Source organism: Gossypium hirsutum, chromosome A01 (assembly GCF_007990345.1).
Source record: "Gossypium hirsutum isolate 1008001.06 chromosome A01, Gossypium_hirsutum_v2.1, whole genome shotgun sequence".
Lineage (NCBI taxonomy): Eukaryota > Viridiplantae > Streptophyta > Magnoliopsida > Malvales > Malvaceae > Gossypium > Gossypium hirsutum.
The window spans coordinates 118,624,449-118,685,396 of record NC_053424.1 but is presented as its reverse complement, the minus strand read 5'-3'; the positions used below and the strand labels follow the sequence as shown (position 1 = coordinate 118,685,396).

The window sequence follows — 60,948 nt, the reverse complement described above, 5'->3', positions numbered from 1 at the left end:
TTCATCCCACTTTTAAAATATCCACAAATGGGTTTAAAGCCCTAACCCATTTTTTGTTTAATTTTATCAAATTGTGACCTATTCTAACGATCCAAAATAATTTCACATATTAAATATCAACTTTAAATATTGCTTTCATCATAAAAATCTCAAAAAAAAAAAAATTAACCAAATTACCATTTTTGACTTATTTTTTCACATTTTTTTCAAATTAGATACTTATGCCCATTTGAGTTCATAATTCATCATAAATCTTTATTATAATCCCATGAGTGATAAAACCTTATTATAATCCCATGGGTTATAAAAATGGCACGTTGTCTCTTTCCTCCGCTAAAAATGAAAAAAATTACAATTTAATCTCTATTCAATGTTTCAATATAGTCCCAAATGTGATTTTCATCACACCGAATCACATTTTAATCCATTTCATGCAAAATAATATATAATAATTAATATTTTCTATATTCGGATAATTTTGCACATTAGTACTCGTACTTTTCAATGATGAAATGGAAGATTATAAGCAAGCCAACCATAAACAAAGCTTTAGCATGACATCCACAAAACAAAACTATCGATACTTGTAGCTGATATATCACTGCTGGTTCTGCTGTCTTTGCTGTGCAAAATTGGGGTTATTTTGAAGAGCTGCCATATTAGATTGTAAATTCTGGGCAGTGCCCATATTACCGAATGCAGCTTGTGAACCATGCTGCTGCTGTGACTGCTGTTGCTGCTGCTGTGGCTGTGGCTGCATGGCCATAAGGCCTCCTGGATTGGATCCCATATTAAACACTGCATACAAAAAAGCCCGAAATGAAAATTTTTTAAGTCTGAACTCACATCAAACTCAAAGCTCTAAAGGCTATACAGTTGCATGCACAATGCGCTTTCAGTTTCTCCAAATTTTGGTTTTGTTGTGTTGAGGCAGAAATTGGAAGTCAAAAGAGGGAAGAAGCAACTGAGCACCACTAGATATAGAAATCAATACATGTATATGTCTATGTATATGTATATGTATATGCATGCATGAAAGAATGTCAAGACCATTATTCATACTTTGGTCACTTAAGATTTGGGATGCATGAGTCCGCTGAGGATTGCTACCAGGTAGTCCAAACTGCAGAAAGAATTGAACTGAATGAGTTAGGTTACACTTAAGAAGTTATGACAAAGGGAAAAAAAGAAAACTGAATGTAGTATATCAATAAGGACAAGTATACAAATGCAGTAGATACAAACACCAATTACATATACAGCTTTAGGGACAATGGTTAATATGTGCCAACCAGCTGCCTGATCTGCAGCAAAATTGTGTGAACAAGAAGTGACAATTTCTAGCAGGATGAAAGGGAACAGAACTGAGAGCCAGGAAACAGGATTTGACAAACAGCACTATCCTAATCCCGCATCTATGGCCAAACCATGCTCCCCCAGACCACCTTGCTCTTGTTTTTATGCTTATTTAACTAACCTCTCTAGTTTCTTAGATAAGAATTAACAGATGCCAAGAGCCAAAGTGTTTAGAAAACCAGCCAAAAAGATAAAATTGGAAAACAGATATTACTTGCGAATCCTATACAAAGGAGAGGCAAAGACATCAAAGGCTTAGCTACCAGCTCTTTTTAGTCTCAATCTAGCTGAAACTCTATGACACAACTAGTTTTGATTGAAACAAATCTATGGGTAAAACCAATGATTCAGTTCATCACAAGTGAAAAAGTTCAAAGGTTTTTAAATCTGCACCAGATATGCCTAGATAATTAAGGAAATAGTAACCATCCCTATGGACTGTTATAAATCTCTAAGACCGAGGAATCATGTTCCTGTAAGAATTTTAGAGAAGAAAATCACACAAACAAAAAATTGTATACATCACCCACTCACAACCACATGAAAACTGAAATTTTACAAGCTTTTGATATTTACACAAAGTGAACCTTAGAAACAAAGACAGCTCCACGATTCATGAAGAACATGGAAGCTTAGAAAGTCTTTTTTTCTTTTTAAATGACATTTATAATACAGACAAGATAAATTTCACAATATGCATGATTTATATGAAGGGAAGTCTGACTAAGAAAAAGAAACTCAGCAAAAGCATTAGCAACTAACCTGCATCCTTGGTAGTAGTGACTGAGATGACATAGTTGCGGACATGTTTGGAATCTAAATCAAAACATTTAAAATACAAATTTAAACCATGAAAGATATAACTTCAATATAAAGGAGGCAAATCAACATATGTGTAATAGAAGCGCTTGTCATATATGGATGAGAACTGCTGAATTTGACATGCAAAGCTGTGAAACAGAAATTTCATCCACATTTCATAATCTGTAAGAAATGTTCCATTTCATCCTTCTGACCTAAATCTGTCATATGCACAACCATGTTACATTCTTACATCCTTTATCAGTCAGAACTAAAATCTTTATCAAATTTGACACATTGATACCATGTGTATGTCCATGCGGATAATCCACCAAAACAGCGAATGATGCGCATTTCCTCATTGTATAATTGTATCTAATTTACCTTACTATAATAGCATATATTTTCCTATTTGATCACTTCTTCACCACATCGTCTCAAAGCATTAAGTTGTACAAAGGAATATTATATCATGACATACTCCAGCATTAAGCTCTACAACAGGAAAATCAAAATAGCTGGTATCAAAATTTGAAAACCTTATGAAAACCAAATGAACATTAACCAACCAACCGTGCCACTCATTTCCTTCCATCATCTTTTACCAATGAGCAAAAAGAAAAAAATCCAAATAAAGGAAGCCCTTTTCTTTTGTCTGAGGCAAGTCATATTTGTTCCCTCCCTCATAACCAAGAGCCTATCTTGAATCAATACTGCAAAAGGCTTTTCCAATCCTAGAAACTATAAGTTCAATAACTATGGAGGAAGCACTCTCTTAAAGAACATCAATAATTCCAGGATGAATAAAAACATAATTAAATAGACAATTTAGTGTTAATAACTAAAAGCACCTACAATGAACAAACTAACAGAAAGTTATTTGAGTTTCTGCTTAAACTCCCTAATGTTAGAAGGTGGACACATTTCCTAAGTTGAGAAGCATAAGTAAAGGTACCATCAATCTGGTATATCTTTCATTATAATACAAAAATCTAATTCAGTGAATGACCTTATCCAATGATAAGTTTTATTTTAAGGAGAAAAAAAAAACATCATAGATGATGTTTTGAAGGAACAAACGCAAGAACACATATCATAAAACAGATTGAAGAGATATAGCTAACCATCTGAGTACTTGGTGTCCCCTGAGCAGCATTGAACAATGCAGTATTTGCTGCACTGGAGAATTGGCCTAAATGACGACTCAACTGATTTCCTTGATTGAGTTGGCTTTGACCTATGCCATGCTGCACATGTCCTGGAGGAAGCTGCCTACCCTGAAATTGCTGATGGCCCAAGGGTTGAGAAAACTGCATCTGACCATGTAACTGGTGGAAAGAGATTTTGGTTTCAGTTAAACCAATAGTATGAAGAAAAGATGTATTTTAGAAGGGTAAAACATGCCTCCTCAAGAATAAATTGTCCCAAGTTAGATCCAAAAGAAGGAAGAGATAAAACCACTCATTTGAAGGCTCACTTCACATACCTGCATCAACACACCACCACCCCAAGCAACTCCTACCCTCTCCGCTTCAAACAGAGAATAAATTGAAAAGGACTACAAGCCTAAAAAAAGTTCAATGGTTCCTATAAATTCAGTAAACAAAAGGAAGGAAAACCAAGATCTTCATATTTTGTTTCACAATAAAAACGTCACTGGTGCTTTTACTTCCATATATTTTGCTCAGCAGCTTTCATTCGAAAGTATTCATCTTTCAAGTGTAGCTGATTCACAGAATACCTTCATAGTAATTCACTATTGTAGTTATTTCAGGAGGCAGTTGCAAATCTTGTAAAATTTTCTCTGTGCAGTGGAAGTGATTAATAGCTAACAATCACTTAACATGTATACAAGTTTGAATGAGAACTGTAAAATATAACAAACATCCACCCACTATCATTTTAACTTTGCAGTCTTTGCAAGAAGCACTTTTTAAAATTTTGTTCTCAGATCTGCTGTATAAAACTCAACCTGAAATCAAACCCCAAAAACAGTCGTACTAAAACTTCTGGTTTATTTTAAGCTACCCAAGTGCAGGCAAGCAGCTCCAAAGACTCACAGAACAAACCCATTTCCTGAACTCTAAATACTTAAATTTACTAGGTTATGGCAATAATGATATTCAAAAGCACAACTTAGACCCATAACTGGCATGCAGTTTTTCAGGCACTGATATATATGAAGCAAGCATTTGTAATTCATAAGAAATTTCAGATAAAACAAGAAGTAAAGGAAAAGAAGTCATAAGAAAGTTACCGACTGAAACTTTTGCTGAGTCTGACCCTGGAGATCATGAAGCGGCAGCTGATTCTGTACCAAAGAAATGATTGTTCATAGTTATAATACAACTGAATGGCTGAGAAACATACGAAGCTATTCTATGATTCAACAAAACAAACATAAAAAACTAATTCAAATTTGCTTAGGAATCATAAGATTCAGCAAAATTAACTGTCCTTTACCTCATGATAGTTTTGAAAACCCTTCAATCCTACCAAGAGTCATAGTTACTATGTAAAATCAAAGCATGCACTTACATGCATATGTACATATAGATGTCGATATGTCATGAGTTACTCTTATGGCCTCACAGAAACTTTAAAAGCACAAAAAATAAGCAAAATTTATACCTGTCCCAGTCCTTGCATCGTAGACTGCCTAAACTGTTGCTGAGCAAGGAGTTGCTGTTGATGCTGAGGCAATTGCATCATTTTTTGCCTTTGCTGCTGCTGCTGCTGCTGGTGTTGTTGCTGCTGCTGCAGTTGCTGCGTTTGTTGCTGAGGAGATGGTGTGTTCATCATAGTTGTTGCAGACCTTGGTGAGTTGGCATATGGGAGTGGAGAAGTTGTGGTGTTATCATAGGAGGTAGCACTAGTAGCAGCAGAAGGAGATGCAGCCGATCTACCAATAAGTTGTGCTCCAGTAGCCTGGCATAAGAAGACTAGAAGAGTAAAGCTATTGCATATAAACTTTGATCTTCAGAAAATAAGACACATAACCAGAAATGATACAGAATGGTTTTCATAGGATCAGAAGCAACTGATAAGTATAATCCAAATAAAATGATTAAAATAGAATGTGTCTCCCATGAATGACTTAAAAATGGAGAGGACGAAGAATTTATCAAGAACAGGATCCTGATCTGGCCTTTGCACTAGGCCAATGATCACAATATTGTGGCTATAATGGTTGAATTTTACTCATAATTACGTTATCCTACTCCTAGCCTAGCACCATTTAAAGAGAATGATGAGAACATATGGAGGTCACAATCACCTAAGTAACAAAGAGTATATAGTGTGCTCTAAGAGAGTCCAAAGTTGAGCTCATACAGACTTTGATATGAATGTTGCTCTTTCAGAATCAGATATTCATTTAGATAAAAATCATGTTGAAATATGTATATATTTTAAATTTATTTAGGTAGATAAGTTTTATTAATATTCTAGAATTATTTTATTTTATCTTTTAGTAGTTTATTAGAATAAAGGAACTATTTTCCCTAATGTTTTAGTAATTTATTAAAATAAGGGAATTATTTTCCCAATTAGGATTAGGACTCTTTTCTCTATTTAAGTTCAGTTCTTTAGTTAATAATAAAAGAACAGTTTTATTAAAAACTCTCTTAAAAACTTTCAAATAATGTAGGTTTAGGAAAAGACTGATTAAGGGGAAGTCAATGACTAACCTGTAACAAAGTCCCCTGACTGCCAATGTTGTTTGACATAAGAGGAGTGTTCTTCATGTACATGCCTGTAAGCGAATTTGAAGTATGCTACTAAACCGCACAAGAAACTTTCTAGTATTGAAATAGAATAAAAAACTATAATAGATGTACGAAAATTACCAGATGGATCAGCAAAAGATTGCACTCCATCAGTTGCAGGCATAATGTCCACCAGATGAAGTGGAAGCGAAGGTGTAATCAGCTTCTGATCTGCAGGTAGACGCAGACCTGCATACAAAGACCAATCAATAATTGGATGATAAGCATGCTAAGTTCAAAGTACTAGGCCTTTCTCTAGAACATAAATAGTCAAACCAAATCTTAGATGCTAATTCTAAAGAGATTCATCTACAGGTCCATTAAACTTCAATTAACCATAGAAATCAATACAGAAAACTTTCATCTACCATTCCATTAAAATTCAATTACTTCAACAACTGTATCAATTGACTGATGTAGATGATCTATGACCAAAGGGCATTCTTATAAAACAATACAAGGAAAACTATAATAGATTTTCTAAATTTAAACCTATATTCAATGAGGGGAAAAAAATAAAACAACAACCATTGCATATTGCCCACCGAACTATCAGTTGAAAACTATTAGTAGCCTGCAGTTACAAAATCTAGAAAGATATCTCGTTACATCTCATGGTCTAAATATAGTTGCTACACTAACTGCTAAAGACTATCACCTTCGCCAAAATTAACAGCAGTACGGAGTAAGTTCTCTTGTTCTTGAATTTTAGCAGCCTGCCCCTTGTCTAGAGTAGGAAGAATGGCTGGCCCTTGACGAGAGCCAAAACAATATGCTTTGCGGGTATCAGCTAATACTTTCTCAGCACTTTCACATGCAGCCGCAATCATATCAATTCTAGCCTGTAAAACTATAAAAATCACACACCTGAAAATAACCAGATTCGACCAGGAAAACAATGATTGTGTGACACTAGCTCACCTTTAGCTTATCAATTTGTGAAGGTATCGGCAGATTTTGCATTCCTAGAAGCAACTGCTCTCGCTTCAAATTATCCTCCACTTCCATCTCTGGCAGTAGCTTCGAGGATAACATAACCGGTAATACTACACAGCCAATGAACTGGATTTAATTACTCAGTAATTACAATGAATAAAGATAAGTATTATTGCCAATCCAAATTATCTCAATCAGCATTTTAAGGGGAAATAAAACAGCTAATAAACTTGATGCGTAAAGAGAAAAAAAAATGCGTACTGGGAGCATTGTCAGCATTAACATTTTTGGGATGAACAACAAAAGCCTTTGAAACCTTTTTTATTTCATCCACAATGTTGAAAAGTTCGAGATTCACCATTGAGTATTGACCCAAAATATCCTGCCTGTTTTACGAACAAACAAAAAAGAAAAACCCTAAATATATAATATGAAAATCTGAAGATTCAAGGTTATAAAAGAAAGAAAGAGAAGAGAGAGGACCATTTGGGGGTGGTATTTGTGCGAGAATAGGCGTCGAAGTCTTCGAGGATGCGAGTTATGGCCTTGAAAAGGGAAATTGCTCTGGTCTTTACAGATTCCAAATTGAGCTGTTGTTGAAGCGCCTGGTTCAGCCTCTCCGCCCCTACCACTGCCTGATTCTGCTGCTGTGGCTGCGACGCCGGCTGCGATGGGTCCTGAATCATTCCCTCCATTTTAGTTTAGCTAATCTTTCTGTCTTCTTCAAGATTACAAACAGTTGCAGACACTGTTCGTCTTGTTTGGGGATGGTTAATAAATGGGAAATTTTTAGGATAAACTACCAAGTTAGAGGGGTGAATTTGTTAGTCGACTTCTACGAAATAGAATAGAAGTCCATGTCCAACATAAATTAAAATTTTAAATTTTTTTTTACGATCTCCTCATCCCGAGATGGAATAAGAAAATTATTTAGATTTTAATATATAAATTCACGAAGTTAAAAATAATATGTACTTTTGATTAGTACAGATAGTGTAAATAGAGACACTCATACAAATAACGATTTTAACAATTTAGTGATTTAAATAAAAATTTTTAAATATCTTATAACTTTTTAATATTAAATGGTCAAACTAATAATTTAAAGAGCTTAGTGTAATTTATCTTTCTTTAAAAGATATCATGTGGCATGGATGATGGAACATCGTAGTCTCCAAACGAGTTGGTCGAAAGGAACATTTGCCAATTAAACTGACACATCGAACTGATATGTCTTGTGGTCTGTTTTGTTTCAAATTTTTAGGGCTTGATTTTCCTTTTTTGAAAGTATTTTTAGGTCATGGTTTTCAACCTACCTTTCTTGTTTCTATAATTTGATTCTTTTTGGATTATTCGACTGTTGGAACTTCAATTTCTTTATTGGAACTTTAAAACAAGTTATTTGCTTAATCCAACTCTTAATTTTCTAAGTTTTTGTATTATTAGATTTATGAATTGGACGGACGAGGTTGGTTTTGGATTGAGTTAATTTAGGTCAAGTTATTTCATGTTTGGATTATTTTGGGTTTAGGTCATTTAGGGCTCGTATAATTCAAGTATGACAATATACTTTTCATTTCGGGTCATTTTGAATTTAGATCTTTTCAAATTACTTCTTTGGATCACTTCATGTTCAAATCATTTGGTGTTCATGTTATTTCTAGTAAAATTATTTTTGGATTTGGATGGGATGGATTGGGGTTAATAACTTTTTATTGTCAAATCAGATTGTGTTTGTTTGGATTCAAGTTAATCGGGTTATGTTTTTGTATTACTAGATATATTAATATTGGGTGGATTGGGTTGATTTTGGGTTGAATAAATATGGGTCGACTTAATTCGAGTTTTAAAGTTTTTTAATCATTTCAAGTTCGAGTTGCTTTGGATTTGTATCATTTAAGTTTGTCAATATGATCCTTCAGATATGATCAATTCGAGTTTAGGTCATTTAAGATTACTTTTTTAGGTCATTTAGGGTTCAAGTCATTTTCGGATTTGAGTTGGATGGATTCAATTGTTATTAACTTTTTTGTTGTCAAACTGAATTGAACTGGAATTTGATTCAATTAATCGGGTTAAGTTTTCGAGATCATATAAAAATTGATAAGTCTATATCCAAGGGTGGACTGTAATGGAGGCGCCCAAATTTTCAGAAATTCTTATTATGCCTTTTAATTTTTCTTAATTTTTAATTAAGCTCTCATTAATCTCACAATATTTTAAAAAAATTTAAATAGACCTCAATTTTATTAAAGAATTCTCATTAAACTCCTAAATTTTTTAAAAATTTTAATTAGGCCCTCCAAACATAATCCCAAGATCTGCCACTAGCTATACCTAACACATTTCGGATCATGTTAGCCTTCAAAAATTTTAATTAGGCCCTCCAAACATAATCCCAAGATCTGCCACTAGCTATACCTAACACATTTCGGATACATAATCCCAAGATCTGCCACTAGCTATACCTAACACATTTCGGATCATGTTACCCTTCAAAAATTTTAATTAGGCCCTCCAAACATAATCCCAAGATCTGCCACTGGCTATACCTAACACATTTCGGATCATGTTACCTTCTAACTACATTAAAAAGATTAGAATTTATATCTGACATACACACTCGAATTGAAATATCGAATTTTTTAGCCTAATCTAATTTATTCTAATAAAACCCTAGTTGTGTAAAACTAATGAAGTTGATGTTTAGCAATATAATTAAACAAAAGCTTGCTTTACATGGAAATCATTTAATAATAAGGTGAGAATATAATTTTGCCTTAGTTTGGAAGCCAAAATAGTTGAGGTCGGTCCAATTTGAGGGTCTAAAAGAGAAATTTAGAAACAAAGGGAAGTAGTAGGAAATACCTTCAAAATACGGTAACAAAGGGCACCTATACCTACAACTAATTGAGCTTCTCCAATACATGCCATTGCTTGTTAATGCCAAGGTTGAATTTTCTTTAATTTCTAGAACTTATTTTGGCTATTATTTACGTTAATTAAAAAGAAATACATAATCAAGTTGCAAAAGTCATAGATATTGAATTCATTAAGGAAATTGGTAGCTTTCAAGTTTCATTTATGCATTGAAAGCTTTGAAAAAAAATGCAAAAATCTTGTCCGGATTGGTTGGTTGGGCCAATTGGATTGGGAATCGATTGGGATATCGGTTCGGAGAAAGACATTAGACTGATTGAGTCAAGAATAGGTATGGATTGGTTAAAGCAGACGAAAAACTGATTTTGTTTTTAATTTATGAATTTTAAATGATTTATTTACTTGAATCGGACAAATCGGTTGAACTAGTTGAATCGGTGGTCTAGCTAGTTCGACCACCAATTCGGTTCTGAAACATGCATCTTTATTACTTAAGTGAAGAATTAGGGACAAAGCCAGACTTATTTTAGGGCTAAAATTGAATTTTAAAATTTTGAGGAGGTCAAATATAATTTTGTCATTATATTAATTAATTAATTATTTCAAATTTTAGAAGGAAATTAAATTGAAAATTTATCATTTCAAGGGACTAAAGTACAATTTTATAATTTAGTTTTTTTTAGAGGGACTAAAATGAAAAATTTTCACCTACTTTGCGATCCTTGTGAAGAACTTTCTAATACTTAAAACAAGAAGAAAAATGATCAATCATAACTATTCTTTTTGATACAATGCCTAGAACTACTCATAGCCTCCATCCAACCCATAAATAGGAGGATAGTGCGCTTTAACACACTCGAACCCAAATCCTCCTGTATTGACAACAAAACCCATGTCAATCGAACTAAAACTCAATCGACAAAATGATAAATTTTTTGAATCATGTCACCCATTTTATGCAATAGCGAAAGTAATACTTAAATGAAATTGCTGGTAAAACTTAAACCTAGTGGCGACGACTCTCTAAGATGAGAAATTTATACTTTAGATCCTTTGAAAGTAATAAATTTATATGTTAATATATGGTAAAATTATATTTTAGTCTTTAAAAAATAATACAATTTGATATAATCTTTCTAAAAACTGACAATGGTATAAAATTTTATTTTGTTTCCCCGTAAAAATTTATAATTCAATTTCGACCCTCATAAAAAGGTTTTTATTAACTTCACCTTTATCAAAAAAATGAGGTTACCACCTTAATTCACGTGTTAAGTAAAAAAGTCGCTATAATAAAAGGGTCAGGAGAAATTTCTTACTTCATCAACACTCTAAAATTCAGCTCGACCAACACCAAAGCTGACCAATTTTTGTTTTTCCAGTGGTCAATCTTAAACTCATCAATCATGAAAATATATATATCAAAGTCTTAAGGTGCTACCTAATTTGATCAATCATCATAACCCTATATATATACACATATATTCGGCCCTTTTTATTACACATTTGCAGCTGTTTCGTCACCAAATCATCTGCTGAACCAAAAATGGCAACAACTTCACATCTTTCTTCAATGGCGATGTTTTTTATTTCATTCTTTGTTTTATTGATGGGAAATGCTGAAGGGGAAACTAGGCACTATACATTCAATGTATGTATATATATGTATGTATGTATGTATGTATGGTTATTTTTGAATTTGAAGCTGATGGTTTTTGTTTTTTTTGAATGGTTAAGATTCGATATCATAATGTTACGAGACTGTGTCATACGAGGACCATTCTGAGTGTGAACCGACGGTACCCAGGGCCACCATTAGTGGCTCGAGAAGGTGATCGAGTCATTGTTAAAGTGGTTAACCATGTTGCAAACAATGTTAGCATTCATTGGTACGTAAACTTTCATATTATCATATATATATATATATAGTGGTGTTCATAGCTCGACTAGGTCAATCCATGAATGATATTAATTTACATAATTGTTTAAAGTTTTCGGCTCGAATTATGAGCATCAAAATTTTCCTCCCAAATCTGTCCATATTACTTTTGTTTAATATTTGTAGGTTAAAATATATCATAGGTATCCCAAATTTGAAATTTAATCTATATACTTTTATTTGAGGAATAATCCTTCTACTTTTCATATTTCAAAATTTAGGTCTAACTATTAACATTGTTAAGATTATTTTGTTAAATTCAGGTTCGTTATAATATCATTTTTTTAGTTACATTGCTACCAAGTGAATATTTTTTTATTTTAAAATGTCACACTAACATATTTACCAAAAAAAAATAACAGTGTTAACAAATGGAGTTGAATTTTGATATGAAAAGTAGAGAGATTAAATTCCTGAAAATAAAAGTATAAGGACTAAATTCTAAATTTAAGAAAGAGTAAAATTTAATAATTATATATGTTTCTTTTACTAATGTTATAAATATATTCCTTTTATTAAATTTCTACACAAACAATTTAGCATACCTTTTAATATGTATATTTTTATAGCATAATATACTAAATTTTCATATTATATCCATTGCGTTATATAAAAATACATGTCAGCTAAGCTCGAACCTTGAACATTAGAGATTAATTGACTAAGTCCTTTTATTCAAGCTCATTGTTCGTATATAATTTTTTTTACCTTAGTTTGCTTAAATATTGAACCAATTTTTAAGTTTAGACGAATAAATCAACGAATTTTAAATATTGATCTGTATTGTTTTATTATATGGAACAGGCATGGAATTCGACAACTTACGACAGGATGGTCAGATGGACCTTCATACGTAACACAATGTCCAATTCAAACAAATCAATCATACATATACAATTTCACAATCACAGGACAAAGAGGAACCCTCTTATGGCATGCTCACTTTTCATGGTTAAGAGCAACAATCCATGGACCTATTATCATCCTCCCAAAGCACAATCAATCTTACCCATTTCAGAAACCCCAGAAAGAAGTCACCATCATACTAGGTAGGTCGAAAAGAAAATAAATTTGCATATTAAGTTAAAAAGTATTCGTGTTTTCTAAAACCAATATATATATGTATGTTTATATGTTTGAATTTGGGGTTTCAGGAGAGTGGTTCAACGTAGACCCGGAAGCTATAATTAGCCAAGCACTCAAAACAGGAGGTGGACCCAATGTTTCAGATGCTTATACTATCAATGGCCTTCCTGGGTTACTCTACAATTGTTCTTCTAAAGGTATGAGTTTAATGCATTATAAGTTTTGTTGATACACGGGATGGTGGCAGATATGGTCGGTTCACCCTGTTTAGGATAGGGTGAAGAGTCGTTAATATAGATGGTTAGAGTAATGGTTGAGGAGAAAAAAAGGAGATTTAGGTTTGGCAAGAAAGATGAAGATAGCGGGTAAGCTAGTGCTCTCCTTCGGCTCTTGTACCTTAAAAGTTTATTGTTATTATCTCGAGGCATTATGTGTCGAGTTAGCATTGGCGGATTAGAGACATGTGACATGACATAATAGATTTAGGTAGGAGCAAAATTAGAAATTTTTTTTGGAGTAGAAGTAAATTATATATTTTTATGAGAGTTAAAATGTAAATTTTTCATTTTAATAACTTATTTCTTTTTAATTTTAAAAGGACTAAATTAAAATTTTATTATTTTAAGGAGGGGTAAAAGTATAAATTTTATCATATAATAACTTAAACTATAATAAATTTTAAAGGGTCAAAAATGAATTTTCCCATTTTAGGGGGTGAGGCCTTGCCAACCCTCTACCATTATTCTTAGGTTTAGGTTGGGTGGCGCTAAGATGTGTTCGGGATAATCTATTTACACCTACGATTAATAAATGAGTCCGCTAGTCAAGGCAGCCCCAAAAATGGTAAATTAGCTTTATAATCCCTTTAGTTTTTATAAAATCACAAGTTAATATAATGGGAAATTTTCACTTTTGACTCCCAAAATTTGTTATTGATTTTTGGCTCCAAAGCAATATCCTAACTTCGGCTCTGTCAAGCAAGTTGCTAGCCGAGGGATCTCCCTGAGAAGCCTTAGATGAGAGTGACAGCTCGAAACAGATTGGATTCCTAGCTAGCTTTAGCAAGTTTATAACAACATTTAAGGTAAATTTGTAACATGTTTAACATGATTGTGTCTACATAATCATTTGCAGATACATACAAGCTAAAAGTGAAGCCAGGGAAAACATATCTCTTAAGACTAATCAACGCTGCACTCAACGACGAGCTCTTCTTCACCATAGCCAACCACACATTAACGGTAGTCGAAGGCGACGCGATATACACAAAAGCGTTCGACACCGATAAACTCCTAATCACCCCGGGCCAAACCGCAAACGTTCTATTAAAAACCAAACCTGAATACCCCAATTCCAAATTCCTCATAGCCGCTAGACCATACTCCCCCGGTCAAGGCACATTTGATAACTCCACCACTATGGGCATCCTTGAATATGAACACCCATTTAAAAAACCATTCAAAAACCTCACTTTAATTCAACCAAATCTCCCACAAATTAACGACACACAGTTTGTTTCAAATTTTACAATGAAATTTCGTAGCTTAGCCAATTACGAATTCCCTGCAAACGTACCTAAAACAGTGGACAAGAGGTTTTTTTTCACTGTTGGACTTGGGACAAGTCCTTGTCCTAAGAACACAACTTGTCAAGGTCCTACCAATTCAACTAAGTTTGCAGCTTCGGTTAACAACGTGTCGTTTACGTTACCTTCGGTGGCAATTCTTCAAGCTTATTATTTTGGACAATCGAATGGTGTTTACACGACGGATTTTCCGGTGGAACCGATGGTTCCGTTTAATTATACAGGGATTGCACCGAATAATACGAATGTGATGAATGGGACTCGTACGGTGGTGTTGCCGTTTAATACGAGTGTGGAGCTAGTGATGCAGGATACCAGCATTCTTGGTGCTGAGAGTCATCCATTGCATCTTCATGGTTTCAATTTCTTTGTTGTTGGACAAGGGTTTGGGAACTTTGATCCGGTTAAGGATCCGGCGAAGTTCAATCTTGTTGACCCGATGGAACGGAATACGGCCGGTGTGCCTGCCGGTGGTTGGATAGCCATTCGGTTCTTAGCAGACAACCCAGGTAAATAACTTGTTTTCGGATCAATTCGGGTTATAAAATTTTCATGTTTATTTGGAGATTGTAGGTTTAGATCATTTTAAATTTGGGTGATTCAAGCTTTTTCAAGGCTGATCATTATAAGTTCAGATCTTTTTATGGCTCGATCATTTTACTTTATTTGTTTGAGTCATTTTAAATTATTAGTTGGGTTTTTTGAATTTGGGTCAATTTTTAGTTTTATTTTGGACAAATTCGAATTATCAAATTATTTAAGTTTTTACGATCAAATCAAGTCATTTCAGGCTTTAAATTCGAGTTGATTAATTTAAATTTGAGTTTGAGTTGTTTAATATCCTGATCTTTTTGAGTTCAATCATTTTGGGTTTGAAGCTTGAATTTTTGAATTGGATCATTACGAGTCCAAATATTGTAAGTTTTAATAATTTTGAGTTTTGATCATTTCAAGTTTAAATTATTTTGAATTCAAGTCAATTTGAGTTTGAGTTGAATTGATTTAGGTTATTAACGTTTTATAATTAAATCGAGTTGGGTTGAATTTGAGTTTAGACGGGCAAAATAAAGGGCATGCAATGGCCATGCCCCCTCAATAGAAATGGTAAAAACTACAAGTTAATATAATGATAAAATTATACTTTCAACTCTCTAAAAATTTATTATTCATTCTTAGTCCCTTAAAATAAATTTCTAGCTTTTACCTCTTAGCTAAAATCAAAATTGAAAATTTTATTTACGTACGTAATTTCATGAACATGCAAAAATTTGTTGCTTCTTTTCTTCTGATTTGTGGAATCATGTTAAAAACTATAAACAGGGGTGTGGTTCATGCACTGTCACTTAGATGTTCATACAAGCTGGGGACTGAAAATGGCATGGATAGTGTTGGATGGTCCGGAACCGAATCAGAAGCTGCAACCACCACCGTCCGATCTTCCATGGTGTTGATATCGAGTAACCATTACTGATCTTCTGCAACATTGATTCCGCGCTACCGTTACCGTTCCGAATCGCTCTATAGCTATACAAAGTAACCATGTCATTCACTTTTTGGTCATCGTTTTTGAGTCTATCAATTATGAGTCGCCTACATTTCTTCATTGTAACTTTAATTTCACGCCATTGTGGAATTGAGTCTATCGATTAGGTTGTTTTGTTATGTTTTGAGGGCATAAAACAGCAGTTGAGGTGTAAACATCTGATGGATTTGTCTTTGGTTTAATTTTAATAATGGTTTGTTTGTAATAATTAAGTTTAAGCTGTTATCATTACTTATTTGCTGCAAATAAAAGTTATGTAATTTCTTGCTCCTAAACTACACTGCCCAAAGTTCAAAACATCATTCAAAACATCATTGCAAGCTATAATCCGTCAAATCATATTGAATTTAAGAAATATTCTTCTACTCATCGATGAGTACTAATCCACCGTATTGATTATCGAATTATTGCTTGAAATCACTAATCAGACCTTAAATAACCCGACTCAAAAAACCAGGGTGAATGATAAAAAAAACCCAACTGAAAAACTTGAATAACCCAAACCCGAAATGGCCCGAGAATTGAATAGATAAGAAGAGGAGAAATTCCATTGAGAAAAGAAAAACACCTTAAGAAATTTTTATTAGTGTTAAAAAGGATTTTACAGTTCTTTTACATGATTGATACACTTTGTTGCCTATTGATTTGCATATGATCACTTCTACAATGATGCCTTCTTTATGAACAAGGTGTCAAATTACAAAACCTACCATTAAACCACCTACACAAACCATAAGCTCCAAAAAGGGTAAAGGGTAAGAGAAGGGAAAAACCGAAACAAAAAGAAGAGTAAAACCCCATCAAATCCTATTTCTAAATTTAGTACTGCTTTGCCTGGTTTAACTGTCAACTTACAGGACCCTTTTTTCTCATCCTTGACGATTATCGGTTGTTGTAACGACGGTAATGGTCTTTTTCGCAAGGTGACGGCATCTGTGTGGTAGGATAACTTAAAAAGGGTATCATATGGTAAGCATTTATCAATCCCTCAAGCATCGAAAAATTCGTTATTGCCAAGGCAATGTAAAGGAAAAAAAAGAAGTGATATGTCATTTTGATGTTGATGAAGTAGATACTCTATCGTAAGCAGTTCGAAAACGAAGACCGTTACCTATGTGTCTTGAAAATGGGCATATCCAGCAGAAGATACTTGGACCCAATACCTAAAATAATTCAGATGGCAACAGATGAAAATATGAGCTATAACCATAAAAATTAATGAGAAAACAGAATAAGGCAACGAATGAACCGAGTTAATGGATATTACCGTTGTTAGATTTTCGTAGGCACCAAGATCATACGGATGCTTATAGACAGTCCCTCCTTTCTCCGCGAGCCACATAGCTCTCACCCCTTCGTGATACTGCCGATTTAATTTTTAAAAAATCAAGGAAAAGTAAAAAAAAAGGTAAAAGTACCACGGAGGCCCCTATACTAAGAGTCGGATTGCATTTTGCTTCATTTACTCAAAAAATGAGCAAATTAGCCCTGTAAATTAAATTAAAGAGCAAACTAGTACTTCTATTAAAAATTTCATCCATTTCTACGGTTAAAAACTGATTCATGTATGTTGACATGAGGTACACGTAGCATGCTACATGTCACTGTTTGGTTATTCTGTCAACCATGCCAGTTTTTAATAGAAAGGACCAATTTGCTCTTTGATCTAATGTACATTGCCCATTTTTTAAGTAGAGGGGGCAAAATGCAATCTGACTCCTAGTACAAGGGCTTCCTTGATACTTTTACCGTAAACAAATCGTTCTAAATGCCAAAGGCAAGTAGCAATGAGCAAAATACAGAATAAATGTTTTTAATTACCTCAATTGTGGTCTTATTTTGCAAAATAAGGTAGATATGCCAACCCAAGAGAACACTTAAAGCTACACTTAAGGGGACTAGCAACAGTCCAGAAATAACCTGAAAATGATAAGCGATAAGCATTACACGAATACATTAAATTCTAGCTCTAAAAGGTCGGTAACCGATGACATTACATATGCGACTCTGAAAGTATCTGCACTGTGCTGCTTATCATTCTGGGAATCGTTCATTAGGCTCCCCACTAGTAAAATCTGAAATTTAAGAGAACCAAAATGAGAAAAGGACCAAACAGTTTCGATCAAAGGGGAAACACATATGTTTATTTCGATATGGCATACCAGGGAATAGATGCAAGCAATCACGGCATATACAACGAAGACGAAGAAAACCTTGTAGTTGGCGTGGCCGACACAATTATTTATCCAATTGCAATGGTGATCCTTATAAATCAATAAGAGCGGTTTTAGCACGTTATTATTGAGGGCATTCGAGACATGAAAGAACGACAAAATAGATTTGCACGTACCATTCTCAGAATGCATCTTTTGCAAACACGACAGTGATGTGCACGAGGAGGCTTAAAACAAGAACACTTTTGGCAAAATCTCAAGTCCCCTCCCTAGAAAAACATCCTGAACAAAGGTCACAACCTAGAAATAGATGGAACAAGATAAAAGCTATGCAATAAAAACATAAGTCTATTGACCTCCCAAACACGACAAACTCAATTGTTTTGGTTCCAAGTTATTGTTAAAATGTGAGATCAATCGTGATGCACAATTACGTCAACGTATGCTTTTAAGTTATCCATTTTGACAAATTAGGAATTACAACATGACAGAAGATGACAATTGTTCCGTGGATTATGACAATAAAAGTACCGGTTCACTGCCGGAGCGTCAACATTACACCAATGATGCAGCGCCAGAATAACACTCTCATTTATGATTAACTATGAAATAACACATAGCAGAATTCATTACGATAATAGATCAAATGTACAAACATGCGACAATGACATAAGCTTAACTATGAATACAGTGCAGCTAAAGGGCATTAATTTTACAATGCTTTTTTTAAACACACTAATGGACAGATTATTTTTACTTGATTTTCCGAATAGATCATCAATTCATCATAGATTAGAACAGCCTCTTGACAATGCATTTTGTTCATCTATTTTTTGTTGGCATCTTTGACACAGTATGAAGAATATAAATTAATTATACAGATCTCAATAATCCAAAATTTCAAAACTTTCACCAAATCTAGGCATAATTCAACCCCTAAAGATCCTTTTTTTTTTCTCCCCATATGCAAAAATTGCTAATTTGCACGCAATAATCGAGAAAAATAAAAGAACCCCAACATTAATCTCTTCATTTCTAACAAAACCAAATTGGAGAAATTAATATTTTCATTAAAAAATTCAAAATTCATCGAAATTATTACCCAAAAAAAAAACCAAAAATCAAACCTTAGCAGACATAGCAAAGAATAGAAATCTGCAATCTTTCTTTTCTCTTTTAAGCGTACCTTGCGTTTGATCTCATGGATAGGAACTTCAGGATCTTCAATGTCGGGCATGAAAGAAGATGGGACCCGACCCGGATCCGCCAAGATGGCATAGGCGTAATTTAAGACACACATGAAGGCAACACCGGTAAAAGCGATGGCGTTCATGATACCAGGTGAGGTCATTAGACCAAACCAACGATCAATGAAAACGAAGACCGTACAAAAGTAAATGAAAACGATGGCCGATACGACAACGGTTACAGAAAAGCTGAAGCCTCGCTTCATGGCTTTTCGTTGTAAATTTTTTTATATAAGTAATGTTCGGACAGATTGGCGGAAACGCCGGCGTGACAAACGACGGCGTCTCCGGTGGTGGTGGTGGTGGTGGTGGTGGTGGTGGTGGTGAATTTCGAGGTGGATCTTTTTCCCTTTTTTAAAAAAAATGGATTTTTTTGGTTTGCGGGGAAATTTTGGAGCTTTAATTTGGAGCGGTCTCTAGATGGTGCGAAATGCTGTGCCATTGAAGTGTTCTTTCTTCTTTTTTTCCACGAATAGCCCTTTCATTTCTTTTGAATTTCAAATTGGCCCCTGTTAGAATTTTGTTTTACATTTTGGTACGTATGAATTTGGTAATTTAAAACGTATAAAATTTAAAAATAAGAATTACAAAATTAAGAAATTTTATTTACAAAAAGTCATAACATAATGAAAAAAAATCCAAACTTTTGTTAAAATAATAAAAAAATTCCAATTTTTTCAAATTTTATTTTATTTTTTATCAGTTCAAAATAATCCGGACTATCTCTTATTATATGTTACCGACGCTTAAATTAAACTTAAATTTGAAGTTACATACATGAAAGTGGATAATAGTATATCAAAACTAGTTCGATGTATAAATGAAGTTAGGAACGATTTAAACAAATACTTTTATTTTTTTATACAACAAATACTCATATTTATATTATTAAAATATTAGTACAAAATATTAATAATATTGTTTAGAATTTAAAATTATTATTAATTAATTTTATTAAAATAATAAAAATATTAATTATTTTATGTTATTAAATATAAATGTCTATTTAATAATATTAAGATTTACAATATTCAATACAATATTTTAATATTTTCAAAAAATAAAAATTTATTTATTTTTGATAAATTACATTCTTAGAAAAAAAAAGGGAGAGCTGTTTTTATAAATTGTCTTATGCTTTTCAAAAAGGAAATGTAATTTATAGTAAAATTGTTTATTTTTCATTGATTAATAAATCATTTTTCGCTAAATAAAATTTATTTTTGAGACAAATATAAGAAAATATTAATTTACTATTATATTAATTTGTAATTGTTAAAAGACTTAAATTTTAAAATTTTAAAATTTGGGACCAATTCGAAACTGAGATTATAGTTTGATGGCATCAAAACGCAATTAACCCTTAGTTACATATAGTTTTTTAGTAGAAAATAAATGAAAATAATTACAATTTAGTACATGTAATTAATCATGGTGGCTTTGATATGGATTGGGATTTGCAATTTTTTATTCTAGATTTTTCGATATTCAATAATTACATTAGATTTTAATATATAAAATCTTAAATCAAATTGGGTTAGATTTTTAAACGGAGATTAAACTCTTTCAATAATGTGTTCTTCATTCATGGAATTTGAACTTGAAATTTTTCGTAAAAAACATTGATCTCTTTACCACTTAACTCGACAGGCATCGATAAGAACCCTTGTTTGAATTGGGTATATATATTTAGGTCCATCTTTACTTTGGGCTTTTCTTTTACATCTTAAAAAACTAAAATAGTGTCATTGAATCAACACTCAAAAGCTGGCCCATACTCTTCAAGGTCTTAAACCTTAAAAATAATCTCTACAACCCCATTTTACTGTACTCTTTGCTAAAGTATTAATTTTTTTGATTGGATTTTTTTAACATTTTATCAAATAATACCCTAGTTTTTCTATTTTTTAAATATTAAAATTTAAGTCCAACTGTTAAGTTCAGGGACTAAATTTCAAATAAAAGTATAGGGACTAAATTTGAAATTTATGTAGAGTAAAAAGCATATTTTGAACTTTGAAAAAGCAGTTTAAATCAATTACTTTATTATTGTCTATTTCTTTTGATTAACTATGCTTTTTGGTACAAAAGAAATATATATGGTCCCTCCAGAGCATAACATTGTCAACTTTGTCATTAATTTTAGCCAAATAGAACCAAAACTCTGGCTACCATTTCAGTTTGAATTCAATTTCATCCCTCATTAATGCCTTCGTATGTGAGAACTGAAAATTTTGTCATGGAAAAATGATGCTATAACATGTGAAATATCTGCCATTTTTGTTTCCCTATAATTTGGCTTACATTTTCCACATTTTGCATACTATAGTACAAGCTCAGCCTTAAATATATATATGTATGTATATATATATATAAGTAGTCTACCTTCTCAAAGAGAAACAATACTAGTACGACCATTGCCATTTTGATCCGTGAATGAATACGAACTGGTATTATCAAATGTTGAGGACATGAACGAATGCAGAAAAGTGTCAAACCCTTCGCCAACTCCCTCGTATATCCTCGATGGTTTCAAAACTTCTGGTAATTCAGCCTCTCCGTCGAGATATCTCACAGCTTGCCTCATGTTAGGTCGTGCCATAGGCGCATCATTTGAGCAAATTAGGCCTAATTTAAGCACCAACAACATTTCATCTTCTTTATACTTGTCATTAAGCCTAATGTCTACCACATCGAAGAGCCTCCCTTGTGTAAACTTCTCCCAAACCCAATCAATCAACACTGGTTCCTCTTGTGATACATTGGACTCGATGGGTCTCCGCCCGCATGCGACCTCGAGCAAAAAAGCACCCAAAGCATAAACATCGGAGCTCGTTGTGGCCTTTCCTGTCTTAGGTAACTCCGGTGCTAGATACCCTAATGTTCCAACAACCCTAGTTGTCCCTGGATTCGAACCGTGTTCATACAGTTTCGCCAACCCGAAATCTCCTAACTTTCCATTCAATTCATCATCTAACAACACATTACTAGCTTTAACATCTCTATGAACCACAATTTGTTCATACCCTTCATGTAAATAAAGAAGCCCTGAAGCAACACCCTTTATAATATTCAATCTTTGTTCCCAATTAAGTACTATTTTAGGGTCATCAAACAAGAACTTATCTAAGCTACCATTAGCCATGTAATCATAAACAAGAAGAAGGTCACCTCTTCTCCTACACCATCCCAATAATTGAACCAAGTTCCGATGTCGAAGTCTCCCAATACTCGCGATCTCCGACATGAACTCGCGTAACCCTTGTTTCGATTCGTGAGAGACTCTCTTGACAGCAACTTGGGTCTTAGAATCCTTAAGCTTTCCTTTATAAACTTTGCCAAAACCACCATGACCAAGTAAAGCTTTGTCACTAAAACCATTGGTTGCTCTTTTGAGTTCATGGTAATCATATCTTTGTGGCCCAATTTCCAATTCCCAATCTTCAATCACATCAGCATTCTTGATCTTCATAAAGATATAAACAGCAACGGATAAAGCTGTTATTACAAGAACAACAGATGAAACCGAGACACCAACTGTTAAAGCTGTATGTTTTTCCGGTGGTCGGGGAAGTGAAGGTAATGAAGATAAATCAAGAGCTTGAGCTTCTCCATTGATTTTAAAGCTCCAACCCAGAATATAATGGGAACTAGCAAGTAAACCAGTTGAAGCTGAGAACCCAACATACATAAACTCTTGGAGAAAAGGTGAAAGATCTACCTTAAGCGACAAGATCGGCAAACTCGGTTTTTTAGAACTCAAAGAAATCGTTACATTAACAAGTTTTTCAACTGAGTCATACTCGATCCAAACTAGAATCGTTTCCCCACTCTGGAGACTAACATTTTGCTTCACCAAACCAACCCCATCGATGTAATAACCAGCAGGAAGCGAAGCAGTTGAGTTCAAGCTGTTTATGTCGATTCCAACATGGTTGTCGTTGATGTCTTGGAACTCAAAATCTTGAACCGTATCGAACTCAACCGCAACGAGATAATCAGACGAGTTTCCCACATTGGTAGCATTGAGGATCCCTAAGTACTGTCTAGGCAGTGCTTTGAGGTCTTTAGAAGCTGCGATTGTGAAAGCCAAGCCATGGCCACCGAGCTTTGGGTACTCAGGGACTATGGCCATTGCAAAGGTGGTTGAAAAGGAGAAAGCTTGGCCATTGCTGGAGTTTTTGAATCTAAATGGTGAGCTACAAAAGGCATGACCCTGTAAACGACCGGTGTCGTTTGTTAATTTTAGAATGCCATTGGCTTGAATCTCTGCACTTCCTGTTAGTGTTAAGTTGGTGCTGAGATTTGGGGATTTGAAACCTGGGAAGAAGACAGTAGCAGTGGGTTGGGAAGAAGAAGTAGAGATTAAAAGGGGGATGAGAGTAAGCAAAACCGGGAGGAAATAAGGCATTTTTTAAAGATAAATGGAGAGTGAAATCTAAAGGAATGTTGTGTGAGGTTTGAAGGAAGTTTGAGCATTTTTCTTTGGGGGTCTTTTTGTCGAGACAGAAAAGGGTCGGTGGAATACCTGAGTATTTTAGATATTTTCATTTTCAACAGTTGCTCTTCTGTTCCGAAAATTGAGTTTAAAATATTGTTCAAGTTTAACTCGAATAAAATATATTTGTATTAATTTTTTAAAAAATAATATATATACTTAGTGTAATTTAATAAGAAAATATCTCACTTTAATTTTTTGTACAAGCTATTTTTTGGTCTTATATTTTACCTAAATTTTTTCACTTTTTGGGCGAACCTTCAAGCTAGGCTAAGTGGCCCAATCCAGGGTCCTCAACCCATAAATAAGAGGATAATACATTTCAGTACACTCAAACTCAAGCCTTTTTACAATGACAACAATATCCATACCAATCAAGTTAAGACTCAATCGACGTTAAGATTTATTTATTTATTTTTAAGATTATTAATGTTAAGTTCACATAAATAAATAATTTTAAAATGATAATCAAGTACCACGTTAAAAGAATATTTAACATGAATACCAAATGATACGTCACGACTTTTAAATAAAAATAAACCAACTTTTTAATGAATATAAATATTTTTATAAAAATAAATATTAAATAATTTAACATACTCTACTATGTTAAACTCGATTAATAAATGAATCCCAAAATATTATTATTATTACTTAATTTAATAAACAAACATAAATAAAATTATTTATTTAATATTAGTGGAGTGCAGTGGCGAAATTAGGGGTTCACAAGAGTCCCGACCTCCCTAAAATGAAATATTCTTTTCATATAATTCTTATATAATTTATTAAAATAATAAAATTATATTTTTTATTGTAAAAATTATAATTTAATTTTGACTCGTAAAATTCTTTTTCTGATTTCAGCCCACACGGAGTGGACTTGACGATGCCATGCCATCCCAAACCAGACTCGAAAAGTCTGAACTGTTGACGAGAAAAGCATAGGTTTCATTTATGGTGCATAGGTCGAAGAACAAGACACATTTATGGAGTGGACTTGGTCATCCAGTACAATTGATGACTACTTTACTAGGATATAAAAATTGGGTTTCGAATATCTAAATTTGAGATTTATGTAAATATATTTATAAGTTTTCGAGTTTTATTACGTGTTTTTGTAATATTATTTAATATTGATATTATTATTAATTGTTTAAGAAATTTAAATTAAATAAAAATTTGAGTAAATTATATTAGTAGTAAGTCAATTATCAGAAAATTTTTTATTATTCAATTATGAAAAGTTACAAAACATTTTCTCAATTATTTAATTTTGTCTTTTTTGATCATCCAACTATATTAGATTTTTGTGTGTTCTTACTTTTATGTTAGTTCGTTGGTGATAAAAAAGATAAAATTGAATAGTTCAATGATAATTTTGTAAATTTTCATAGTTGATTGATAAAAAAATACTAATAACGGTAACTAGTGTAATTTACCCTAAAAGTTTGCTTATGTGCCTAGATCTGCAAACATTTTCGCTAATAACCTTGCAATAGAATGTCTAAGAACAGAGAAAGAAAGTTGCTTTGACTTAAGAACGATGAATGACACTGGAGCGGGATCTTTGCTCGTCACACCAAGAGAACCACATTGATAGCAGAAAGAGGAACGTTTTGATAGAAGGAAAGGCAAAGAAATGCAAAAGATCAGTTTTTTGGGAGCATTTACCTTTTAGGAATCTGGCAACGACACAAGCTTCTATGGTTTACTTTTGGACAGTGGGTACCAGTTAAATCTAGATTGACTTTTAATTTTTTTTTTCAATTTCATTTTGTTTATTATTTTAATTATTGTTTTCAATTATGTTTGTTTATTCACTCTCGTAAACCCATCTTCAATGGGTTAGTTTGTACTTTGATTTGTTTTATTATAAAGTTCAACTCGATTCATTTAAAAAAAATGTACATAAAAAAATCAAAAAGGTTAGAGCCTTTGCTCCCTTATTAAATGGAATAATAACAATTTCAGTCCCTTCTAGGTACAAAATTTTCATTTTAAACCTTGTTTAAGCAAAATTTTTACTTTTTAACTCTTCAAATTTTTAAAATTTTATTTCGACTCAATATTGAATTTCTGTCTTCACCCTTACTAGTTACTCAATTGATTGAGACAGAGAATTAAATTTTGAGAATCAAGCTAAAAAATAATCATAATTCTTAGTCAAAACTTTGAAAATTTAGGGTTTTTTTAATAAAGATACCAACATACGATAATCCATTAATTGATTTGTGAGTTTTCTTTCTTTGAATTTTTTTAATTGTTGAAAAAAAAACATCATTGTTGATGTTGTCTTTATTTCAACAGTTCAACGTAATGTCATTTGAAAGGACAACATGTGATTAAGGTTAGACAGATTTCTTTATTCAAAATTGAAGGCTTAAAAGGACAAATGATATTATTACCACTACCATACTTTGTTTCTTACTTTTCAATTACAAGACACAGGAAAATATCCAAAATTTTTTTTATTTAAGTCTCTGTATTATTAAATTATTGTTATATTTTTTCTTGTATTATATGCACCAATTAAAAACTCTTATTTAATTTTTTATCTACAGTTCAATTTTTTTTATTAAACAACTTTGAATGTCACATATCTGTGAATTAAAATTTAAACATCTTTCTTTTTCGATATCTAACATTAACCGTCAGATCGACTTGGATCTAAGGTACGTAATTTTACTCATCAATGGGTATTGATGCACTACACCGATCATCGAATTGCCGCTTGAAGTTCATTGGCTAGATTTAAAAAAAAAATACTTTACACCCCAATGACTTAAACAAAATTTTTTGAATAATTCATTAATCATTTGTAACTTTTTAAAATTAAATGATTAAAATATAAATTTAGTAATAGTTTAGTCACATTAGGGTAATTTAGCCTACATTTTAATGGGATAAGTGGTACTAATAATACTCTAGATATCTTTTATAATTTAGGTGAGGAATGGGACAATAAAGCCAAAATTATATATATATATATATATATAGATTTGATGGCTTAATAAAGATTAAATTGTTGTATTAGTCTTTATATTTTATGAAAGTTATGAATTTAATTTTTGTACTTTATTTTTCATCAATTTTAGTCTCTATATTCGAATTTCGAAATTTTAACTTTGATCCAAATAATAGTAGTTAAATTCGTTTAGTTAAATTCAAGTATTAGTCATGTATTATGCATATTTAGCTCATATTCTCTAATTGAATCATTCTAACATTCTTATAATTTTTGAATTTTGAAATTTTAGTCTTGACGCAAATAATAGTTGTTAATCCATAAACTAAATTTTTGGTGAGTAATTTGTAATAAGCTGACATGGTATTACACATATGATAATATATATATGTTTGTGCATAAAATTTTGGAAAATAGCAAAAATTAACCGTTATCATTTGGTAAGGACTGAAATTTTAAAAATTGAAAAATACAAAAACTAAAAATGACCAAATTAAAATATAGAGACTAAATAAACAACTTTTACAAAGTACAAAGATTAATATAATAAAATTCAACCTTTAACAAATAATTAAAGCACAACATATTGTCTTGTAGGAACAAAAAGGAAGGCTTGCATATATTTAAATGCTAACCACACATGCACAAACTACACTACCTAACTTGTAAATCGAATTCTGATCTCGAGTACGAATGAACTCTCTTTCGACTAATGAAGCTAGCTCCCGAGTTCATCTTCCTAATATCATAACAAGGTATGAATTTGCATTTGTGGATGAAAGGAGTATCACTGACAATATCATACTTGCCAAGAGCTTGGGATAGGGGAGATCAACCTTATCTTCAAGATGTGCCTTGAAAATTAAAAACATTGTTCTCATTAATTAGTTTAATCACTAGCTGGAGCAACCCTAAATCATAAGAAGAAACTTTCCATAAATTGGCTTTAAATTAAGTTGAAATTTTCACAGATAAAATATTGGAAAGCAAATAGTTGGAGCAATGCATGGGCACTCATGGTGTGCTTTTTCAGACAAATGATCATGTGCTTCATATTTAAAAATGATGTAACAGTTATTTAACTACTACCAATACTGACAATCAACAGTGTTGCCTTGTCGGTTCATTAAAGCAATGAACCATTTGCGGTAAACAAATGACAAGAATCTAAAATGGCTTCTCTTGTTGGCTGTGTTTTATGGTATTCTCAGTATTAAATAGTACATACAACCACTACTGAAAAACATCACCTTGGGCCATGTGGGAACTTAAAAGAAGAGCCATGGGGTTGCTACTTGCTAGTCCAAATTTCCCACAATGAGCTGAGATTTATGCATCCACTTGGTTTAACAACAATTTACCTTTTTATCATTCAACTTCAAAAAATTACAAAATGGTCATTGAACTATTCGAAAGTTTTTATTTAAGTCACTAGGTTGTTAAGTTTATTTTTTTTAAAAATTCAGTTAGCGAGTTTTAAGCGACAATTCGATAATTGGTACTGTGGGTTTGTACCCATTAACGAGTAGAAGAACATATCTTAGATCAAAATCAATCTGATGGTAAGTGTCGGAGATTAAAGAAGAAAGTTGTTTAAATTTTAGTTCATAGATTCGTAATGTTCAAAGTTATTTCATGAAAATAAAGTGAACTATAGAAAAGAAGGGAATGAGAGTTTTTGATTGGTACATGCAATGTGAACGGATAAGGCTATTTAATAACGATTTTAACAGTCCAATGATTTAAATAAAATTTTTTGAATAATTCAGTGACTATTTTGTAGCTTTTTGAAGTTGAGTGACCAAATCATAAACTTACTAATATGTAATAATAATATTATTATTTTTTGCCTAGTTTTGTTACTAGTGTATTAATATGGGAAAATATTTATTTAATACATATGTGTTACAATAGTCAGACATAAAATAAAGAATACTTGGTACAAATTTGCACTTGAAATCCAAAAGATGAGTAAAACACTCCTAAAAAAAGGACTTCTTCAAAATAAGAAAATAATTTTCTTCTCTTTTCAAAAATAAGTCACTTGAGTGAGTGGCTAAATTATCAATTAAAATTAGTTTACCGCTAACTCATACTAAAACACACTGAAAAATAACTCGTATCAAACATAGCATTTTTGTGCTAAAATGACATAAAAAACAAAACCTACTAATTTTGACTAAAAAAATTACTTGAGTGAAAATGAGACACTAGTGCTTGCAAATTACTCGAGTTTGACTAAAAACATTTGAACTCGATCTGATAATTATTGATTGAAGCTCAAACTTGAGTAACTCGAGCTATTGGTTGAGCCGAAATTGAACTTAGTAATACTTGATTCGAACAACTCATAAGTCTTTCATTTTTAAAATATTATAATTATATTATTGTCCTTAATATATGTTATTAACTCTGAATTTAACTATGGAGTAGAGTTAAAACTTGAGTACTTACAGGCTTAATTGAGTTGAGTTGGAGTTCGAGCATGAGTATGAAAACGATAAACGAGCTTAATCAAACTTGAGTTCAAGCTCAAGTAGTTGGATTATATCCTCTGTTGCTCCATTGTTTAAATACCTTCATATCTTCCAATAACGATCATGCTAGCAAATGCCTCCTCTTTTTCCTCTATTCTCATATCTATATATACAACTCAACCCTACCAAAATCTCCACAATGGCAGTCTCCGTTCTCTCCAAATCCGAGAAATGTAATGTTTGCAGTAACAAAACCGTCGGCTTCGCATCCAAGTTTCGTTGCTCTAAGTTCCTCTCTTGTTGCCACTGCATTGTATCGTGCGCCACCGGAGCCAACCACTCGAATATCTCTTCCAATGCTGCTTTCCACCCTTCGGCTACACCTTGCTGCCCTTCACGGGCTTCGGCATCTTTGTGCCAATGGCTCTTAAGCTTACCTCTCAACATTTGCTTCAAATTCATCGGCAACATCTCGAACATGTACCCCCTAGCATCGTTGGTGATCATCTGCGAGGAATAAAAATAGGCTTCCGCCATGATTATTACGTTAGCGTAACGAAGAGCAAGCCCCGCCGCTCCCACCGTGTTCTCCGGTGCCGATTGGACAAGCATTTGGTTCTTTTCAGTTTTTACATCCATGTATCTGATTTTGGTGATGAATTTATCGATTTTTGTGATGGATGAAAGACGAAAAGTTACGCCTTTAGGTGATTTTGGGTTTGAATTATAATGTAGCCTATTGAAATTTCGATTCTTGGTGGTGATACAAGGAAGGCTTGAAACAAAAGGTTCGAAAACGGTACATATTCTAACGAAAATGACTGCTACAATTTGTGCCATTAATGCAACGATTTTATCGAATGTTTGATTCCAAAGAGAAATCTTTCGGAAATGAAGAACTTGTTTTCTTCGTGAAGATATTTCTTCGTTGAAATAATCAATTTTGGACCCACTATTTCGTCTCCATTTCTTTCTTTTCGATATCTCCATTTCATCGACGCCTACCAAAGATGCATATAAAACAGACGTCGAACATACATATTTCTCCATTTGATCAATGGCTTTCACAACATGTTCGGTGTTAAAATCGAGGGTTCTTGCATCAATGATCCCTTGTTTCATGTTATGATAAGCGATGTCAAACCTATTGAGTTCGACATCGATACATTTCTTTCCCAAACGAGAGACAATAGCGGCTGCTTGGTCGAGATTCTCGAGCATCTCTTCACATGCAAGGCTAAGGAGATAAGTTTCGTCATCGGGGTTCAAAGTGACAACGCCTGGGGATTTCATGATACCATTACGAAGTCTATGGAATTGATCGTCCGATAATGATTTGTAAAGGGCGACAAGACGGACCATACATTTGGCTGTCTCGAAAGCTAATATTTGAAGCGTCGGAGAACAGGATGATGATGATGATGATGATAATGGTAATGATGACGACGACGATTTTGTGTGGCGAGAAACATGGGATTTGTTTGAAGCTTTATTCACACCTGCAGGTCGCCACGCCATGGATGGACAACACGACCAGAATGTTGTTGTTGTTTTTGTTTAGGGGATCCCAACGTTGGAATCCGTTTGGTTTGGTTTAGGGTTTTAAGGATAAAATTATTTGGAGATGATTTGAGGAGATGATAGAGATTTAGGGACATTTCTAAGCTTTTTCATTGCCTTCCATAGATGGAAAATTAGAAAAATAAATCATGGTTTTTTTTTTAATTTGATTTGTTTTCTTTAGAGGAGAAACATAGAAGGGAGGGAAAATTACAAAAGAAAATGGGTGTATTATGAAGTTCTATTTATTTGCTTGTATAAAAAAAATTGATAAACGTGAAATTAAAGTCTAATAATCATACACCTGTTCATGGGCCGGGTCACCCAGTTCGTTCGAAAAGTGAGAGAATTTGAATAAAAATATATGTCCGAAAAATGAGTCTGGATAAAATAAGGCCTATTTAGAAAACAAGTTAGACTTCAGGTAAAGCTTTTTTTGTTTGGACTCGGCCCGAATTTGCAAAAAGGAAAAAAAACTATTGTTTTCTTGCTATTTCTCATTGTTTTGTTGTTATTTTTCACTGTTTTGCTACCATTTCACTATTACGTTGTTACTATTTTGTTGTTATGTTTGGATATTGTATAACTCTTATTTTATATTTATTTTCCTACTATTTTAGAGCATTTGCTTGTTAAGTTGTACTTATTTTAGTGTTATTTAAGTATAAAGATTTTTTTTAATTTATTCTCAATTTGTAGGGAAATATTTATTTTAACATTTTTAGTGTTTTTGATATATTATATATCTTAATATATATATAAATATAAAAAATTTAATATGGACAGCATGAATTGAGCCTGAGCCTATCAAATGAGCCTGAAATTTTGTCAAAACCTAACTTGACCCATAAACAAGTCTACATTTTAATCACTTATGGTAATTTTTAGATAATTCCCTAATTATTATTTAACTAAGGTTTGTAATAGTTTTGTATACATCTTTTCATGGGCCAAGCTTATGTATTATATCATCATACTTTATTTTTCTCAAGTTGATGCGACCAAAAACAAATGTCTCAAAATTTATCTAAAGTTACTCATATTTATAAAGCACTTATATTATTTTTAAGTATTTAATAAATTTATGTTTTTTATTTTTATTAAAATTTTATACATAAACAACTCAACATATTTTTTTAATGTTTACATCATAATATTATATATTTAATTTTATGTGACATAAACTACATAATATATAAAAATAAAATAAAACAATATAAAAAAGTACGAAATAAGTTAGGTTGGACTCAAATCTTTAGTATTGGAGCTCAAACTCAACCTATATTTTAAACGAGCCTAATTTTTTTTGTCTAAGCTTATGTTGAATTTTTTTTACACAAAGCTTAAATTTATCTATAATTCTTCCTTGCTCTTAAATAAGAGGGGAAATACACTAAAGTACATTCGAATTCACGTTTTCCTAATTGTCTTAATAGTAATTAATAATGCCAACTGAACTAAAGCTCGATCAATAAAGCCGTTGGAATTAATCATACTTTTTTTTTAATGCTTCAGTGCAACTTTGTTGAGAAGAGGACTAAACAAAATATAAAAACAATCTTTCATTAGAAAAGGTAAAATAGAGATACGCTGTTCATACAAACTTTATCAAAATTAATTATTACAAATATTGAATTAAATAATTTAATTAAAATTAAACACATACATAATTTTTACAAGAGTAAAACTTCAACCTGGACACTCAAAGTCGTAGGGAATGGAAAACTTAGTACTACTTTTGTTTCATGGAAAGCTAGATTTTGGTATACATCAATTAGGGAATGGAGTTATAGATGTTGAAAAATCGAATTATAAATACGTATGATCAATTGAGTTAAGGCTCAGTCGACATCATTATTATTATAACATGTGAAAGAATGTAAATTTAAGTGCATTTAACACGTATTATCCTTCGATTTAAGAATTGTATTTATAAGAAAACTAACTTTATGCATAAATCACCTGTCATGCTCTTATGAGCTTGGGGTGGGGGAGGGGCAATGCTAACTTCATGAAAATCGTACATGCATGCATGCATGTGTGTATGTATGTATGTATATGTGTGTATGTGTGTATGTTCAATATAAGGTCAAAACTATGAATATGTTTTGCCTTCACTATCACTAGAACACACTATTAGAATTCATATAGAGTTTATCTATATTGTATATATGATTAATTTCTAGAATATATCAGCATATGAAGTCAACAAAATACAAGGATCAGATTATGATAAAAACTAAATATATCAGCTTCATGAACAAAATCCAAATTTGAATCTTCATAATTCACAAGAGAAATTGAAAATAGAGAAAGCTAAAGAAGGAGAAACCTTTTTTATTATTTGGATGTCCATCAAGCATCATCATCGATCATATAAATCGAAAAGATCAGCTTTTCAATTGATGCAAGGATTGTTGGAGTACGCCCGCGATAAGATACTATCCATTTCATAGATAAAGACCCTCATGAGGCTCGAGAGTCGGGTCCTAACCGTAGCTCAAGATCCAATTCTACCTGAGACGACGAACCATGACTCGATCCCGAATTCTCTCCGACCCCATCTTTTCCCTTAGGGCTGGCACCAGAACCATTGTCATCCCTAGAAACTTTTTTCTCTCCACTAGATTCTAATATGATTTCCGAAATTAGATAACGATCTTGAACTTGAACTTGAACTCGATCGAGTGTTATATCTGAAGAAAGTACGTTTTCTTCGAAAGATTCCCTAAGTTTAGCCCTATCTTTCCTATGGATGTTCATATGACCACCAAGAGCTTGAGCATTCGAGAACCCTTTTTTGCAGAAAGAACATGTGTAAGACTTTGAATGAACTGAGACATCTTCTTCTTCTAAGGACCAAACTATTTGGTCTGGTTTTTCAAGTTTTGGGTGTTTCGTCTCCATTTCTAAAGCTTGAAAACAAGAGAAGAAGAGATGAAAGAGGGGGCACAAGAGAGTCAACTTGTAGGTTTATTTGTAATGTTTTTAATTAAGTACTTAAAAGGGTATACTCCTTACATGCATGAACATTGAACAACATTAGTTTTATTTTGGATGTCTGAATAAACATCTCATTGACCAAAAATACCTGTCACGTTTTATGACTAATAGATGGATTTATATTTAAATGGTCTATATATGCATTGATTAGTTCTGGTAGTGAGTCCAACGTTTATAATTTTATAAAATTCAAATATGCAATTTTGTTTTGGTATAATAATAAATTTAGTCTTTAACGCCTGTTAACCTTTTATCTTTTGGGAATGAAATTTAGTTATTAACTTTTAAAAAAGAATCAAATTATTTTTTTAAATTGAAACCAGGTCCCCACCGTCAGTAGTGTGACTATTCCCTTTGCTGTGGTTGCTCTTCGAAAAGTTAAACAGTTGGCCATGAAAACATGAATCAAATTGCTTTTCTTTAATAGAAATATTAACTAAAATATTAATTTTTTAAATGGTAGCCTGTGTGGCAATCCATGTGCACTTCATGCTAACATGACGCTATTCAAATAATTTTAAAATTATAAAAAAAAATCGAAAGTTCATTAAAATTCTTAAAAAAAAACATAAAATGCACAAGAATCGCTATGTAGGTTTCCATATTTAAAAAGTTAACATTTTAGTCGGCCTTTCCGTTAAAATAAATCAATTCGACACTTTTTTAAAAATTAGATGGTCAAATTTGATTTTTTTTTAAGTTTAAGGGTTAAATTTACTTCCAAAAAAAATAATAAGGGCTAAATTGACAAGAAAATGTAAAGGTTAAGGGTTAAATTTGATATTACGCTATTTTTTTAAATATAAAATTATTATCCATATAAAATTTGAATTTGAATTTGACTTGATTAAACTATCTGCTGGATATCCGAATCTTATTAAATATCCGTATTAAATTGTTATCAAATGCCACCCGAGCTGTGCTTATTTCTATACATTTATTTTTAATTTTTATGTTTATGTTTACTTTGCGGTCCATATTCTAAATTTGTAATTGCCCTTTTTGATAATGTTGTACCTAAAGTTCGAACACATGTTCTTTTTCCATTGGAAGTCTTTTAAAATTTTTTGTTTTGTTTATTTTGTAAATGAATCAATAAAATTTAAAAAATTGTAGTACTTTATTTACAAAATCGCACGATAAAAATGTTCAATTAGGCTACGTGGAATAATTAGTATGCTTAATTTTTTTGGTTGATCAATCATTCAAATTGACCTAACTAATTATTATATTCTATATGTATGTATAATTAATATATGATTTAATGGACGACAAATACTGTTCACCCTCTAATCTAAGGGACATTTATATAATAACTATATACCAACCATGAAGTTGGGCACATCCTAAAACAACATTAATTAAATCATTTTCTTTGGGTTAATTTTATATTAATATAAGTACGTATTTTATTAAGAGATTAATATCATCACAAATTGGTCGATTAAGTCTTAGCTCGGTTGGTATGGATATTGTTGTTAATACAAGAGGACATAGATTCGAGTGTGTTGAAGCGTATTATCTTCTTATTTATGGGTTGAAGAGGGGCTATGAGTAGTTCTACTCATTATATCAAAAAGAACAGATATGATCAAAACCGAGATTATTCAAAAAAAATAAATAATATCACAAATTCAACTTAAAACCCATGTATTTGGAAGGATTTTAAAAACAAAAGTTACTTGCCGATGAGATTATATATATTGCTGGTGATGTAATGCATTACATTATTGAATTAAAGATATTTTTCAAAATATACTTAAATTATAATTTAGTTTACAATTTTTAATTTTTTTTGGTAAAAGAGAAGTAAACAAACTAATTACATAGACTAGGCCACCCCCAAACGGGGAGATGTTATACAAGTGTAGACCGCCTCTTATATCACGAACTAATTTGACCAGATTATCAACATCTTGTTTATCCTTTCTAGAGATGTGTCAAATACTCCAATTCCTATTTGCGATAAAAGATAATGAATTCTCCTGATCAAAGCAGAATTGGTACCATCTGAAAAACTCTCCTGGATGGCCTAATCAGCCTCAAGATTATCAGTTTGAATCAACACATTATCATAACCTTGATCTATTAAAAGAGTCAATCCATCCAATATGCCACACAACTCAACATCGAATATGGAATAGTTCCCTAAGTATTTGTTGAAGCCAAGAATCCATCCTCCATTTTGGTCTTGCACCATTCCTCCTGCTGCAGGAAAATCGGTTGTATTTTTAACAAACCCATCAGTATTTAAATAGACCCAATTACCTGTCAGTATTTTTAAAATGTATAGTTGATACAAGTTTTTAAGTGTAGAGCATCTACAATTAATTTGGTCCGATGTAAGGACAAGTGGAAAGGTGTAAGATTGAATGGGGATGGAAGAATGATGAAGCTATGGGGGCTCTCTTATGGAGAAGGAGAAGAAAAAGGTGGGAGAGGAGACTCATTGTTGTTAGAATTAGACCAGCTGATCAGATTGGGAACTGATTAAGTTATTGATTCAGAATAAGGGGTTAAATCGATTGACCCACAAACTAATTGAACCAGTTGGTCAGACATGTTGAATTATTTTTGTTTATTTTTAACTTTTTTATTAATTTTTTGATAATTTATTCAATTAAAATGGATAGACCAATCAAATCGAAAATCAATAGTCTGACCGGTACAACCTCTGGTCCAATTCTGAAAACCTCGAAAAGACTCCCTTTCTTTGGCCTTATTATTTGTAGGATGGTTATAAGCAAGAACGAAGCCAAGAACTTTGTATTGGAGGGGTTAAAATGAAATTAAAATATTTTGGGAGAGACCAAAGCTAAAATTATTTATGTTTAAATGGTTGAAATTGAATTATTAATACTTAAAATACAAAAAATGCAATTTATACATATAATTTAAAAGCAAAAAAATGATTATATTAAATAATTAAATTTCAAAGAGACTAAAAAAGATATTATATCCTTCAATCAGGGACCAAGGCCTTATATGCCCTATTTATGTATAACAATATTTAATTAAATCCTCAGAGAATCAATATCGTATGAATTTAAATCCTTACATTAATTTAGCCATTAACTTAAGCATTAAACGTCAATTCAAATATAATGTGGATCATATTTTAAAACACGTAGATTAAATTGTAGATACATACCTATCGTAAGAATAGCTTATATCTAATATGTTAAAACAACAAAATAATACTAAAATCGAAAAAATCTAACATAAAACCTTATAAACTAATATCTGTTATGGAAGAACCGACATTTATTTTATATTGTCGAATCCCAACTTTTTTTTATTAATTTCATTATAAGTTCTAATCATATTTGCTCTTTTTAACACAATATCTAGAACTATTAGTAGCCCCTCTCCAAATCCATAAATAGGAGAATAATGCGTTTCAGTATACTTGAACACACGTCCTCCTGTATTGATAATAATATCCATATTAATTGAGTTAAAACAAACAGCATCGAATTCAACTTTAAATATAATATTTTTATTAATTAGTGGAGTTGAATTGGCCTCAACAACTATGCCCTTTTAACCTTTTAACTTTTGCCTGACCAAGATTCATAAACATTGACTTTTAATTATAAATAATTGCACCTTGCAATTTTAAATTCTTTTAATTAATTTTGCAGCCGTCTAATACATTAACAACGTGCCATGTCATTTATAATACAACATTTTAAGTTGTCTGATGAGTGAAAAATATTTATGTTAAAAACGTGTTGGATTATTAGATATGTGACTTTTTATTTTTAAAAAAATGACATATTAATAATTTTTTACTGACGAATCAATTTAAAATCCGCACAAATTTACTCTTAAATCAGTGACATGATTGGCGCGTGTTACCAATTATACTATAACTTTTCAATTTTATAGGGGAATTAGCTTCTTAGTTATATTTTTTTTCCTTAGCACAATATATACTATGGTTTCATTAAATCTCTTAAATGTATTATTATTTATAGTAATAACTATTATAATTATAGTCGATAATGGCGGTAAAAAGATCTTAAAGCAATAAGAAAAGAAAAAATAATAACACACAAATTGTACGTAGAAATTCTTTCGTGAAAAAATCACGGACAGAGGATGTTGAAAAATGAATGATGCATGAGGAGTTTCAACTACATCTATTTAAGGTTGAAGTATAGTTCTATACGTCCCTTAGCCTCTCGCCCCCATATATCCTATTATTTTGCCATTGTATTTATTTCTTCAATAAGTGACGGGACTTGGGTCATGCAATCTCTAACAATAACCTTATTTAATACTTAATTTTTTTTCTATTTTCATACATAATGTCAAATTTCATTTAAAAAGTTCTATTATAAATGGAATAATTGGGTATAGTTGATAAATTTAAGATTACAAGACCCAATTTAGTTGCCCCCATTGAGGCTTTGTTAAACATGTTATACTAGTCAAAATAACATTATAATATTAATCAAATTTTCAATTTTCAGTTATTTTATTATTCAATTCTAAGGTTTCAATATGTGATCCAAATTGAGCCGACTTTGTGCTTAAATAATTATTATTATATAAAAGCTTTTCTATTTATTAATTTATATTATCTCTATTAAATTTTATATAAATTAATCAAAAAGCAATTAATTAAGAAATTAATCAAAAATTGACTATAAATTTCTTTCCAACAAATTTGAATTATAAAATTACGATACATGGATGATTTGACATTTAATGATATAATTTTATAATAAGGTCGGATATCGACCCATGGCACACTACTTGAAAAAGACACTTCGTTAGTAGTGATATATACATATACATAAATACGGGTAAAATTACACCCAAGATCTTTAAATTATTTAAAATTTTTTATTTAAGTCATTGAAAGTTTTAATAATTATCGGTAAGTAGAAGAATATACCTTAGATACAAGCCGATCTGATTATCACTATCAGAGATCGAAGAAGAATACTATTTGAATTTTGGTTCGCAGATTCGTGACGTTCAAAATTTTTTCATGAAAAAAAAATGAATTGTAGGAAAGGAGAATAAGAGCTTTCAATTAGTGCAGACGATGTGAACAAAGAAGGTCATATAGCAACGATCTTAACAGTCCAGTGATTTAAATAAAGACTTTCAAATAATTTACTAATTATTTCGTAATTTTTAAAGTTTAATGAGCAAAATGTAAAATTGTCAATAGTTTAATGACCTGGGTGTAATTTATCCTATATATTATTTTCAATTCTTATATAATATGAATTATTCCTACATATAGAGTAAATAAAACATAGTTAGTTGCACATGCAATGTATCTGAATATCTCATCTACTATCTATTAAAAAATTGATTAATTTTTTAATGTCAAAATCCAGATTCCATCATCGATCTATGTCGTCTTAACGTCTACTTATGTTTTATAATCTTAAATATTTATTCAATATTAACTCAATTAGTTAAATTTTTAGGGTGGGTTTAGATGGGAGGTGCGTTTACCTGCGGTTAGTGTAAAAACAGCGGTAACAGTGAGATTAGAGATCATAACGTGAAACAAAAAATAAGTTAAATGCATCATTCATCCAAACCCACACTTAATCTATGTCAAAAATCAAGATTGGCTAACAACATTATATGATTTGAGACTATTCATACGACGAAAGAAGTTTAATTCGAGGGTAAAAGTATTATGAGTCAGATTGTATTTTATCTTATTTATTCAGAAAATGAGAAAAATAGTCTTTATACGTTAAATCAAAGAGCAAATGGATAATTTCTATTAAATATTTCATCCATTTCTACAGTTAAAAACTGATATAGTTAACAAAATAACCAAATAATTACACATGATACGTGCTGACATATAAAAATTAATTTTTTACTGTAGAAATTGACGAAAATTTTTAACATTAAGATAAATTTATGCTAATTGTATTAATTTATGAATTTGTGAAAACTTTTAAAAAAGTGTCAGCGTTCAATTTATTGTTACTATATAAATATATACATTAATTGATTGTGTATCAAATACAAACTCTGACTTTATATTAAATTTTGCTTGAAATTGGGTTCCTTTAACGCTGTAAAAGCTGCATCAGAGGCCAGAAAATATCCAATCTATGAAAGCTCCTTGAAGCCTGCAAATTGGAAACTATGAATACTAATATATGGTCAAACTCAAAGCACACACGCACACACATATATACAATAGAAATTAAGCATGTTGAGAGATTTTCAGAAGAAATATTTAATGTGCCCTTTGTTCATAGTAGAAAGATTCCTCAACATGTTCGGTATTATCTTAAATTTAGATTTTGTTTTTTTATTCTATAAAAAATATAAGATAGAAGCAAGGTTCACAAAGCAAGAATGTCTCTAAAGTAACACACTGTCACATTGGTAGCATTTATGCCCTTAGATGCCATTTAGGGCTTGAGTTCAATTATTGGCACCATTTCCTTAGTAGGTAGCTGTGCATCACGTATGGCTCAATCGGATGAGACACTCTTTTTTTGTGAACTTTGTCTCTGACTTAGCTCTTGATCATTGGCAAACTTAGTGTTAAGGTTAGTTTTTTTGAGGGGCTAATTAAAATTTCAAAAAATTTAAGGGTTTAATTAAAACTTTCAAAACTTTTGGAGGGTTTAATGAAAATTTTTATAAAATTTGGCGGTTTAATTAAAATTTTTCAAAAATTTTGAGAGGCTTAATAAAAATTTCTAAAAATTTTGAAAGACCTAGCTAAAATTTTCATAAATTTTGAAGGGCTTAACAACAATTTTGCAAAATTTCGGGCAGCCAACGTCCCCTTGACTCCCATGACTATCCACCAATGCTTTCGATGGAGTGTAGAGACAAAACCCTGAATTAAGACAATACCAAACATATTGAGGAGTCTATTAACTCCAAATAGGCGATACTTCAAATATTTCTCTTGAAAGAATTAAAAATCCCTCAGAAAGAGCTATATATCCGATATACCTCAACAATGAAATGAGCCCATGTATTGTTTGCATAACTCTCCATTACACCCTTCAAGATTGTTAGATTAAAACTTCGGATCACTTGAGCTATCTCTAGAAATAGACCATGTTCATTGCAAAGCATCTGCTGCGGATAGTATTTAGCGATTAATAACTAGTGTGCACATATGTGTATGTGTATATATATTCATGTTATGATACCCAAAACATACCTCTATAAGTAAGTGGCCTGGATATGGAAGATCTTCCACAAAAATGGGGTATACATTCGGTTCATCTCCGATCTCGAAGCCCCAACTTGTTTCGAGTTGGTAATTTTCTTTGGTTTCAGATGATCTAATATTCTTACGACTGGTCACCTGTAAGTTCAAACTCATTACAATGGCTTAGTTTAGTATTGTTGCTGCTATAAGAAAGATTGGTTTAAAAAAAGTGTCACGTACAATGGCAAAGCTAGAGAAACAAACTCGAGCACGACATACCTCGCGGTGCGCCCATTGCTGCAATTTCTGAACTTGGTTGGTCACTCTCCTTCAATACATCATGTGTTTAATGGTTTGATCCAAGAGACCATCAATGCTATACTGAAGTTACCAAACAAGTAACATTGATTACTTTGACAAAGCATATAAGAAACATAAATTCAAAGCTAGCACTGACCTTAGCACCATTTGGAACAAGTTCTCGAAGCTCTTTAAGCCGATCTCGGATCAACTGTCTATCCCTTGGCCTAGCCTTTGGGTTGTCACCCGGTTTAGCCCTTCTTACTTTGATGCTGGACTGCTTTGGTCCTTTTTGGGTTTCTCCGTAATAGTCACTCTCCAGGGTTTGAGGTTGAGAAGATGTAGGAAGTTGTGTATTTGATCGATTACGCATATCGAAAGAACCCTCGTAAACATGACCAACCACAGCTTCCAACAGGTAATCTGGTTCACTGCCTTCGGCTAACATCAAGCCCGGCTCGAGGCCGCTAAAAAGGCCCTCATTCTCCCACAAAGATTCATTGCTTTGTCTTCGAAAAGGTGGTCCTAGTAGTGCTTTATGTAATTCACAACCTTTGGGAAAGCTAAAGAAACTGGCATTGGTGACATTGGTCCTATTTTCACATTCAATGTCAAGAATCTCATATAAATATGTTCCAGGAACGTGGAACGTGTAGCGGTTGACAGTGTCGACCGTGTTTGGATCTTCGGAGTTCAATGGGTTCATCGATGCATTGGTTGAAGACTCTTCTAAGTTCTCTGGGAGACTTGATATTGGTGACGAAGGCAACTCGATGTGAATGCTGTTACATGTAAATCTATCTTTGATGAATGCTGTAATGGACGAATCTTCAGCAACCTGACATGATAAGATTCACATGTTTGTAGAAAGACCAGTTAATCTGATTTTAAACTTAATTCAATCCAAATTCATCATAAAAAGCTAATAGTCCAATTTTGACTAATTTAAAAATAAAAGTAACACAAATTTGATGAGTATTTTTCTCGTATCTATTAGATGGTGGTGTTTGCCTATTTATATGATATGGGTACTATTCATTGATGTAATTTTATGCACATCAACACGTATACTATCTTAAACATAACATGTGCTTATATAGTCTCATGCGTGACTTCGCAAGAGAACATAGGTACCCATATTGCGAGCTCAGTCTGCGAAGTCAATGTACGAGCTCGATGGAAACCGGACCATCCGACCCGAACTCATTCTAGTCTTGAGCCGGTGATAACAAGTATCATAACAGAATAAAAAATAACTTGAACAAAAAATCATCTAAATCTAGAATGATCCAAACCTAAAATGAACTAAATAATCAACCTAAAATGACCAAAATCGAGTTTCAAATTCAAAATGACCAGACCCAAAAAGAAAGATTTATAATTTTATTATTCCTAAAGAGACTGAGCTGAAAATTTTCATTTTTAGCCCCTTGGCTTCTCCTCTACCCAAATCCAAAAGGACACAGATCTAGAAATTATTGGAACAATTAACTCCAAATTATTCATGTCCAATTTGGATGACATAACTTGAAATGTCTCAAATATGAAAAAGCTGACAGAAAAACAAAAATGACCTCAAATTTAAAATGACTTGAATAACCTGAACATTCAATTGACTTGAATTCAAAATGATCCAAATTGATCTGACTCGTATTCACCTCATCCGACACCAATCCAACTGGCAGATATATATGTGTTTGAAACCTACTAAAGACATGAGAAGACTTGAAAATTTTACAATATCAAAGAATCTATTTCAAACAAGAACACTATTATAGCAACAATAAGACAAGTTCAAAACAAATACACACCATCTCCAATGATGCAAGTTGCACTACTCCATGTGGAAGCACATGTATCAACACAATTGTCTGTGTATCATCAGAAATAATTAACATATAATCATCCAATTTAAAGATCAAATGTGGTAAATCTACCATCACCATCAATTGTACCAAAGATTATATTACCTTAATTCCTAATGCAAATTGAAATAGCCATTCCTCTGGACACTAGCAATTGAAAAAATAACACTAATTGTAAGCTTGGAGAGAGTATTTTATTCATCTATCACTTGCAATATCACAACATCATATGTAGAAACTTACCTCATCAACCATCGTCCAATTAGCTTTGCTAGTGAAAATGTCATCATAGGAAACCCAATAATGCTTCCCTGTATGTGCTACTTTACCCACAACCCTGATAAAATGTGGAGACAAAATGTCAATTGAAGTTAGATGGGTCAATCCATTTTGAGTTCAAAGCTTGGGTTGTTAGAGTTAGATCATTACAGCTTCTTATAATTTCTGGTTATGGTGTTCAAATCATTTGAGGTCAATTTGAGTTTGGATCGTTCATGTTTGGGTTCAACTGATTCAGATGGTTGATTTATGATTAAATTGAATTGTGTTGAGTTTGAATTTGAATTCAAATAATTGGATTTTCAAGTTGAATCAGAATTGATGAATTTAAGTTTTGATCGAAATTTGCTTACCCCTTCCCCAATGTGTACTTCAAATGAGACATATGAGCCACCACCAAGTCCATGCTTGATTCAAATTGGGATGGGATAATCTCACTATTAGAATAAACATCACTTGAGATACTTTCCATTGATTCACTTGGTATTGCATAAACAAAATATTCATCTTCCCACGTCAAACTCCTGAAATCACCAATCCCACATCGGGAAATGTTTGATTATTTCTGATAATAAAAGATTTATTGGCAGATTATTGGTTAAATGGTATAATATCCATTTTAGTCCATCCCTTTTATCAAGCATTTAATTTAAGCTTTTTAAAGCTTTTTTTTACCTTTGACACCAAAATTTTAAATATTTATTTTAAATCAACACTGAATTCCTGGCTTCACCTTATTATCAATTTGAATCTATTAATAAAATCATAAAAATGAAAGATTAAATTATATCAAATCAAAATAAAATTGATTCAATCTCGAATTATACCATAATGGAACTAAAATCATAATTAAATCAAAGACATCCTAATACAAAGATTAGTGAAACCATAAACTTTAACCATTTTATTGATTTGGATTTACCAATAACATTATAAAAATACGTAATCGCCTATTGATTAGATATGTATTCCAAAAGTAGTATGTGTTGAAACCATCATTTATATAAAAAAATTGAGATTCAGCCATAATAAAAGAGCATTCAAACGAGAAACTTACATGGGGCTCTGGTGCCCAAGCTTCCAAAGTACAGCATATTTCCATGGTGAATTGGTGCAAAAACTGTTCAACAACTGCCTTAAACCAGTGGCAGCCATTTTTCAACACAAAAGCAACAGCAGCAACAACAACTACAACAACAAAACACAGAGATATCTCTCACTACTAACAATCAAACAACATACAACTCCAAACCCATCTCCAATTTTTGCATATTCAAATGAACACTGCATTAAGACCCCAAACTTTCAAAGCAAAAGACGGAGCTTGAAAACTTAAAACATGGAAGCTAGAACAAGAGGAAAAAGAGAGCTTTGTGATAAGGGATGGTAGAAGAAAGAGATGTTGAAATCCATTGGATTTCATTGATTGGAACTGTTTTTTTTTTAATAGTGCTACGAGTGGTCGTAATCGAGACTATTGAAACAGATATGAACAAAAATAAAAATTTTGTATCGTTTCGATTTATCTAAATTTTGAGTTTAATTTATTTTAAGTTCAAATCATTTAAGCTTGAGATTGATTTTTTTAAGTAAAGACATTATAAGTTATGACCACTTTAGGTTGAGGCATTTCGAGTTAATTATTTATATTATTTCAAGTTTAGATCAATACAATATTTTAATACGAAGATAAGTGGTGGTTGAAAAAAAATAGTTGATAAGTGGATGAGAATTAGTGTGACTTTGTCATCTCAAAAGAGAACTTATATACTTATATTTATATTTTTAATTACACCTAGTAGATATTAAATATGGTGAGTGAAGATGACCTTTTGGAGTTGGATACATTGTACATGTGTCTATTTATTAATATAATTTGTTTAAAATATGAGTTGTGCTTGGATTTAAATATTTAAAGTTTGAATTTTGTATGATTCGACTCGTTTTTTAAGTTTATAGTATTTTATATTATGTGATTTATAAATTATAACACATTAAAAAAGATTAAGATGACTATATATAATATTTTAATACATTTTATCACTACAAACATAATTAACCATTACAAAGCACAAATGACAAATTAGACTTAACCTAGGCCAAAATAATTTTAAATAGAGAAATTATTTTATGGACCCTTTTCACCACATCATTTATGGTTCCTTTACAATTATTTAATGACATTTCTACAATTTTTTCATGTCATTAACACATAATTTTGGTAATTTTTTTATCCGAAACTCAAAACCCTAAACCTCGAACCTAAACTCAAAATCTCAAACCTCGAACCTTAAACTCTAAACTCAAGTTCATGGTTCATGGTTCAAGATTCAAGGTTTTGAGTTTAAGGTCCGGGGTTTGGAGTTCAAAGTTTTGAGTTCGGGGTTCAAGGTTTGGGTTCGTGTGCAAGGTTAGAGGTTCAAGGTTTAGATTTGGGGTTTGGAGTTTGAAGTTTTAGGTTTAGGGTTCAAGGTTTGGGTTCGTGTTCAAAGTTCAAGTTTCAAGTTTCAAGTTTCAAGGTTCAAGGTTCTGGTTCAGGTTCAGGTTCAGGTTCAGGGTTCATGGCTCATGGTTCAGTGTTTGTGTTTGAGGTTCGAGATTTGGGTTTGAGGTTCAAAGTTTGGGGTTTAAAGTTTGGGGTTTAGGGTTCGAGACAAAGAAAATTACCAAAATTATGTGTCAATGACATGGAAGAATTGTTGAAATGTCATTATGTAATTGGAAAAGAACCATGGATGATGTGACGAGAAGGATCTATAAAATAATTTATCTATTTAATGACATTTCAATAATTTTTCCATGCCATCGACACATAATTTTTTTACCTTGAACCTCAAATCCAAAATCCAAAATCCTAAACCTCAAACCATGAACCCTAAACCTCAAATCTTGAACATCCAATCATAAACTCTAAACCTCAAACCTCAAACCTAAACCTTATACCCCGAACCTAAATTTAAGCTTAGAATTTAGGGTTTAAGATTCAAGATAGATAAAAATATTACTAAAATTGTATAAATCTATATATGTAAATTTAAATTTGAGTAATCAAAATTTCAATATCATCATAATTTTGACACGTGGCTAGATTTTTTTATAACTTGAGACCAGACAAATAGGTTTTTTTTATTAGACAAGTAAATTTTAGACTTTGACAAGATAAATAAAATTTTGTTATAAGACAAGACAAAAAGATATAAATTGTTGTTTTGGATGTTAAATATATTTTAATACAAGTTAATGTAATTTAGTAATAAAATTGCAGTCTAAAGTTGACATTTTTTTTAAACAAAATAAAATAATGCCGACATACTTAATTTCCATATCTTAACAATAACATCAACATTTTTGTCAAATGTATAATTTTTTGTGTTGAAATATTTTCAAGAATAATACAAAATACCAAAAAGATGGAAAATGGGGGACTTTACAAAATGGCCCCTCTAATTTACGCAAATAGTACAATTTGACCCTCTAAATTTCTAAACTTTAAGATTTCTTGCCTCATCCTTACACCCATCCATCGCATCCAATCATCACCATTGCTCGCCACAATATGAGCTTGTGTATGATGCATAAGCTAGTTGTATATATCAATTAAAATACAATAATTATTTAATATTTTTAAAATTTAATTAATAATATGAAAATAAATTAAGCATATTATTTCATAAAAAAAATATTTTTAAAAAAATTAAAAATTTTAGATTATATTTTTACATAAGGTAAACAATATTGCAAAAAAAAAGTATTTTAATGTTGTATATCATAAAATAATATATGTTGTATATGAATAGTGTATAAATTTTTAAAAAAGGTTTATAATAATAATAATAATATATTAAGAAAATTATGGTAATTTAATTGTTTATGAGAATAAAACTTGAAAGGAAAATAATAATTATGGTTATTTTTTTATCATTATTTCATCCTTTATTCTGATAATAACTGTAGCGACGTAAAAATTTTGGCTTAGCTTGGTCGCTAATTGTGGCGATTTATTGAAAAAAGTTTGAGATTTGACGTTTGATTTTTGAAATAAACAGGGAGTCGCCACTGATCCTTTTTCCTAGGTGTGATCGGACACCTATTAGATCTCTTATTAAAACAAATAAAGGCTGAGTTTAGGTCTACGTTAAAATCCAGAGAAAAATTAGGGTTCTAGAGTCGGTTACGCGCGAGGAAGGTATTAGCACCCTCGCGACGCCCAAAATTGGTATCTTATAAACACTTGTTGTCTTGATTTTCAAAAAATACAATTTCAATAAAACATTCAGTCGTAATTCAATTGAAAAGACGAGAAATTTTAATCTTTTCGGTTTTTTGAGAAGGGTATACCGTTTTAACACGAGCCGTCAAATTCCATCCAACATAGCGATGAGATTCGATGGCTTAATGTTGAATCGGTATATTGCCTTGATTATTAATTAAATCATGAAAAAAAAATATTTATAAAGTAAGAATTTAAAATAAATCGAAGATGCAAACAATGACATTATTAATGAAAAATGTTAACATGGAATACTAGAACATTAGAAAAACAATAATAATGATATGAAAGGAATAAAGACAAATCATGAACAAATACAGAATACACTTAGTAATAATAATATAAGATAATATGTATATAAGGTAACATAAAAAATATATACAACTAATGATATGAGAGATACATACATAATGTAAAGTTAAAAATAATGTACATAAGATAGTTAAAAATAATATATATACATGTATTTATAAGATAAAATGTAAAATGTAATATAGCATGAGAAATATATATGACGTATATGAAGATATAATATTAAAAAGATACGTATACGTAATGTATATATATAATAAAACATATATATATTATAGTACTAAAACATTTACAAGAAATATATACATACATACAGAAAACATATACTAAGATTAACAACAATAGTAATAAAGATGAAAATATATACATAAAATAGTAATAATATATATAATTAATAAAAATAAAAATAAGGAAACATGTATGATATGTATATAAACTTATATGATATATGTATATATATTTATACTAGAAATGATAATAAAAAACTATTCGTACACTATATAGATACGTACATATATAATGATGTTATAATAAATAATGGTATTAGAAATATACATACAATATTACAAAATATATATATCTAACAATATTAAAATATATACATAACAACAAAAGTATGATATTAATAACATATATATAGAATAATATAAAAGGGTATGTATATGATGTATTATTAAAATAAATACATAATGTATACCTAATATAAAAAAAATATAAAAACTTACTAACAATATTGCACAAATATATTATAATATTTTATAAATGTACGTCATACATATATATATTAGAAATAATGACATTAGCTATAATAATACATTGATAATAAATAATAATAGGAATAATAAACAGTAATAATATAAAAAAATAACAAAAATGATATGAAAATGACATTAAATATAAAAAGGACTCAATTTGAAACGAAAACGAAATCTTGGGCGAATTTGAAAATAAAAAGAAATGAGAGGGCTTATTTGAACACGCTAGAGATGTGAAGGGACCAAAATTGAAATATTACTCTTGGTCAAAACGCTGCGCGTTAACAGGGGTTAGATTGTAAAACAAGGAAACCTTCAGGGCCAAATTAAAAAATACGAAAGATTTAATTGCAAATTATAACAAAAGCGGAGGGGTTAAACACGCAAATAACCCCTCCCTTAAAAAAAACACGCGGATTCTAGCGGGTCGGGTCGTTTTATGCCCTGGGTTTTAAACCCAAAACGGTGTCGTTTTCAAGGGCTATAAATAGCCTTTAAATCAGAAAAAAAAACGTCATTTGGGGCTGGGAAAGAAAAAAAAAAGAAGAGAGAGTGAGGGCAGAGCGATTTCTGGTGGGACTTCGGCCAGGGGTCCGGTCACCGGATCCTCGCCGGTGCCGGCGCCGGCCACCGTACACGATGGCCGAAGAGGTAAAATTTCTGATTTTTTCTTTTTATTTATTTTATATTTTTCTATATATGTTTGTAACGTTTTTAGTATTTATGTGTAGTGGAAAAAAAACAAAACAGTGATTAAAAATAAAGAATTACCTTAGGTTTTTTCTTTTTGTTTCTTCAATCTCTGATTTGATGATGTTATTGTATTTAAATGCTGATGAATGTAATATTTGCTAAAAATCGAATGGTTTTTCTTTGTCTCTTTGATTGAACTTTTTCTTCTGGAACCCTTTTTACATTTTCTTTTGATGGCTTTATAGTCGAATGAAATACAAACTTTTCCTATTTCGTGTTGTCTGCTGTTTCTTTTCTGCCTTCTTGCAGGTACAGAGGATGGTGGAGGTGACAGTAGCAGAAGGTTGGTGCGGCGCTGGTCAGATGGCAGAAGGTTGGTGCGGCACCGAACATAAGGTTAGGTAAAGAGAGGCTAGGGTTTAGCTTCTTGGGCTTCTGTTGGGTGTTGGGTTTAGTTGGGCTAATGGGTATTGGGTAAGTTTAGTTATTGAGTTTGTTGTATTGGGTCTGATGGGTTAAGGTTGGGTTTATGTTGTATTTGGGTTTTGGGCATGGGGTTGTTAAATGGGTAGTTTTAGGTTTAATTTGGAAATGTAACTGGGCTGAGTAGTTTAAAAGGGCCAAAAATTGGCCTATAACAATAACAATATTTATAAATTTATGTCATAAAAAGTATATTTAAAAATTAAAAAAATTTCTTTTTAAATATTAAAAAATTAATTAGATGTTGACGTGTCATCTATGTGTATATCACGTCAGTAAGGTTAACAAACGTTACCTTTTTCATCTATTTTAGGATGATTTGACAAAAAATACAAGTTTAAAGGTTAAAAGAAATGAAAAATAAATAAAATGTTAAAATGACTTTTTTGTAAAGTCGAAAGTCCAAAAAATTGTTTATATCGTGTTTTTTTGCTCTTTATTAGTATAACTAGAAACATAATTAATGCACTTTTTTTACCTTTAAATTTTTTAAAACTATTATTTATCGAACAATCTTATTACATTTCGTACTTAATTTTAAGTAATATATTAAACAAATTTTATAACTTAAATTAAGTACTTAATTTTTCAGTTTATCAAACAACACCTTAACATAATCTTCCTCCAAATTAAGTTTAATTTAATTAAGTTTAGTTTTTATAATTAAAGTTACAGACTATATGAACTGTGTACCAAAATATTATAAGGTCAATGTTAATTATGCAAACAGAAAAGATTTTCTTGCACCATATCATGGGATATAATACTATTTTAGAGAATGGTGCCAGTTTCAAATTTTGAGGGGAAAATGAGCATGCGGGTAGTGTAGTATTCTTGATGGCAGATCAGAAAGGTAATGAAATGGCTTCAACCTTGGCGGTAGTAGGTATTAATCGTGGTGACATGTTTAAAGCTTGGTGTTAAGTATTAGTTTTGATGTCGAATATTAGTTTTCAATAGTAGGAAATGTTTTATTGTGGGATTTTGTAAGTTGTTCCTTTGAATGTTGTTCTTGTTGTATTTACAACATGTCGAAACCATTTTTTATTTGAAAGGAAAAACGAGAATCGACTTTTAACATCGAATGTGGAGTCACCACCAATCTCTTTGCTTAGGTGTGATTGGGTAACCTACTAAAATATTTTGTTCCACTTAAAACAATTTTGGTTCACGTAAAATTTTAAAAATAAATGGGTTCGGGAGTCAGTTACGCATGAGGAAGGATGGGCACCCTCATTACGCCCAAAAATTGGTACCAAATTGATTTGATGCTATCCTTATATCAAAGATTTAAAAGACAGATCTTTCAAAGCATGATTCTTTAAAATGTGTGAATAGTTCAAGTTAACTGTCAAAATTCTCTCGTTTCAAAGATATGCAGCATCATACCCAGCACGATTGGATACGATCCTTTATACCTTCAAAAATACGATTGATTTTTGACTTTCAAAAACTCGTACACTAAATTTATAAAAGGATATCCAAATATTTAATTCACCAAGAAATCATACCCAGCACGGTAAGGCACGACTTCCCGAATTCCCAAATATAGGATATTGCATTATTTCAGAATTTTTGAATAATAAGGAAAATTAGAAATTCGTTCAAAACACATTTATTTGTTTTAAAATAGATGGAATACTTAATGCATTGTATCGAAACATTTGTATAGAAAAGGATTAATGAACATGAAATAATATAGTACAATAAACCACAAATAATGAATCCAACAATTATGTACAACTATTCTAAGTAAAAGGTAACCAAATTCTTAATCATGGATGGAGAACAATTGATATAATGAATAAAACAATGACTAAATTGTCGAAACCATCCCTTGATTTAAAAATTTTAAAATTAATGAAAAACGGGAGAATCGACTTTTGAAAAACAAATGCGTGGAGTCGCCACCGATCTTTTGTTTTGGTGTGATCGGATCACCTAAAAATGAGGTTAGTTTAATAAGACATTTTTGGTTTATTAAAACAACGATTTTGGTCTACGAACTTTTGAGAAAACGGATTCGGGAGTCAGTTACGCATGAGGAAGGATTAGCACCCTCACTACGCCCAAAATTGGTACCGAATCGATTAAATACTGTCCTTATGTCTAAAATTAAAAGTTTTTGAAATGTGATTCTTTTTTTATAACGTTTGAGTAACCCGAGTTGGTTACCAAAATCTTCTTGTTTCGATGTCCGAAAGTTTATAATTCGAGAATTACAAAAGGATGCTCGACTATTTAGTCCAACAAAAAATCGAAACCCAGCACAGTAGGGTACGATTCCTTGAATTTCCAAACATTGTCCATTTCCTTATCTTATAAAATACGTGCGAAATTCCAAGGAGATATTCGATTATTTTGGACAAATGAAAAAGCGCAACCCAGCACGATAGGGCTTGATTCTCAAATCGTCAAACATCGAACATCGCCTTCATTTTGAAAGATTTTAGAAAATGTGAGTGAAACTCCGAAGGGATCTTCAATTGTTTCGAACCAATGAAAAAGCGCAACCCAGCACGATAGGGCACGATTCTCAAATCGCCAAACATTGAACATCGTCTTCGTTTTTAAGCATTTTTTATAAACATGAGTGAGGATATAAAGGAATGTTCGATCGTTTTGAGCAAACGAGAAATCACAACCCAGCACGATAGTGCATGATTCTCGAATTTTCAAATGCCAAATATTGCCTTCATTTTAAATAATTTTTAGAAGATATGAATGAAATTTTGAAGGGATACTCAATTACTTTGAGCAAACGCGAAATTGCAACCCAACACGTTAGAGCACGATTCCATTATTGCTTAGTATCGAACCTCGTCTTCGTTTTGAAGAATTTTAAAAGATGTGAGTGAAATTTCGAAGTGATATTCGATTATTTTGAGCAAACGCGAAATTGCAACCCAACACGTTAGGGCACGATTCCACGAATTGCCAAACATCGAATCTCGTCTTCGTTTTGAAGAATTTTTGAATGAATGATTATAAAGCTAGCTTAAGACCTATTAATTCGATTTGAAATAAGACGAAATTAATCATAAGATTCGGTTTTTATAGAAAAACCATAATTCAAAAAAAACAAGATGGAAAACAAAGCTATAAGGTAATAGGCATATACGAGATGTGATCAACTAACATACTAATAATTAAACGGGACTAATCTAAAAGGGTAATGCGATTGCAATAATGCATTGAGAGTAGTTGGTGTGATGACATATAAAAATGCGCAAATGACGTAGCAAATATACAAGAAGTATCGTGAAAATAATTAACACATGAAATACCAACGATATAGAATCAACACGACACAAAAATAATGGACAAAAAATGATGGACTAACAATCAAGTAATATATGCTAGAATTTGAAATAATTTATAAAAGAAAAAATTAAGAATGTTTATATACGTATGAGTGAATTTTGACGCAACTATATAGAAAATAACATGGAATTAAAAAAATGAATTATATAAAGAAAAATGGATTAATTTTATCACAAATTATATATATATGTATGAAAATAAACTAGAAATAATTGCTTGTAAAAAAAAATCGAAACATACTCAAGATTGAATTATTTATATCATAAATTATGATGGATTTAAAAAGCACGTTTATGTATAAAGAAAACTATATATATATAAAATATAGGTTTGATAATGTATGTAAATCAAAAACATGTACTAATGTAAATAAATATAAAATAACTTAAATTTTATGTAAAACATACATACAAAACATATTTGAATAGCAAGAATATGTATTAAAATACATGATCAGATATATATAAGAAATAAGTGGTAAATAAAATGAATAATGACTTAAGGTAGATATATATAAATATAAAAGTATACATACATATATAAGTACAAGATACATAATACGAAAGAGGAACCTTAAAGTGGATAATAAAGTATTTTAAAATAAATAAATAAAGTTTAAGGATATACTTAAAATAAAATATAAATAGTTTAAAATATAATTCATGAAAGGAAATGTGAAATAGAACATTGAATACATAAAAAGATTTATATATGAATAATATATTTAAATTCGTTAAAAATAGATAATGTTAATATATACATAAAAGTTTAAAACAATAATATTCAAATAATAAAACTCACAACAAATAATGAAACAATTTTTAAAATAAGTATATGCATATAAAAAAATATTTAAAACAAAATGTATATAAAACTATTCAAAATGAGTAACATGAAACAGTTTAATGTAAACTTTAAAATAACTAAAATGGTTTGAAATAAACAAAAAAGGTTTATATATACATGAACAAAGGCTTGATCGAAATTAAACTAAAACAACAGGGGAAAATTGGGAAAATAGAACAAAAAACAAGGGGGACCAATGTGCGAGGTGCGATAATGCAGAAGGATCTAAACTGAAAATATACCAGTCCTCACAACGCAACATTAAGACGCGGACTAAAGTGCAAATATGTATAAATTATAGGGCAGATTAAAAAAAATAAAGGAAATTGGACTCGGTCTAATTAAGCACCAGTGCAAAAGGAAGGGACTAAACGTGAAATAATCCCCTCTCAGCGAGAGCATTCGAGTCCTAGGGTTGAGAAATAGGTCGGGTCGGACATGGCTATACGACACCGTTTGGAGAGCCATTAGGCAGGGCCTAAAACGGTGCCGTTTGAGGTTGTATAAAAGGGCTAAATCGACAGGTTTGGCCGAACCTAAACCTAGCATCATTTCCTTCTTCCCTAACAGCCTCTAAACCTCTTTTCTCCAATGCCAAGCCGCCACCACGTCAATGACCGGCATCCTCAGGCTATGTGCGAAAGCTTTGTGGCCTTGAGGTTCCCCTTAAGTCTCCGATTTCGGCGAAGCAAAGGAGAACCGATGGCCTATTTTCCAGGTAAGGTTTCGTCTCCTTTTTCTTTTATTTAGATGTAAAGAACGCAAAAGCAAATCAAAAAGGCAAATCGAAAGAGAAAAGAGCGTGATAAACCCTAAAGATTCAAAGCAGAAAATCACCTTGTTCTATTTTTCTTTCTATTCCTTCTGAATGCGTGTGTAAAAAAAAATACAGGGATTTGGGGCTTGGCTTTATAGCCGAAAGAAAATGAAAATAAAAAGAAATCAAAGTCAGAAATACAATTTGTTTCTATTTGCTGCTGTTGTTTTTTTGTATTTGCAGGTACGGATGCTGCTGGCATGTGTACGGGGGTGCGGGCGTGGCGTACGAGGGCTGTGGTGTGGCTGCTGGATATTGGGGCGTACGGAGGCCTAGAGTGGCTAGGCTGCTAGTGAGGGCTGCGGCGCAAGGGAACCCTTGCCCTAGGGTTTGCTGACATTGGGTTCGTTTTTGATATTGGGCCTATTGGGCCTGTACTTGGGTCCTGGGTTTTAAAAATTGGGTCAATAAACTGTTAATATTGGTTGTAATATTTGGACTTTTATGATAGACCATTAGTCTGGTATTTGTAACAACCCAAAATCCGTGGGCACCAGAAAAGTGTGTTATCGGGCCTCCGTCTTAGTGAAATAAGTTCGAAAATAATTATTAAAAATATTTATGAGTCTAGTAGTGTGTTTAATTAGGTTTTAATTAAGTAAATTTAGCTTAATTTAGAGTAATTAGTAAAAAGGATTAAATTGAATAAGAGTAAAAGTTTAATTATAGATTAAAGAAAAATTAGAAGGACTTAAGAGGAAATTAAACCATTTCCTATAGCTGAGGCGGTTTAGCGTGGAAAATATCAAAGATTTTATTGATTAAAAATATATATATTTATTTAATAATTAAGTATATTATATTATATTATATTATTATTATATATAAAAGAAACAAATAAGTTAAAAGAAACAGAATGAAAGCAAACGAAACAGAGAAGAACAGGGGAGAAAGAAAGGAAAGAAGAAAGAAAAGGGGAAATAAGGTTTATGAAGCTTGGAGTTAATTGGTAAGCTCAATCAAGTCCTTTTCTCATAATTTTGATATTTTAGAAGTCTTAAAACAAGTTTTTGATGAAATTAAGTTGTTAGTTTGGAAGTTCTTAGGTTTTTAAACAAAGTTCATGTTGAATAAAATGATGAAATAGGGGTTTAATTGAACGAAATTCAAGTTAGAATTGATATAAGGATTGAATTGCAAAGTAAGCTATAAGTTTTGTGTTTTAGGGACTAGATTGAGGAAAATTCGGAATTAAGAAAATATGTTGAAAATTTAATAGTTAAATTTGAGTTTAAATGAAATTTGAATAGGAATAAGGTGTGAATTGGTGTTATAAATTTGGTTATTAACATTTTTCATCAAAACAGTTTTGGGAAGTAGTAATGGTCTGACTTTGAAAATTCACTAAAAATTTTATAAATTGAACTAGAGGATGAACAAAATATGGAATTAAAGCTTATTGAGTCTAGTTTCTTATAGTAGAAACAGTGTAAGCAATTAATTGATGAATCAAGAGATATTTGAAATTTTGTAATACTGGTTCGGGGTGATTTCGAGATGCCCTGTTTTAACTTTGGAAAATCATTAAAAATTGTAAAAAAATTATTATGGAGTGTAATTTATATATGTGAACTCCTTAATGAATCTAGTTTCAAAATAAATAAACAAGAACCTTATTCGAGTTCTGTACAATGAGATAATTTAGTTTTAGTAGAGAGAGGTCAGAACTGTCAAATGAAATAACAGGGGAGTATTTAACGAATAAACTGTATTAAATGGCTTGACCAAAAATTCTGGAAATTTTATGATTAGAAGATATATGAGTCTAGTTTTAAGGAAAATTTACGGATATTAATTTGGAGTTTCGTAGCTCAAGATATAAATAATTTAGTAACAATGACTCAAGTAGACAGCTTAATGGTGAAATTATATATATACATTAAAAATGGTTAAATTTGCATGTTTAGGCTCATGAATTAAATTGAATCATGTTTTATTGATGATTATAAATTATTATTTTCGTAGCCAACAAAGAACCTGAAGCATCAGCATCGAAAGGAAAGGAGAAAGTCATCGAGTACTAAAACGGGAGAATTACAGTGTGTATTACTATAATTCGAATTTTAATTATTATTGATTGCTGAATTTTTTTTATTGTTATGTATGGTAAGTAAGACTTGAGGTAAGTATGTGAAATTGATATGAATATTGAGTGAAAATGAAAGTGATGCAAATTGAATCAAATTGAATTGAATAAGTGAATTATGGAAGATGTAATTATTTGAAAAGCGTATTGATTGAAAAATGATTGGTGATTTGAATTGTGAATTGAAAGTGATATAGGATTGAGAAAGTGAATTGAATACCCTATTAACTAGTCGGGCTGAGTCGGATATAGTTGGCATGCCATAGGATTGGAAGTGTTCAGGGATACTTCGACCTCGAGTCGATGAGACACTGGGTGTCACTATATTTCTTCGGATAGATTCGATGAGGTACTGGGTACCAACTTTACTTCGGCTAGGCCGATGAGACACTGGGTGTCAACTATTACTTCAAACTATCCGATGAGGTACTGGGTGCCATATTGGTGTGTTTGGTTGGATCCGTGTGTCCGCCAAAGTCCGAGTTACGTTAATAGGGTGAAAAATTGAAATGTGAATTTGAGGGATTGAAACGAGAAAAATAAATTGAATTACGAATTGAAATTGGAATTGTGATAATAAGAGAAAAGTATGAAATGTATATTCATAAGTGATATAAATTTAAGTTTGAGAAAATACGTTGATTTATGAATTAGTACATAAGACATTAATTGTTAGGTATTTTAATATTTATGTTTTTACTATTGTTGATATAATTTGAATTATGGTAATATCACTGAGTATATCCATACTCAGCGTACGGTTGTTTCCGTGCGCAGGTTAGTAGAAGTCAAGTGTCCCGGTTCAGCATCCAGAACATTCCCGACTCCAACACAAATTTGGTGATGTATATTTTTCTTTTGGGTAAAGGTGGCATGTACATAGGTGTTATATAGTCACTTGAATATGCATATTACTTTGGGTAGTGAAGGTTGAATTATAAGATTTAGATGGTTAAATGAAATGGTAAGAAAAGTATATGATATTTTGATACATGAACATTAAGTTGTTAAATGAATGAAGTTTTTAATCAATTTTGAATGATGCTATGATAGTTATTAAGTTGAAATTATGTTAATGATATAAATATTAGTTATATGAATGTGAAAAATTGGTGCTGGTTGTTTTAGTTTGAATTTGCAGAAGGTTTTAGGTAAAAATAAGCAGACCGAAATTTTTATAAAAAAAAATTCAGAATATTCGAACAAGTTCCGTTCTACTTTTAACACGTGCTTGAACTTTGAGAGTTCAAGATAGGGACTCAATTATTATATTATACCATAAAAGTTATATTAATTGTAAATTATTAGTAAGTTGTCTGATATGTCCGGTAATGCCTCATAACCTCGTTTCGGTAACGGTTTGGGGTTAGGAGGTGTTACAGTATTATTCTTTGGACTTTTGGTTTAATAACTTGGGATTTATTTTGGGCTTTAACTCTAACGTGGGCCCGAGCAAATTGGCCCATTTACATAAATGATATACATCAACAATAAATATGGCACAATATAATTCACAAAACATTTACAAAATAAAATGGAAATTTGAAGTGGTATAAGATATTTTCAAAGTAATAATGAATTAATAAACGCATAATATATATAATATATAAGTTGACAAATTTGCATAAAAACTAAGGGTATATATTTATTGAAATAAACATTATAGAATATAAGTTCGAACCAAATTATATGTAAAATATTTTAAACAAAAACTAACAATGTACATGATAACTTAAATAATATATAAAATATGATAAAATGATAAAATACATGATAAGATATAATATTCATAAACGAAGTTCCCAAAACAATGTCATATATACATAAAAAAATATTAAGTGAATCATAAATCAAGAAGTATTTCAAATAGAAAACTCTATTAAAATAATTTATGTATCAATATATATAAATATTTAAACAAAACCTTATAACAAGGTATTAAAGTAATGTAATGTAAAAAGAATTTTAAAATGATGATTTTGTCAAAAAAAATAAGAATATTGTTAACTTCAAAATAATTGTTATTATAAATTAAAATTTTAATAAGAATGATGTGTATACAAATATGTGTAAAATATTTAAAGAAATAAGATGCACAATGTAAAATAATAAGATGAACAAAAATCTCAAAATAATTATACAAATGTAAACAAACAAAATTATTAACATGGATTAATACATATAAAAATATTAAACGCATTTTACATTAGTAAACTATACAAATGAAAGACCAAATTAAAATTGAATCCAAAATAACAGGGATAATTTACAAATAAAAATAATCGTAAATAAGATCAATGTGCAAGGCACGTAAACATATGGGGACTATAATTGCAAATATCCCTGAACTCAAAACGCAGCACTGTATCGCGGACTAAAATGAAAACGCGCACGAATTAAAGAGCCAAATTAAAAAACAAAGTAAATTAAACAAGGCACAATTGAATGCTCGCGCGAGGGGAGGGATCCAACGCGCAAATACCCCTTTTCGCAAGAACACGCTGGTCCTAGGGGAGAAGAACCGGATCGGCTCGAGTATGTTTAATACGACACCATTTTAGAACCATTGAATCAAGCTCAAAACGGCGCCGTTTTTAGTTGTTTATAAAAGCTCATTTAAGCCTATTCGGCCGAACCCTAGCCTCCTTCTTTTGTTCTTTACTCCCCTCTTTCTCGTTAGGCAAACCCTAAATTCCCTTCTTAAGCACAAACTACCATCAAGAACGGCGTCTCGTGCTTCTAGCTTCGACTTATCGCTCTTTGGCCTCAAAATCCCCCCTTTAGCTTCGATTTCAACGAAGCAAGAGAGGATTGACGGCCAAATCGCACGTTATGGCCCCTTTTCCATCTCACATTCGTTTTTTTTAATGTAAATGATAAAAACCAAAGAAATAAATAAAATGATCAATAGAAGATTAAAGGGATTTAAGAAACGATGATCACCTTTTCAGAAATTGTTTTTTGAATTTTTTCTATTCAATATACGTATATTGTGCATGCGTACGTCCCTTTGCAGGTACATTCGACGGCTTTTTATAGCCAAATTTACAGAGTAGATAATAAAAATAAAATTACATTTTTTGCTGTCATTTGCTGTAAATTCTATTATTTTTGTCCTTTCTCGTGCTTTCTTTTGCTGCGTTTATTTTCCTTCTCGCAAGTTCTGTCGACGTGGAGGCGTACGGAGAAGAAACCACCCGTGGAGAGGCCATTCATGAAAGACCACTTGTGGGAGCCCATTTCTGGCTAGCTGCGGCGCTGGTGTTCCAGAAACCTCTAGGGTTTTTGGTGCCTTTCTGATATTGGGCTCATTTGGGCCGTCTGTAAGTTAGGTTAGGGGTTTTGGGCTTGGGACTTTAATGTTTGGGTCGGATTTTATGTAATTAGGTTAAGGGATTTTGGGTATTTGTTTATTTTTGGGCTAAACGAATTGTAAATGGACTTTAGATCCATAAACATTTATTGTTATTTTATTTCTGTTTGGTTTATTATTATTTTTGAGTTTGGGTTTTTTTTTCTGTTTTTTGGGTTTTCATGGGCCGGGCAAATTAGGCCTATTACACAACAGATCAATTTGAATAAAGAAAAAAAAAAAGGTGCCAAATACAAGTACCATAAATAGCTCATGAACTATTTAATTTTAGACATTCAAGGCTTCGAAATGCGGTTGAGAAGACATGTTATATATTTCATAACTTCAATTATAGGTGGAATTGAGATGATCCATGCTTTGAAGTGTACATGGAAGAAGGAAATCTTGATAATCTTAATGATGCAGATTCAAATTCAGATGATGATTAATTCAGTTAAAGACCGACAAATTATGATTAGGAGCATATGTTAAATATTAAAGAGAGAATAACCAAATAAATATGCACTAGAACAATTAGAAAAATCACATATCATGTTTATTTTTCTTGCTATTTTTAT

General features: G+C 31.5%; 7 protein-coding genes across 14 annotated transcripts; 1 reads left to right on the top strand and 6 right to left on the bottom strand.

The window, feature by feature from the left end:
• Positions 1-340: 340 nt before the first annotated feature.
• Positions 341-7,774, bottom strand: LOC107958004 (mediator of RNA polymerase II transcription subunit 8). The gene is made up of 12 exons (XM_016893648.2): positions 7,344-7,774; positions 7,122-7,246; positions 6,846-6,970; positions 6,583-6,766; positions 6,006-6,113; positions 5,847-5,911; positions 4,789-5,085; positions 4,415-4,468; positions 3,282-3,485; positions 2,119-2,172; positions 1,063-1,123; positions 341-798 (listed from the first exon to the last, which is right to left on the bottom strand). Exons 1-12 carry the CDS (start codon positions 7,553-7,555, stop codon positions 599-601), a joined length of 1,689 nt encoding a protein of 562 aa, XP_016749137.2. The 5' UTR covers positions 7,556-7,774; the 3' UTR covers positions 341-598.
• Positions 7,775-11,232: 3,458 nt separating this feature from the next.
• LOC107958003 (laccase-17) lies at positions 11,233-16,168 on the top strand. The gene is made up of 6 exons (XM_016893647.2): positions 11,233-11,391; positions 11,478-11,629; positions 12,484-12,728; positions 12,834-12,962; positions 13,900-14,859; positions 15,671-16,168. The coding sequence occupies exons 1-6, from the start codon at positions 11,287-11,289 to the stop codon at positions 15,799-15,801; spliced, it is 1,722 nt and encodes a 573-aa protein (XP_016749136.2). The 5' UTR covers positions 11,233-11,286; the 3' UTR covers positions 15,802-16,168.
• A 275-nt stretch (positions 16,169-16,443) lies between these two features.
• On the bottom strand, positions 16,444-19,756 carry LOC107958002 (probable protein S-acyltransferase 16). The gene is made up of 7 exons (XM_016893646.2): positions 19,254-19,756; positions 18,244-18,336; positions 18,056-18,157; positions 17,891-17,968; positions 17,715-17,813; positions 17,161-17,256; positions 16,444-17,056 (listed from the first exon to the last, which is right to left on the bottom strand). The coding sequence occupies exons 1-7, from the start codon at positions 19,518-19,520 to the stop codon at positions 16,943-16,945; spliced, it is 849 nt and encodes a 282-aa protein (XP_016749135.1). The 5' UTR covers positions 19,521-19,756; the 3' UTR covers positions 16,444-16,942.
• Positions 19,757-21,531: 1,775 nt separating this feature from the next.
• On the bottom strand, positions 21,532-23,835 carry LOC107940893 (L-type lectin-domain containing receptor kinase S.4). Its single transcript, XM_016874355.2, has one exon. The coding sequence runs from the start codon at positions 23,723-23,725 to the stop codon at positions 21,704-21,706; it is 2,022 nt and encodes a 673-aa protein (XP_016729844.2). The 5' UTR covers positions 23,726-23,835; the 3' UTR covers positions 21,532-21,703.
• A 5,548-nt stretch (positions 23,836-29,383) lies between these two features.
• On the bottom strand, positions 29,384-30,775 carry LOC107960700 (protein PSK SIMULATOR 3). Its single transcript, XM_016896997.2, has one exon. The coding sequence runs from the start codon at positions 30,773-30,775 to the stop codon at positions 29,384-29,386; it is 1,392 nt and encodes a 463-aa protein (XP_016752486.2).
• A 2,508-nt stretch (positions 30,776-33,283) lies between these two features.
• LOC107960699 (transcriptional regulator TAC1) lies at positions 33,284-33,724 on the bottom strand. The gene has a single exon (XM_016896996.1). It carries the CDS (start codon positions 33,722-33,724, stop codon positions 33,284-33,286), a length of 441 nt encoding a protein of 146 aa, XP_016752485.1.
• A 5,984-nt stretch (positions 33,725-39,708) lies between these two features.
• Positions 39,709-44,928, bottom strand: LOC107957999 (transcription factor bHLH155). Of its 8 annotated transcripts, none has more exons than XM_016893639.2 (10): positions 44,490-44,924; positions 43,786-43,956; positions 43,397-43,490; positions 43,259-43,300; positions 43,100-43,159; positions 41,446-42,126; positions 41,268-41,369; positions 40,998-41,144; positions 40,784-40,909; positions 39,709-39,939 (listed from the first exon to the last, which is right to left on the bottom strand). In XM_016893639.2, exons 1-7 carry the CDS (start codon positions 44,585-44,587, stop codon positions 41,319-41,321), a joined length of 1,197 nt encoding a protein of 398 aa, XP_016749128.1. In that variant the 5' UTR covers positions 44,588-44,924; the 3' UTR covers positions 39,709-39,939; positions 40,784-40,909; positions 40,998-41,144; positions 41,268-41,318. The 8 variants fall into 8 exon arrangements, with proteins under 8 accessions (XP_016749128.1, XP_016749131.1, XP_016749133.1 ...); XM_016893642.2 differs by having other exon boundaries at positions 39,721-39,939; positions 41,268-41,351; positions 41,433-42,126; positions 44,490-44,927; XM_016893641.2 differs by having other exon boundaries at positions 39,725-39,939; positions 40,784-40,912.
• Between the last annotated feature and the right edge of the window lie 16,020 nt (positions 44,929-60,948).

Coding starts and splice junctions, on each gene's coding strand:
- LOC107958004 (XM_016893648.2), bottom strand. CDS start 7,555: ATGGAGGGAATGATTCAGGACCCATCGCAGCCGGCGTCGCAGCCACAG. Junction 5,912..6,005: donor ATCTTTTGCTGATCCATCTG/GTAATTTTCGTA, acceptor ATTCGCTTACAG/GCATGTACATGAAGAACACT. Junction 3,486..4,414: donor CTCAGCAAAAGTTTCAGTCG/GTAACTTTCTTA, acceptor TCTTTCCACCAG/TTACATGGTCAGATGCAGTT.
- LOC107958003 (XM_016893647.2), top strand. CDS start 11,287: ATGGCAACAACTTCACATCTTTCTTCAATGGCGATGTTTTTTATTTCA. Junction 11,392..11,477: donor CTAGGCACTATACATTCAAT/GTATGTATATAT, acceptor TGAATGGTTAAG/ATTCGATATCATAATGTTAC. Junction 12,729..12,833: donor AGAAGTCACCATCATACTAG/GTAGGTCGAAAA, acceptor TTGGGGTTTCAG/GAGAGTGGTTCAACGTAGAC.
- LOC107958002 (XM_016893646.2), bottom strand. CDS start 19,520: ATGAAGCGAGGCTTCAGCTTTTCTGTAACCGTTGTCGTATCGGCCATC. Junction 18,337..19,253: donor TCCATGAGATCAAACGCAAG/GTACGCTTAAAA, acceptor ATGTTTTTCTAG/GGAGGGGACTTGAGATTTTG. Junction 17,969..18,055: donor TTGCTTGCATCTATTCCCTG/GTATGCCATATC, acceptor CTTAAATTTCAG/ATTTTACTAGTGGGGAGCCT.
- LOC107940893 (XM_016874355.2), bottom strand. CDS start 23,725: ATGCCTTATTTCCTCCCGGTTTTGCTTACTCTCATCCCCCTTTTAATC.
- LOC107960700 (XM_016896997.2), bottom strand. CDS start 30,775: ATGGCGTGGCGACCTGCAGGTGTGAATAAAGCTTCAAACAAATCCCAT.
- LOC107960699 (XM_016896996.1), bottom strand. CDS start 33,724: ATGGAGACGAAACACCCAAAACTTGAAAAACCAGACCAAATAGTTTGG.
- LOC107957999 (XM_016893639.2), bottom strand. CDS start 44,587: ATGGCTGCCACTGGTTTAAGGCAGTTGTTGAACAGTTTTTGCACCAAT. Junction 43,491..43,785: donor AAGTACACATTGGGGAAGGG/GTAAGCAAATTT, acceptor ACATTTTATCAG/GGTTGTGGGTAAAGTAGCAC. Junction 42,127..43,099: donor AACTTGCATCATTGGAGATG/GTGTGTATTTGT, acceptor TTATCATGTCAG/GTTGCTGAAGATTCGTCCAT.